General features: G+C 48.3%; 3 protein-coding genes across 3 annotated transcripts; 1 reads left to right on the forward strand and 2 right to left on the reverse strand.

Moving 5' to 3' along the window:
• Positions 1-22,434: 22,434 nt before the first annotated feature.
• On the forward strand, positions 22,435-24,936 carry LOC146759484 (olfactory receptor 14J1-like). The gene is made up of 2 exons (XM_085510300.1): positions 22,435-22,675; positions 23,751-24,936. Exon 2 carries the CDS (start codon positions 23,774-23,776, stop codon positions 24,695-24,697), a length of 924 nt encoding a protein of 307 aa, XP_085366426.1. The 5' UTR covers positions 22,435-22,675; positions 23,751-23,773; the 3' UTR covers positions 24,698-24,936.
• Positions 24,937-42,874: 17,938 nt separating this feature from the next.
• LOC146759485 (olfactory receptor 14C36-like) lies at positions 42,875-43,846 on the reverse strand. The gene has a single exon (XM_085510403.1). It carries the CDS (start codon positions 43,838-43,840, stop codon positions 42,875-42,877), a length of 966 nt encoding a protein of 321 aa, XP_085366529.1. The 5' UTR covers positions 43,841-43,846.
• Positions 43,847-51,474: 7,628 nt separating this feature from the next.
• LOC146759486 (olfactory receptor 14C36-like) lies at positions 51,475-52,452 on the reverse strand. Its single transcript, XM_085510404.1, has one exon. It carries the CDS (start codon positions 52,438-52,440, stop codon positions 51,475-51,477), a length of 966 nt encoding a protein of 321 aa, XP_085366530.1. The 5' UTR covers positions 52,441-52,452.
• Between the last annotated feature and the right edge of the window lie 19,091 nt (positions 52,453-71,543).

Below are 71,543 nucleotides of genomic sequence, written 5' to 3' on the forward strand. Positions count from 1 at the left end.
GGGAAAGTGTTAGGGGTTAAGCAAAGGACACAATGCCCTTGAAGCAAGCTGCAAACAACTAAAACTGGAGTTTGTATCCGCTGGTCTAAGGAAGCTGGTGAGTGTCCTAACCGCAGTAGCCCACACAGTGGTCTTGCTTGATAACTGCTTTATATGGCTATTCTGCCTAGCTTCATATGGTTATTCCCTCTAGCTTCATATGGCTGTTCCACCTGGCAACTATAAGCTACTCAACAATGACAAATGACACACGTATTAGGAGCACTGTATAAGCTGTGTGAGAGTCACAATAAAGTTGAAACTTGATCACTCATGTTGAGTTGGTGATGCTTCCCAGTTGGATGGCAATCACACAGAGAACCCGACCCACGGCACATCAGAGCATCTCTCTTCCATGGTTCCTCCATGGCTTGGTCAAGAAGCTGCCATCTGTGCTCTCCAGGGATCTCAGAAAAAGAATCCTTGTGAAGGTATAGAAGTGATGTGAGAACTTGTAATAAAAAGTTTGGATCGTTCCAATCTGAGTCCATGCTTCAGATGCAGCATTCCTGTGTACCTATGTCCACAATGCCCCCCACAGCACTTTCCCCCACGTCCGTGCTGTACACCTTTTCCAGTACTGGGGGTCCTGGGATGGAAATGGTGGTTCTGTCAGGGACTGTGGGGGTCTGTGAGACTACAGGGGGCCTGGAATGGGTAAGGGAAGTCTAAGGGAGGAAATAGGGGGGTTCAGTGGAAACCCAGTGGGGCACATGGGGCGCTGTTTGAGACAACGTAGTTCTGTGAAGTTTTGGGCCAGCTATGGGGAAGGTGTACAGGGTCTAAGGAAGTCCTGGAAGGGTTCTGGGGCTCTGTGGGGGCTGTGGGGTGGCTACAGGTTCTTGGATGGGTGTGGGGATGCAAGAAAAGCTGTTCAGAGCAGCAGCTGTGGAGCAAGATAAACAGCATGAGAACCAAGGACACCTCTGCAAGGAGAAGAAGAGTCTCACAGCTCTGATTGGATATGTGCCTGCACGGACAGTTGAAAAGTGTTTTGTAGAATGCTTTGCTGACATGTAAGGTGTTTGGGAAAGTTGTAAGGGCGGATGGGAAAGTTAGAAAATAACAACTTGTGAAGGTATATAAGGGATGTGAGAACTTGTAATAAACGATTTGGATCGTTCACATCTGAGTCCGTGCCTCAAACGCTGCAGATGGGAAACACTGATGGGTACTGAGGCATTCAGGGAATTATGGGTGGCTGTCATGGGAAAGAAAGGGCAATCTTCTGGAAAGCAAGGGGCAGCCACGGGGATGGAAGGGACACCTACTGGAATGCAAAGGTAATCCAGGCTGAATCACAGAATCACAGAATTGTAGAGGTTGGAAGGGAGCTCTAGAGATCATCGAGTCCAACCCCCCTGCCAAAGCAAGCTCCCTACACCATGTCACACAGGTAGGCGTCCAGGCGGGTCTTAAATATCTCCAGAGAAGGAGACTCTGCTTTCATTCCCTGTCAGCACACAGCGATGAGCCGTACAGCCCATGCTCTCAGCACACACACCTCTTCTCTTACCAGATGCTTGCATTCCTGCGCAGTGCTGCTCAAAGCCCTCCTCCAGCTCTCCCTTCACTATGTAATCCACAGCTCTAGGCTGTTTGATGCCTGGACCATCATCAGGACCTGCAGAACAAACCTTGGGCTTCAGAGCTTGGAGGAGACAAGCGCTCTGTCTAGGAACATTCACCATCTGAAGCACTTCAATAAATGACCTCTTGAAAGCCCTGGATCTTTGTGACACATCAGGAGATGCTGAACTCAACCCACAGCCCTCTCCACAATGGAAGAGCTCTTCCCAACTGGCTGGAGGGGAAGCAAAGACCGTCTCAAGACCTCCAGTCCAGCTTCAAGGCCTTCAGGCTTCTTGGGCGGTAGATGTCCAAGACCACTAGGTTCAAGGACAATTCCTAGGTCTTCTTGGCCTCTGTTCTTCCAGACTCCCTCTTTCTTGGCCTCCATGCCTCAGTTTGGCCTCAGGACTACTAAAGCTGCAAGGCCTCTTGGCCAGGCTTTCGGCCTCCCTCCACTCTGTTTTACCTGAAGGCCTCTAAGCCTCCTTGGCAACCTCTAGGCCTTTAGGCCTCCTTCTATGCCTCTAGGACATCTGTGCCTCCAGGAGTACTATCCATCACACCTCTAAGCCTTCCTTTGTGCCTTAAATACTCAGGGACTTATGGTCTCATTTTTGGCCTTTCTCTATGCGTCAGGCCCTCAAATCCTCAGTGCTTCTAGTCCAGCCCATTAGTACCTTGGCTCAGCTGGTGATGCTGCAGGCAGTGCTTCCTATGCCTGCCCAGCCTAAAGCCAGCACACAACGTTAGCGGCTGCCTGCTGCTCAGATACAAGCACAAGTGTTGGTGGAGAATCAGAGCAAAGCACAGCCTGAATAGACCCCGTAGACCCCATAGCCCCATAGACCCCATAACCCAAAAGCCCCCATTGACCCCATAACCTCCATTGACCCCATAACCCCCATAGCCTCTATAGACCCCCATAGATACCATATCCCCATAGACCCCATAACCCCATAGACCCACATCCGAAGCCCAGGACCAGCAGCAGCTCTGTTGCCCTACAGAGGGACATTGACTTTGGAACCCCATTGAGCCCATTGACCCCATAGAACCCCATAACCCCATAGACCCCATGTATAGGTGGTGTATAAGGTGGTGTAAAGGTGGATAATATAAAGTTGTTGACCAAGATGGTGATAAATAGAGGCTTAGAGTCTTAGGGGGAGTAATACAAATGTTTCAAGGGTACTAGGAGGGGAAGGTCCGCCCTGCAAGGCAAGATACAGGCCGTATTCTTATCTTGGGTCAATACTTCTGCTTGTACCCAATTATGCCCCGGATGCTGATGCCATACCCTCTGGCCAGATATCTGTGGCTGTATAACTATATCTGGCACCAGAGGAGGAGTCTTAATTTGCCATAAGGACATGATAGGTGTCTCTTTAGCAATGAAGATCGGAGTATTGACCAAGATGTCAGTAGGCCATGTACCTATCACCGAGGGGGTGACTGAACCTCCCACCTCCAATAATCTCCCCCAAGAGGCAAGTAGGCCACACCACTTGGGTCCTACCTGCACCTTCCAGGACCAATTTATCTTATGGATTCCTGGTTCTAGATTCTCAGGGGCAGGGAGCAGAAGATTATTTTCATTACCAACCTGCAGTTTTACCTGATTATCAGTACCCGTAATTTGGATCCTAAGATGGGAGGCCCATATAGTCTGCAGCATTTTTAGGGCACTGGGTCTGCCATCTTGAGGTCTTTCATTCATGTCCTGCAGGGTTTCATATAGTCATTTTGTCCACCCCTGAAGGGACTGGGAGTCTGTCTTCAGGGCAGTCTTGAGGATACCATTGTAACGTTCAGTAAGGCCTGCCCCTGTTGGATTATATGGTAGGTGGAATCGCCATTCAATGTTGTTTTCTTCTGCCCAGCGCTGTATCATTGCACCAGTAAAGTGAGTCCCTTGGTCACTCTCAGTAACTTGAGGTGTCCCATAGGTAGATATCAATTTAGTAAGTGCCTAGATGGTATACACCTGATTTGCTTTTGGCACTGGATAGGCTTGCAGCAGTCCACTTACTGTGTCAATGCAGGTCAGGGTATATCTCGCTTCCTCAGATCGAGGAAGGGGCCCAATGTAATCAACCTGCCATCTTTGAAGAGGACTGTATCCTCTAGCAATGTGGGATGTTGTTTCGGGCAACGGTCTTGGTCTCATCTGTGAGCAAGCGTTGCAATCCTGACATGCTTGGACTATATCAGATAGTTGTACAGGCAGCCCCCATGCTTTAGTGGCTGCCCACATTATCTTTTGTCCAGCATGTAGTTTCTGATGTAACCAATGGGTAATATTTTCGGATTGTGAGTTCTCAATCCATCGGATTCGGGCCAGTGTGTCAGCTTCATCATTTCCTGTTGACTGTAGGGGTTGATGACCGCAGACATGGTAGACACGTACTGTCCTGCGTTTATCTGCATTCCATATATTTAACCACATGTCTTTACCCCAAATCAGTTGGGTGTGGATAGTCCATTCTTGAGTAGCCCACTGCGTAATCCAAAGAGTGAGCCTCCGATACACAGCCCAACTATCTGTACAGATGTTCAGGACACCGTCACCAGGTTCTTTAGTTATAACCATCCACACAGCTCACAATTCTGCCCATTGGTTGCTCTGACCACCCCCCTCGTCAAACCAGATTGTCTCAGTAGAGGGTTGGTATGCTATCACTCGCCACTTACTCCGGTTGCCTTTGCTTGATCCATCCGTAAACCAGGCATCATCAGGAATAGAATATCTTCCTTCCTGTACGGGACTCTTCTCTGGTGGAGCAACCATCGGTTCTTTTGGTGCATCACTGTGATATGTCACTGGGCCTAGGATTTTCTGTAGTTCTTCTTTAAGTGGAGATGAAGACAGACCACTTCTCTGGCACAGATAGGCGACCCATCGTGCTACCGTTTGTGCTTGGGCCACCCCTGTCTTAGGAAGGTGGGTCAAATTCCTTACCCACCCCTGGATTGGTAATGTAGTTTTTACTATGACTTTTGCTGTCTGCGTTATTGGCTCTACTGCTTTCAACGCCAAATAGGCAGCCAATAACTGTTTCTCAATCATGCTATACCTTTGCTCTGCTCCATGCCAAACCTGAGACCAGAATCCAATGGGGGTTTGAACAGCACTCTGGCATTGCCACAGGCCCCAGCCAAAACCATTCTGAGTAACATGAACATCTAATTCGGCTGGGAGGGTAGGATAAAATATACCCAATGCCTGAGCTTGTTTAACTGCCATTTTTGTCTGTTGAAAAGCATCCTGTTCTACCTTCCCCCAATCCCATGACTGACCCTTTTTAGTGAGTTTGTACAATGGCCTCAATAGCTGCGCCAAATGAGGTATAAAGGAGCGCCAATACCCCAATATACCTAAGAATTCTTGCAGCTGCTTAGATGTTGTAGGGACGGAAATGCCTGAACCTAATCAACTACTGCACTGGGTAGTACTTTGGTTTTCCCCTACCAAATAACTCCCAGGAATTTCACAGATAACCCTGGACCTTGCACCTTCTGTGGGTTTATAGCCCACCCTCTTTTCTGCAGATAAGTTGTCAACAAATCTGCTGCTTGTCCTACCGCCTCTAATGAGTCAGATGTTAACAGGAGGTCATCAATATAATTATATAAATTGACATTATCTGGCTTTTCCCAATTAGCCAGGTCAAGCGCCACTAAATTATGATGATAGGTGGGAGAATGCACGTACCCTTGTGGTAGGACCTGGAAAGTCCTCTGCCTGCCCTCCCATGTAAAAGCAAACTGGTCTTGTGATTCTTCCTTGGTTGGAATGCAGAGGAATGCATTTGCTAAATCCAGGACACAGTGGTATGTTTTAATTTATCTGCTTAGTGTGTCCATAAGGGAGGCAATATTGGGTACGGCCGCATGAATGGGCGGCATGAGCTTATTCAATTCTCTATAATCTACTGTTATCTACATGTTCCATCCAGTTTTTGCACTGGCCATACTGGGGAGTTGTATGGGCTATGTGCTGGTCTTATAATACCCTCTCTCTCTAACTCCTGCACTGTTTTTGTTATTTCGTCCTGCCCACCCAGGAGTCTATATTGTTTTACATTAGTAATCCGGCATGGCTTCGGCAGAGAAATAGGCTCATGTTTGGCACGGCCTCTCAATATTGTTTGTATTGCTCGGATACTAATGCATCTCTGTTGGAGCCGAAACTCCCCCACCATTGTGTGGAGAGCCAAGCCCCACAAGATGTCAGTCCCCAATATATACTCTGGAACTGGGGCAATGGATACCTTATACTCCCGTGGTGGGAGGCACTCAACCCCCATTTTTACCCAGGTTTGGGTGACTGGAATGGTCTGTCCCCCAAAACTTCCAATTATCACTCTATTGCCTTTGAATTTTGTTGGGTCTCCATAAATTATAGATGTTTCAGCCCCAGTATCCACTAGGGCCATAACCTTTTGTATATTTTTCCAGGACCAATATATTTTTAATTCTACATAGGGCCTCCGGTCCCGTCTGGAGGCCCTAGGGGGACTGACGTCCCTCATCATGCCATGAATTGGGCTAGGTTCAAATCTTTTACCTCTGAAGTCTCAGGTATTGTAGCTCGAGATACTTGAGGCGGTTTCTTTTTTCTACTAGGAACAATGAAATCTTCTAAGTTCCAAGTTACTGTTGGACATCGTTCTATGATTCTTATCCTTGGTCTTTTAGGATGGTTTTGAAATTTTTGTTCATCCTTCAGCTGCTTCCACAACTGAAGGAGGACATGGTTAGGCTGGCCATCAACTTTTGTAAATTGAATGCCTGCCTAAAGAAGATCACCAAACATTTGTTTTCAGGACACTCTTATAGGTCCCGACTGAGGGGTTCGCAGGGCTGGTTTCCTAGTTCAAGTTATTGGAAAGATCTCTGCATCTTCTATTACCCTAATATTGCGCTTAGCTCTTAAACGCTTTGTCTCCCCCAGATCCGCTACTAATTGAGCAGCTTGTTGAACTGCTGCTTCTGAAGCCACCAATGGATTTAATATGGAAACTAATGTTCCATACATATGTGAGGGAGCTTGTTGCAGTATTAGGTCCCTCATCTCTACAGAAAATTTTACCATATCAGGGCTATCGAATGTATGTTCAGAAATGGCTTTTCGCATGCCCAATTCCCGTATATAATTTTGAAGGTCCTCCATGGAAGACCACATGCCCATGTTAACCAGTACGTCAGATTTATTTGATCATGCCATGCGGCATGCAGCCATCAACCAGTCTATGATTGAATAATTTTCATCAGGGAACTGGGTCCCTGCATATATAACATTTGCCTAATGGCAGGATCATCATAGTTTCATAGTCTCGTGTGGGTTGGAAGGGACCTTAGAGATCATCGAGTCCAACCCCCCGGATTCGAGCCTCTGTGCTGCAGAGCGACACTTCTACCACTTGCGCCACAGGGGGATTCGAACCCAGGGCCTCCAGTGTTGCAAAGCGGTGTCCTTAACCACTTGCGCCACTGGAGGCACACAAAGGATGGATAGATATAGTTGCTAGTTTAGATACTTTGGGTCCACTAACTAATACACTTTCTGCCCCTGAATCCCATAGACGCAACAGCCAGGCCGGAACACTTTCTCACGGCCTTTGTCTAAATCACTGAACCAAATCCATGAGTTCAGTGGATGTGTAGGGGCAGGCTGTTACATGTAGGTAAGTCTCGACAGGGGGCCACTGATCTGGTGGCACGCCTGTTGACTGGTCCCGGATCTTTTCTGTCTTTTGAGTCACCACAAGACGGACTTCTAATAAGTCCACTTAAGGTGGTTCCTCCAGATCAGCTTTGGTGACTTTGTCCTGATCTGTTGTTTCACAATCTTGTTCTTCATTCATTGTAATATATCTAATTTGAGGATTTGGTGAAAAAAATGATGGATTTTTCCCTGTTAATAAACTGAGCTCACTTTCTAGCTTTTCAATTTGAGCCTTTAATAATTGATTTTCATGCTCAATATCATTTTATCTCATTTCAGCCTGATTTAAAACAGTTAGTAAGGACCAAGCTACTATAGACGCAGCCATTTGTCTTTCTCTGGTAGTAAGTATATCCATATGTAATCCTTGAAAATATTCAGTTAAACGAAATGGAGACATGTTGTCCACCTGTTGTAAGGGACCCCATTGTTCAATAATAGTCGCAAGTTGGAAATATGGGGATCCCATGAATCCTGGGATTTGCCCAGGAAGGATCTTTCCTAAAGGAATGGCCTTCTCCCTCTTGAACCAGCTAAACATATTCCACAAGAAAGACATCTCTTTACCTGTATCCACAGGCTACACTGCCTGGCTTGCCAAATGTAAAGGTGGTGTATAAAGGTGGTGTAAAGGTGGCTAATATAAAGATGTTGACCAAGATGGTGATTGTCACGGGTTACCTAGATTTACCTATGCCCGTGACAGAGGGGAGCCACCCCATAGGGCACCCCTGGCCCGGAAAGGAAAGGAAAAAAGGGGAATGGGATAAAAACAGCAGCAATCTAAGGAGGAAAACTTATTTTACTAAATATGATATAGGAATACAAGATAACACAATATAATATTAAAATATAATTGAGGCTAATAAATTGAACAAAACAGAGAGTCCCCAAAAACCGAGAGGCCTACTGTGAACTCTAGGCGACACGGCTAGTATGCTTCCCACTCTCCAAGAAGTCTGAGAGAGAGAGAGAACTCCAGCCTGGGAACAAGATTATATAGCGTCCTGGTCCCATGACTCATCCCTGACTGTGATGTTCTCTGGGATATGTAGTCTTCTTCTGTGGACTGCACATTCGATAAAAGTGTCCATGCTTTACATGATGTTATGATGTGGAATACTGATAGCAAAATTACAAAATTACAAAACCATGACATTCCACCCCTTATTCTATTTTACATGTATTATATATGTATATGCATATACATATATATAACTATGATAGCTAAATAGTACAATTAAATGTAACATAACTAAATGTATAACTATAATAACTAAAATACACTACACATGCAAATATATACAAAGATACATAAAATTATTGACTGCACTCCCTCAGCATCAAATTCCCTTGTGGTACACACAGAACATCCCCACCCTTCTGCATTACCCACCAAGTGCACCCAGGTCCCTGGGCAAAGACAGTTCCACGGACAGGTTTTCCCTTTCCAGAAGCTGGAAGGACCCAAACAGCTTTTCCCAACATGTTCTTTACATGTACAACAGGGACCTTATCTCCTTCTATAGTGTGTAGGGGGCTAGATTGACTAGGACCATCACGATTGACAGATCCTCTAGTATTGACCAACCAAGTGGCTTCTGCCAGATGCTTCTCCCAGTGCTTCAATGTTCTACCACCCATTGCTTTCAACATAGTTTTCAACAACCCATTATATCGTTCAATTTTACGAGAAGCTGGTGCATGGTAGGGAATATGATAAATCCACTCAATGCCATGATCTTTGGTCCAAGTATTTATAATACAATTTTTGAAATGTGTCCCATTATCAGATTCAATTCTTTCTGGGGTGCCATGTCGCCATAGGACTTGTTTCTCAAGACCCAATATAGTGTTTCGAGCAGTAGCGTGGGGTACAGCATATGTTTCAAGCCACCCAGTGGTTGCCTGTTCCATGGTGAGTACATAACACTTACCACTGCAAGATTGTGCCCCAGTGGCACAGATGGTAGGAATGCCACATTGCAACACCAGGGCCCGGGTGTTCGAATCCCCCTGTGGCGCAAATGGTAGAAGTGTCGCTCTGCAGCACAGAGGCTCGAATCCCAGGGATTGGACTCGATGATCTCTGAGGTCCCTTCCAACCCGCACGAAACTATTACTGTTACTATTACTATTACTATTACTATTACTATTACTATTACTATTACTATTACTATTACTATTACTATTACTATTACTATTACTATTACTATTGTTGCAAGGTGATATAATCAACCTGCCATGCCTCGCCATATTTATACTTTTGACATCGCCCTTCCTCCCAGAGAGGTTTCATCCTCTTGGCTTGTTTAATTATGGCACGTTTCACAATCATGAATAATCTGTGCAATAGCGTCCATAGTTAAGTCCACCCCTCGGTCTCTGGCCCACTTATATGTCGCGTCTCTTCCTTGATGACCTGAGGTCTCATGAGCCCATCGAGCTAGAAATAATTTGCCCTTATTCTGCCAGTCCAAGTCAATTTGAGCCACCTCAATTCTGGCAGCTTTATCTACCTGATGGTTGTTTTCTTGTTCTTCAGTAGCCCAACAATTGGGCACATGTGCATCCACGTGACGCACTTTTACAACCATATTCTTTGTTTGGGCAGCAATGTCCTTCCATAGTTCAGCTGCCCAAACAAGTTTACCCCTCCATTGCTAGTTATTTTGTTCCCACTGCTGTAACCACCCCCATAAAGCATTTGCCACCATCCATGAGTCAGTATAAAGATACAGCATTGGCCACCTCTCCCATTCAGCAACATCTAAGGCCAGCTGGACAGCTTTTACCTCTGCAAACTGATTTGATTGTCCCCTACCTTCAGTGGCCTCTGCAACCTGTCGTGTGGGGCTCCACACTGCAGCTTTCCATCTGCGATGCTTCTCTACAATGCGACATGATCCGTCAGTGAATAGGGCATATTTCTTTTCATTTTCTGGTAATTCGTTGTATGGTGGGGCCTCTTTAGCACGTGACACCTCTTCTGCTGGTGATGTTCCAAACCTTTTATCTTCAGGCCAGTCCATGATCACCTCTAGGATTCCTGGACGATTGAGGTTTCCCATATGTGCTCGCTGTGTAATCAGTGTAATCCACTTGCTCCAGGTGACATCGGTAGCATGGTGGGTGGAGGGAACCAGTCCTTTGAACATCAAGTTCAGCACTGGCAGTTGAGGTGCCAAAAGGAGCTGCGTTTCAGTCCCAACTACTTTGGAAGCAGCCCGAACCCCCTCATACACAGCTAAGATCTCCTTCTCAGTTGGAGTGTAGCACTCTTCAGACCCCTTATACGCTCGACTCCAGAATCCCAGGGGTTGGCCTTGGGTCTCTCCTGAGGCTCTTTGCTGCAAACTCCAAGTGGGACCTTTCTCTCCAGCAGCAGTATAGAGGATGTTCTTTACATCCTGTCCAGTCAGTACTGGCCCCAGGGCTACGGCACGGGCTATCTCTTGTTGAATCTGTTCAAAAGCCTGCTGCTGCTCAGGGCCCCATGCAAAATCATTCTTCTTCCACGTCATCTGATAAAGGGGGCTTACAATGAGGCTGTAGTTTGGAATGTGCATCCTCCAAAAGCCCACTGTACCCAGGAAAGATTGTGTCTCTCTCTTGCTAGTTGGTGGAGACAAGGCAGCGATTTAGTCAGTCACATCTGTTGGGATGTGACGACGTCCATCCTGCCACTTCATACCTAAGAACTGAATTTCCTGGGCAGGCCCTTTTACTTTGCTTCGCTTAATAGCAAAGCCGGCTTGTAGAAGAATTTGGATGATCTGCTCTCCTTTTGTGAAAACTTTCTCTGCTGTATTGCCCCACACAACAATGTCATCAATGTATGACAGGTGTTCAGGAGCACTACCCTGTTCCAATACAGTTTGGACCAACCCATGGCAAATGGTTTGGCTGTGTTTCCACCCCTGGGGCAAACGGTTCCAAGTATACTGAATGCCCCTCCAGGTGAAAGCAAACTGTGGCTTACATTCTGCAGCCAAAGGAATAGAGAAGAAGGCATTGGCAATGTCAATGGTGGCATACCATTTGGCTGCTTTTGACTCCAGCTCGTACTGGAGTTCCAACATGTCCGCACAGCAGCGCTCAATGGGGGTGTGACCTCATTCAGGCCACAGTAGTCTACTTTCAGCCTCCATTCTCCATTGGCTTTAGGCACTGGCCATATGGGGCTGTTAAATGGGAGTGAGTTTTACTGATCACTCCCTGATTCTCCAACTGGTGAATCAAATCATGAATGGGGAGCAAGGAATCCCTGTTGGTGCGATACTGCCGTCTGTGCACTGTCTTTGTAGCAATCGGTACCTGCTGCTTTTTTGCTCGTAGCAGCCCCACAACAGACAGGTCCTCTGACAGGCCAGGCAAAATAGACAGCTGCTTAATGTTGTCCATATCTACAGCAGCTATCCCAAAGGCCCATTAATACCCCTTAGGATCCTTGAAATGGCCCCTTCTGAGGTAATCAATACCCAGTATGCATGGAGCCCCTGGGCCAGACACAATAGGATGTTTTTGCCAGTCTTTGCCAGTGAGGCTTATTTCAGCCTCCAGCACAGTCATTTCTTGAGAGCCCCCAGTCATTCCAGAAATATGGATTGATTCTCTCCCTTCATGACAGGAGGGCATCAGGGGGCACTGTGCATCAATATCCACCAGCGCCTTATATTTTTGTGATTCTGTGATTCTTTAAGGGTTCCTTTGTGGTCCATATGGGGTCCTTATGGGGTCCTATGTGGTCCTTACGGGGTTCTTATGGGGTCCTTTGTGTTCCTTACGGGGTCATATGGAGGATTTATGGGGTCCTATTTGGCTCCTATAGGGTTCTTATGGGGTCCTATGGGGTCCTTATGGGATCCTTTGTGGCTCTTATGTGGTCTTTATGGAGTCCTATGTGGTCTTTATGGGGTCCTTATGGGGTCCTCATGGGGTCCTATGTGGTCCTTACGGGGTCCTTATGGGGTCCTATGTGGTCATTACGGGGTCATATGGAGGATTTATGGGGTCCTATTTGGCTCCTATAGGGTTCTTATGGGGTCCTATGGGGTCCTTATGGGATCCTTTGTGGCTCTTATGTGGTCTTCATGGAGTCCTATGTGGTCTTATGGGGTCCTTATGGGGTCCTAATGATCTTGGAGGTCCTTCCCAACCTTAATGACTCTGTGATTCTATAAGAAGGGAGATTTAGGCTGGGTCTAAGAAGTTCTTTACGACATCGGAGGGCGATGTCACATCTATGGCCCTTAGCTCCAAAGCACTGTGCTGTGCCACTGGGCAAGCAGTGCTGACCCAGCACTGGGACTGACCTCACACTTGGCCTCCACTCTGTGGGGGGGCTGTTTGCTTACATCTCAAGTCCATTTCAGCAACCCAGCACTGATAACGCAGCCTCTACAATTGATGAAATACATTCCCAAGTATATTGGCCTATAGCCCAATAGGACTTCAGTTGTTCAGCATTCAAAGTGAGCTATAAATCAGAGCTTACAAAGGCATTACATTGTATAATACTAACACAGAACTTGATGTGGCTTGCTCAGCACTAGTGGCTAAGTTTGCTGATGCCTTAGGCCACAAGCTGTGGACCTCCACCAAGTCAGTCAAAGGAATACCCTACTCGCTGCTTTTAGCCAGAGGACGAGGAAGCCTCGCCCAGCAGAAGAAGAGTTTACTTGCCAAGTTGTTCTCACAAGACTGCAAATATCCAGGTTTGCAGATAAGGTACCACTAAGTCCCAAGGTCATAAGGAGCTACACACGCCACTCCCATCTACCACAGCCTTTAAACTCTAGTGAATGTCATCAGTCATTAGTCATCAGTCAAATGCTTCCTAAGCTGTGTTCTGTCATGCAAATATTTTAATCAGTTTCATTAACCACATGCATATCAAGGCCTAGAGAATTGGATATCAGTGTGTTTATATGTCTAGGCCTACTGGCCTCTGCATACACCAGAGACTGAAATGTTCGGTACGTGTACAGTCATTGCAGCAACCCTGAAATATTGTTCAGGAAGAAGGATGAGGCCTTGAGTCCAAATGCTGCGCATCACATGTTGCCTGGAGAGAAGGCATTATTCAGCCTCAAGTCAAATTCCAGTTTCCCAAGTCGTTTTCCTCACCTCATGCCTCAGAGCTACCTGGATATATGTGTGTGGTGGATCTCCTGTATACCTAAGCTGCAGCTTATCTGTAGTAGAGCGGAAAATCATTAGTGTGAATCTGATTCACGTTCAGTGTCACTCTCTCCAACAATGACCCTACAGGGTCTGGGAAAAAGGAATGGCCATGAGAGTTCTGCGGAACGGGAGCCCCAGGGCAGCTGGGAGGGAGGACCAGGTGTGCTCTCGATTGGCCTTATTTTCACCAAGAACCATTTCTGAGATGAGGAGAGCTGGAAGCTGTTTGAAACCAGCCCACTCTAAACAGCATTAGAACAAGCCACCAACATGCAGCTAGCTCTGCTTGACCCATGGTTTACAAATGGCATTGATTAGACAAGAGTACCTTCACTTTTCTTGAGATCTAACTAAAGCACTGTAGATATCTTCCCGGTTCTCATAGGCCCTATTCCCTCTGGGGCAGCCTCTTGCTATCCCCTACATTAGAGCCGTAGTCAAGCCTGGGTGCCTCATTGGAGAGCTGCTAACTGCAAGGAGAGAAACCTTGAGACTCTAATAATGCACAGCGGAGCCAATTGAAACAGGCTTAAACTCAGGCGCTGAGGTGCATCGCCGTCATTTGTCAGGCATCAACTTTTTAACCACATCGACTGAGACCTCATTAAAATCATCTCCCAGAGGGGGGGAAACCAATGTTATTAAATAGTTTGAATACAGGTGGCCAAAAGCTGAATGGAATTTGTGTTTGTCTTCAGAGTAATTATCTCTGGTTTCTGCAGTGATTGCGTCATGCTTCCTTGCGGCAAAGAGAACATAGCAGATAATTCCCCTAGGGTGGGTGATTATATTCCAGTACCTGAAAGGAATCCAAGGCTGGGGGTGAAAATTGGCAGAAGGTACCTGAATAGGTTCTGAAGTTACTGGGGTGTGTGCCTGAGCTTCAGCAGAACAAAGGTGTCCTATGGGTTTTGTTCCCATGATGATCCAGCCTCCTGTCATGGCTTCAATGAAAGTGAGTCTTGTTTTATCCGGATGAAAGGAAAGAAATAATAGAGAGCTGATAAACTGCTTAGAACTGCAAACAACTCAAGGATTCTGCAAGGAAACATGATATGCCAATTTGAAATGCTTCATCTGACAGAGCAGCCAGCTGGTCACAGCTTTCATGGGGCATTTCCCATAAACAGGAGAGCTGCTATGGGTCATCTCTAAGAAGAGCACTTGAACGTTTACGTTAGAAATGGCCCAGAGAGCAGCCAGCTAAAAGAGTTTCCTCTGGGCTGCTTCTGCTCTGGGCGTTTGTCAGAGTTGATCAGTGCTGCCTCAATCATTACACTTAAATGTAACGTGGCATTATCCCTACTCTGGGGTTCTTTGGGAAAGAACCAACCAATTGTCCATACTGCCATCACTGAGGAATCTTGACTGAGGGGAGGTACAGACTGTCTTTGAGATCAGTGCAAAGCAGGTGGATGACACTTGATAGCAATTAGATGTGAAAGATCCTCCTCAGGAAAAACCCTTGGCTGGACTGATGACATCTAAAAAGAAATATTCAGGCTTTTGTAACAGTCAACACTGAACAAGTGAAATGTGACATGGTCTGAGTTCTCAGGCTGCTCAGCAACAGCCTCCCCTGCAGTGATCTCCCAATCACAGCATCATTTAGGTTTGAAATGACCTCTCCGATCATCCAACTGTTAACTCAGATCTGTCAAGTCAACTGCTAAACCCATATCTGTGACATGTCTCCCGATCTTTGCTATGGCACATTGCTGGGCCCTGAACTTGTTCTGCTGGGGAACAGATGTAGGGATTTCCATGGTACAGCATGTTCTTGGTTGGGCTTGATGACCTCAGATGTCTTCTCATTCTGGGATTCGAGGAAATTCATGTTCCATCACGATAGTAGGATTCTCATATTTGATGTTGTTTCTCCAATTCTGGATTTCTTGGATTCTAGAGCCATAGGAGCATAGAAATTCCAGCACGTAGGATTCTTGCTTTATAGGATTCTGGACTTTTCTTAGTTTTGTAGGATGGTAGGACTCTCTTAGATTCCAAGATTTCAATTGGTCGCTGCGCCTCCTGGTGGTCTGGGCTACACTACAAAGGTACAAACTGAACAAGAATTGGTTTCAATAATGACTTAGTAGCGAAAACATTACAGTATTTTTTTAAAAAAGAATAAGAATAAATTACACCGAAAAAATGGCACAATACAAACAAACAATAAAAGAGAGCTTGATTGACTAAAAGTCTGCATTACAAGCCATGAATTCTGAAAGATGGGCAGTTCACTGCTTTTAAAACACATTTAGTAATCACTTTCCTCACTGCATCCCTTACTTCCCGGTTCCTCATGCTGTAGATGAGGGGGTTCACTGCTGGAGGAACCACTGAGTACAGAAGTGCCACTGTCAGATCCAGGAGAGGGGAGGAAATAGAGAAGGGCTTCAGGAGGGCAAAAAATGCAGTGCTGACAAATAGGGAGACCACGGCCAGGTGATGGAGGCACGTGGAGAAGGCTTTGTGCCGTCCATGCTCAGAGGGCATCCTCAGCACAGCCATGAAGATCTGCACATAGGACACAATAATGAAAACAAAACACCCAAAGGCTAAACTGACACTAAAAATGAGAAGCACAACTTCCCTGTGGTAGGAGGCTGAGCAGGAGAGCTTGAGAATCTGTGGGATTTCACAGAAAAACTGGTTCAAAACATTCCCTTGGCAGAGAGGCAGTGAAAACGTGTTGATAGTGTGCAGTAGGGAATAGAGAGCCCCAGTGCCCCAGGCAGCTGCTGCCATGTTGGCACAAGCTCTGCTGTCCAACAAGGTCCCGTAGTGCAGGGGCTTGCAGATGGCAACATAGCGGTCATAGGACATGATGGTGAGAAGGGAATACTCTGCTGAGATGAAGAAGACAAAGAAAAAGATCTGTGCAGCACATCCTGTGTAGGAGATGGCCCTGGTGTCCCAGAGGACGTTGGCCATGGCTTTGGGGAGAGTGGTGGAGATGCAGCCCAGGTCAAGGAGGGCCAGGTTGAGGAGGAAGAAGTACATGGGGGTGTGCAGGCGCTAGTCACAGGCTACAGCTGTGCTGATGAGGCCATTGCCCAGGAGGGCAGCCTGGTAGATGCCCAGCAAGAGCCAGAAGTGCAGGAGCTGCAGCTGCTGTGTGTCTCCTAGCGGTAGGAGGAGGAACTCACTGATGGAGCTGCTGTTGGGCATCTGATTTTCCTGGGCTTGGAGTCCTGTTCAGGGTGCAGAAGATAATGAGAAATTCAGACGATTCTCAGAGAAACTCCTTCTGCTATGCTGCTAAATTTTCCATTCCCCCTCAAAAATGATCATTTAGCACTATAACTTGAATTTATATTCATGAACTTCACCATTCCTTAAGGAGAAGAAGATTAGGGAGTTCTTTCTCTCTTCTCATTTCCTAATCATATACCAGCATTCTGAGTATTTTCCTCTTGACTCCAGCTGCTCTTTGATACCCCAGCCCCAGCCTCTCTGCACATCAATTTGTCTTTGAGAAATCTGCCTGTTTTCAGGAAAAGTGAACTATTAATGCCTGCAGAAAACAAAGAAACTCTAATTTAATCTGATTATATCCTTTAAAGTAGATGAGGCTGAAAGCACAACTTGTGTGACTGTTTACAAAACAGCTAATTGACTGTAAAAATATTGGGGAGTCTCCAAGCTGTGTTCAGAGTTGACAGCCCCTTTTATATTTCTGCCTCCAATCTTCCCTTCCCTCTGAAAATGAAATGAAAAATCCCTGCCTTGGCTCTCCTCTTGCAAAGTACCCGTACAGACACTCAGTTCTGCAGTGGAGCTGTGATCCCCCTGCCCCAGGCAGCAGCTGTGGCAGCACAAGCCCTGCTGGGGGGCTCCTTCCCCCCACACATCTCCCTGCAGTGTCCTGGGCAGCTACCACAGCAGGGTGAGTGCTGAGCCTGGCAGGTGGCAGAGTCACATACCCGGCACACAGCCCCTGGGGCACAGCAGGGACCCTGCTCTGCAGAACAGCCCTGGGCACCCGCCTGCAGCCTTGGCTGCACAGCCTGCAGCTGTGCTGGGAAATGCAGCTTTCAGGGCTGTGCTCTGATGCTGCAGCACAGAAGCCCTCAGCTGGAGCAGAAGGCTTTTTCCAGTGTAAGGAAACATGCAGTGCCTGACAACAGATCTGCTATGGGATGTGTCAGACTTATTTATCCCTGTATTAAATGTAGCTGCATGGCCTGATGTGAGACTTACCATGACATGGCATGCGATCAATGCTCCTCCAGTAAGCTCTCAGCTCACTCACACATTATACATCCCATAAGCTGTTGCTCCCTTCTCGTCTATCCTCATATCACCTGCAGATCATGCCCCAGCCCTGCTATGCTGTGCACAAGAGCTGCTCCTGGGCACAGCTTTCTCTCTGCAGCGCTCCCCAGTTTTAGGAGCTCCCTGTGTCCCAGGAGCCCAGCTCAGCTCATCAGCAGAGGATGTCATTGTTTTCCTTCCAACTTGTCTCCCCTGAGATGTCTTTGGGTCTTCATTGGCCAACAGCTCCTGAATAACAACAGCATCATAACTGTACTTTGAAATCTGTTAAACACCAGATTTCAAGTGGTCTGTGACTAATTCCAGTCATGTGGTGAGTCCTCCCAGAGTGTGTTTGCTGAAACAAAAAGTGTACACAGACAAGGACAGGGAATCCTAGAATCATAGAATCACTAAGGTTGTAAAAGACCTGAAAGATCATCCAGTTCGGCTGTTCACCTATCACCAACAGCTCCAACTAAACCATGTCCCTCATCACAATATCCAGTTGTTCCTTGAACACCTCCAGGTGACTTGCAGAATCAAACTCCATTGCCACAAATTAATTATAAAGCAGGTATGTTTAATGAGTGATGCGCACACACCCTGGTGCAAGGGGGATAGCGGCACCTCACTTGCACACCGTTATGAGAAAGCGTGCTACAGATGTAGGCTGAACTGATACATCACAGTAGCTGGCAGGAATTGGTATACATATTCATTGCATTCCTGAGACCCAATTAGCACGCAGTCCCTCCCCCATTGTGCGTGTGTAGTGAGTTGTGGGGGTGGTTGTAAACTTTCAAACCTGCGGGGGGGGGTGCAGCCTCCAAACTAGTTCCAGTTTGCCCTGTGGACATCTAATCACCACACTGTTCTTAGGCTGTTCCACCCTTATCTTCATGGCCTTCATCCCCCTTGTTATTCCAGCCCCAGTGCTACTCAAAACTTTCACATAAACTGTCTTTTCAGTCTCCTTGTTCCAGTTTCTGTAACAGATTCTTTCTCTCCCTTACTGTGGGACCCTTCTCTCATCCTTCAGACTCATTTACCTGGGAATGTGAGCAAAGCCTAGAGACACAGAGCAAGAATGTTTTCCTGCAGGCTGAGCATGTCAGAGGCAGGTCGTTGCTAGGAGAGCTTGTGCTTTAAAGCATCAGGTCCTGTAGAGAAGGTAATTCTAAAAGCAAGCTTGCCAGTTCTTTTTTACCTATCTGTTTTTTACCGAAGTGATTTGAGATGCTGATTTGAGACTACTGCCATTGAGGCCATCCATCCTTCAGGCTGAGGAGTGAGAGTGCCAGGCCCCTATGGACTGAAGGCAGGCAAAGAAGTGGGGCTTGCTGGAGGAAAAGCCAAGAACCAGCCCCGAGGACTCTGAGAGCAGCCTGGGGAAAGGTTGCAGGGTGGAGGTTCCTGAACGAAAGTGGCTCTTAGGTCAGGGCAAAGGTGCCAGCCAAGAGAGGTGGTCTGTGCAGATGGTAATGACCATGACAAGCAGCAGCAGAGGCCTTTAGGGGAGGGGCCAGAAAAGAAAAGAGAGGGAGAGGGATGTCAAGGACAGAATGAATGTCCTGTGACTGATCCCCATCCTCAGCCAACTTCTGTACTGCTGGCTAACTTTGTTCATCACAATGGAGCCTGAGAGAGTCCTGAGAGTCTGCGCCCAGGTGCTGGGGGCTTGCAATGAGCAAACTGAGCTGGTGGTGAGTAGACAACCCACAAAAGCCTCATGTTCCCTCACAACAGTGGCATCTCTAGAAGGAAGCCGTGCCCAGCTGGCTTAACAGACAGGCTAAGTCCTGATTCTCAGACTCTTGGCAGGGAGATTCTGTCCTTCATGTTGGCTCAGGGCTCTTCGTGGGCAGTGGATAGAGGTTTGTATGATGTCAAATAAAAGACATGGGGACAGAAGACCCCAGGCTCTACATGGGGTGCAAGGACAATGTGAGGTACATGTCCCATGTGTGCCCTGTGACTCATTGCAGAATGTGGGATCTGAGAAGGGCCCAAACTGAACAACCAGTCAATCCCAATGAAGCTCTGAACTTGAAATCTCTCAGTTCCAGTGCCCTCCTTTGCACACACTGCCATAGTTTGTTGTCCCTTCTGCTCTGCAATGCCAAGAAGAGCAGCCAGTGCTCCATGTGAGGCTGCAGCAGTGCAGAGCAGAGAGGGATGATCCTTTCCCTCACCCAGCTGGCAATACCTTGCTTGATGCGCTACAGGGGACCGCTGGCCTTCCTGGCTGCCTGGTCACCCTGCTGACTCACGTTCAATTTGATGTTGACCAGGACCCCCAATCCTATTCAGTCAGATGGCTCTCCAGTGTCTCATATCCAGTCTGTGTTTATGTCCAGGGTTGCCTCTACCCAGGTGCACAATCAGGCACTTGTTCTTGTTAAGCTTTATGCACTTGGTGCTTAGTGCCAACAGGTACCCAGTTCTCTGACTTGTCCACATCTCTCTGCAAGTCCTCTCCAGCCACAGTGGAGGCAGCAGCACCTGCTCATCTGGTATCATAAGCAAACTTGCTCAGAACATCTTCTAGTCCTGCATGCAAGTCATCCGCAAAAACATGAAAGACAACTGGCCCTAAAATTGAGCCCTAGGGAGCCCTGACAGTCACCATCTATCAGCACGATGAAACCCATTGACTGTAATGCTTTGGGCTTGACCTACTGGCCAACAGCTCACCCACCACGTTCTGTTTCTGTCCAGCCAGATGCAGGACATTCTGTCCAGAAGGGCGCTGTGAGAAACAGTATCAAAAGCTCTAATGAAATCCTCAATGATAACATCAGCTGGCTTCCCTTGTTCAGCTAAATGGATATAGGTGTCATAAAAGGACCTGAAATTAAATAGGACATTCCCCTGGGAATATTGTGTTGGCTGTGACCAATGACAGAATTGTCTTTCAGCTGTTTTTCCATAACTGCCAACGTAATTTTCTCCATAATTTTACCAGGCGATGGAGTGAGACTGACAGGTCCATAATTGCCCCTGTCATCTTTCTTGCTCTTCCTTACAATGAGACAACACTTGCCAGCTTCCCATCAACTGGTATGACCCTAGATTTATTTAGATGCAATTGAAATGCAAGCCCAGATCATACCAAATTGTCATCATTACAAGAACATAGATGTGCCACAGTTTTGCAATGCCTTGAACTCTGGAGTATGCCACAGATGGAAGATAAAGACTGGCCTCTTCTGTTGGCAAGCAGAATAACACTACATGATACACGAGGACTGTGTCTCTGCTCTGCTATGCTCTGCTGGCAGGGGAAAGGTGCAGGGGGATGCTCTCATGTCAGTGCTCATACCTGAGGTGTGGAGTCAAAGTAGAGAGACCAGGCTCTTTTCAGCAGTGTGTGAAGACAAGACAAGGGGAAATGGACAGAAACTGGAGCATAGGAAGTTCTGCACGAATGTGTGCAAGAACTTCTTTCCAGTGAGGGTGCCGGAGCACTGGAACAGGCTGCCCAAGGGGTTGGGAAGTCTCCTTCTCTGGAGATATTCAAGACCCGCCTGGACACCTACCTGTATGCCTACCTGGTGTTCCCCAGGGGTCTGTGCTGGGGCCTGTCCTCTACAATATCTTTATTGATGACCTGGATGAGGACATTGAGTGCATCCTTTGTAAGTTTGCAGACTACACCAAATTGGCTGGGAGTGTGGATCTGCCTGGAGTTAGCAAGGCCCTACTGAGGGATCTGGACAGGCTGGAGAGCTGGGCTGAAGCCACTTCAATGAGGTTAACTGAGACCAAATGCCGCGTCCTGCTTTTCAGCTGCAACAACTCCGGGTGATGCTACGCAGGCTTGGGGTGAAGTGGCTGGAAGACTGTGTAGAGGAAACGGACCTGGGGGTATTGATTGATGCTCGGCTGAACATGAGCCGACAGTGTGCCCAGGTGGCCAAGAAGGCCAACGGCATCCTGCCTTGCATCAGAAACAGGGTTGCCAGCAGGAGCAGAGAGGTGATTATTCCCCTGTACTCAGCACTGGTGAGGCTGCAACTCGAGTTCTGTGTCCAATTTTGGGCCCCTCACTGCAAGAAAGACACTGAGGCCCTTGAACATGTTCAAAGGAGGGCAACAAAGTTGGTGAGGGGTCATATGAGGAGAGGCTGAAGGGGCTGGGAATGTTCAGTCTGGAGAAGAGGAGGCTCAGGGGAGACATCATTGGTCCTATAACTTCCTGAAGGGAAGTTTGTAGTGAGCTGGGGGACAGCCTCTCATGTCATTAGTGATAGGATTAGAGGGAATTATTTCAAGCTGCTGGAGGGGAGATTCTGGCTGGACATTAAGAAGTAGTACTTCTCAGAATGGGTGGTCAGGCACTGGAATGGACTGCCCACGGAGGTGGTGGAGTCACCGACCCTGGGGGTGCTCAAGAAAGGATTGGATTTTGTGTTGAGGGACATGGTTTAGTGGAAGCTATAGGTAACAGGTGAACAGTTGGAATGGGTGATCTTACAGGTCTTTTACAACCTTGGTGATTCTATGATTGTATGATTCCCTTGCCCTTTTTGCTTCAGCAAACACTCCCTGGGAGGTCTCAACACATATCTGGAATTGAAATCTGGTCATGATGACGTTGTCTTTCAGGAGCTGTTGACCATGAGGACCCAGGGACATCTCAGGGGAGGCAAGTGGGAAGGATAACAATGACATCCTCTGCTGATGAGCTGGGCCGGGCTCATGGGACACAGGGAGCTCATACAAGTGAGCAGCGCTGCAGAGAGACAGCTGTGCCCAGGAGCAGCTCTTGTGCACAGCACAGCCTGCAGCTGACAGAAGGAGCAGTGAGAAAGGGGAGAGAAAATGAGTACAGTGTGAGCAGACTGTAAGCTCGCAACAGGAGCATTGCTCTCATGCCTTGACATGGTAAGTCTCACTGCAGACCATTCAGCTGCTGTTCCTATAGGGTTAACTAAAACTGAGACATCCAATAGCAGATCAGGCTGCAGGCACTGCATGCTCCTTTCCTGTGGAAAAAGATTTCTGCTTTAGCTGAGGGTTTCCATGCTGCACTATGAAAGCACAGCCCTGAGGGTTGCGTGTCCCAGCACAGCTGCAAGCTGTGCATACGTGGCTGCAGGCGGGTGCCCAGGGCTGTCCCTGCTGTGATCCAGGGGCTGTGTCCTGGTATGGGACTCTGCTGCCTGCCAGGCTCAGCACTAAGCCAGCCCAGGGTGCTGTGGGGATACGTGTGGGGGGAAAGAGCCCCCCGGCAGGGCTTGTGCTGACACAGCTGCTGCTTGGGGCAGGGGGATCACTGCTCCACTGCACAGCAGAATGTTTCTGAGGGAACTTTGCAAGAGGAGAGCCAAGGCAGAGATTTTCCATTTCCTATTTTGAGGGAAGATTGGAGGCAGAAATATAAAAGGGGCTGTCAACTCTGAACACAGCTCTGAGACTCCCCAATATTTCTCCAATCAGTTAGCTGTTTTGTAAACAGTCCCACAGGTTATGCTTTCAGCCTCATGTAACTAAAAGTATATAGTCAACTTACGTTATAGTTGTTTTGTGCAGGCATTAATAGTTCAGTTGTCCTGCAAACAGGCTGATTTGTCTTAGATGATTTGAATTGCACAGATGCTGGGGCTGGGGTCCCAAAGAGCAGCTGCAGTAAAGAGGAAAATATCCAAGAGGCTGGGATATGATTAGGAAATGAGAAGAAAGTAAGAGCTTCCCAATCTCCTACTACTTAAGGGATGGTTAAACTCATGAAAATAAATACAAGTTCTGGAGTTAAGTGAACATTTTCCTACATCAAACGAGAAGAGCCAAGTAAGGGGGTTTCAATTTCCTTCTCTAAGGCAAAAAAGGATTGGAGGCAGAAATCTTAAAGTGGCTGTCAGAGTTCTGAGAAGTTTTTGTCAATTAATTGCTTGTTTTGTGAACAGGAGTGTGTCTGAGAATGATCTGGACTTGTCATTATCTTCTGCACTCTGAACAGGACTCCAAGCCCAGGGACAACAGATGCCCAACATCAGCTCCAACAGTGAGTTCTTCCTCCTGGCATTGGCAGACATGAGGCAGCTGCAACTTCTGCACTTCTGGCTCTTCCTGGGCATCTACATGGCTGCCCTCCTGGGCAATGGCCTCATCAGCACAGCCGTAGCCTGCGACCGCCGCCTGCGCTCCCCCATGTACTTCTTCCTCCTCAACCTGGCCCTCCTCGACCTGGGCTGCATCTCCACCACTCTCCCCAAAGCCATGGCCAACGCCCTCTGGGACACCAGGGCCATCTCCTACACAGGATGTGTTGCACAGCTCTTTTTCTTTGTCTTCTTTATCTCAGCAGAGTATTCCCTTCTCACCATCATGTCCTATGACCGCTATGTTGCCATCTGCAAGCCCTTGCACTACGGGACCTTGATGGACAGCAGAGCTTGTGCCACCATGGCAGCAGCTGCCTGGGGCACTGGTGTTCTCCATTCCCTGCTGCACACTGCCAGTACTTTTTCATTGCCTCTCTGCAAAGGGAATGTTGTGAACCAGTTTTTCTGTGAAATTCCCCAGATTATCAAGCTCTCCTGTTCAGCCTCCTACCTCAGGGAAGTTGTGTTTCTCAGTTTTAGTTTCAGTTTAGTCTTTGCGTGCTTTGTTTTCATTGTTGTGTCCTATGTGCAGATCTTCATGGCCGTGCTGAGGATGCCCTCTGAGCAAGGACGGCACAAAGCCTTCTCCACGTGCCTCCCTCACCTGGCCGTGGTCTCCCTCTTTCTCAGCACTGGCTTTTATGCCCTCCTGAAGCCCTCCTCCGTCTCCTCCCCATCCATGGACCTGATGTTGGCACTTCTGTACTCGGTGGTTCCTCCAGCAGTGAACCCCCTCATCTACAGCATGAGGAACCGGGAAGTCAAGGATGCAGTGAGGAAAGTGATGACCAAATGTGTTTAACAAATATTGGACTGCCCATCTTTTGGAATTCATTACATGTATTGCATCCTTTTTACTGAATCTAGATCTCTTTTCTTGTTTGTTTTGTTCCATTTTATCTGTGTAATTTATTCTTATGATTTAAAAAATAATTCTGTAATGCTTTTCATTACAAAGTAATTACTCAACTCAATTCCTATTCAGCTTGTACCTTTGCTGTGTACTTCAGACACACTGTATATAGTGAAACAGGCTCTCTGTGAACCATAACATAATAAAGGTCATGCAGTGACTCTGTCTGTCAACCTTCTTGTGAGACATTTCTGGAGCTGTCAGGGTCGGATGTTCTCAGAAACCCACAGTCCAGCAGGAAGCACACGGCTGTTCATCAAACTGTGTGGTGACTTCAGCCTGCAAGAGTTTTCAGCTGGTCCCTTGCCCAGTGTTCCCCATAACACTGACAATATAGTTTCAAAATATTCTTTTCTTATCTGGCCTGACATCCTGCTTACCCAAGCCCCTCTGCAATAGTTAAGCCTTAGACTGTCCCCTTGTTTGAACTCAATCTTCCCTTTTGCTAGATTACTTCAATCTGGGAAAGGGAAGATTTCAAATAACTTCCGCTCTCCACTTTCTGTCTTAGCTTGTGCTTTTTGTATTCTTCATAGCTATTCCCATAGGTTTTACGCTGCTGTAATACACACCTCATTTCAACATACATTAAAACAAGCATGATGATTACAATAGTGCAAAGCAATAAAGAGTTGCTTTAGCCATGCAAAATGCGGTAGCCAACCAGTAAGTTTTTCCCACAGTTAGGTGAATCAAAATAAAGTCTGATCTATCGATACTTGATGAAGTAGTTTAGTATGTTCCCATATTGCCTGTAGACCAGATTATCTCTTTTGTTGTTTGTAAGAGATGTAGTTAATCCAATCTACATTGCTGTTAATTGTCACCCACCAGAACAGTGATTCAAACCCTGCAGCAATTGGATTTCTCACCTTAAATTTATCAGAGACAACTCTGGGCACTCCAATCGAATCTATATCTATATACAGCATCATCAAATGAGAACCCTAAGCTCCTTTTGTTCCTTCTGGGGGTGTGTGACATCCCATTTGTGAATGCCAGGGTGACATACACCCAGAGTGGATAAGGGACACTGGAGAGCCATCTGACTGAATAGGATTGGGGCCCTGGTCAACATCAAATTGAATGTGAGTCAGCAGGGTGCCCAGGCAGCCAGGAAGGCCAGCGGTCCCCTGTACTGCATCAAGCAAGGTATTGCCAGCTGGGTGAAAGTAAGGATCATCCCTCTCTGCTCTGCACTGCTGCAGCCTCACGTGGAGCACTGGCTTCACTTCTGGGCATTGCAGAGCAGAAAGGACAACAAACTATGAGAGTGTGTGCAAAGGAGGGCACTGGAACTAAAAGATATCAAGTTCAGAGTTTCATTGGGATTGACTACTTGTTCAGACAGGGCCCTTCTCACATCCTACATTCTGCAATGAGAGTCAGGCCACACATGGGACAAGAACCTCACAGTGTCCTTGCACCCCATGCAGACCGTTGGATCTTCTCTCCCTGTGTCTTTGATTTGACATCATACAGACCTTCACTGACTGCCCAGGAAGGATCCTGAGCAAACATGAAGGACAGGATCTCCCTGCCAAGAGTCTGGGAATCAGGACTTATTTACAACTTAATATGGAGTAGGACTCATGAGAATTTCACATGTTGAGAAGGGTTATCGTGTAGTCATTGATTTCTGTCTTTGTTTCACTTTTATAGGTATTAATGAACATCGTGCAGACTTACAGCTCAAAAAAAAAAAAAAAACAACCCAAAAAACAAAACAAAAAAAACCAAAACCAAACAAACAAACAAAAAAAAACCAAGTGGGATATCCATTTGTGTTTCACACATGGCCTGGTGCCCCCTTGACCTTCACATTCCCCACCAGCCTTTCCTTGCCGGTGAGTATGAGATCCAGCAGTGTTGCACAATGGCTGCAATAACAGGGCAGCCATGAAGATGTGTATGAGCATAGCCTGTATCACAGTACAGACTGCATAACCATGGGAAAGTGTTAAGGGTTAAGCGAAGGACACAAAGCCCTTGAAGCAAGCTGCAAACAACTAAAACTGGAGTTTGCATCCGCTGGTCTAAGGAAGCTGGTGAGTGTCCTAACTGCAGTAGCCCACACAGTTGTCTTGCTTGATAACTGCTTCATATGGCTATTCTGCCTAGCTTCATATGGCTATTCCCTCTAGCTTCATATGGCTGTTCCACCTGGCAACTATAAGCTACTCAACAATGAACAAATGACACATGTATTAGGAGCACTGTATAAGCTGTGTGAGAGTCACAATAATGTTGAAACTTGATCACTCATATTGAGTTGGTGATGCTTCCCTGTTGAATGGAAATCACACAGAGAACCCAACCCACGGCACATCAGAGCATCTCTCTTCCATGGTTCCTCCATGGCTTGGTCAAGAAGCTGCCATCTGTGCTCTCCAGGGATCTCAGAAAAAGAAACCTTGTGAAGGTATAGAAGTGATGTGAGAACTTGTAATAAACAGTTTGGATCTTTCAAATCTGTGTCCATGCTTTAGATGCAGCATTCCTGTGCACCCATGTCTACAATGCCCCCCACGGCACTTTCCCCCACGTCTGTGCCCTACGCCTTTTCCAGCACTGGCGGTCCTGGGATGGAAATGGTGGTTCTGTCAGCGACCATGGGGGTCTGTGAGACTATGGGGGGCCTGGAATGAGTAAGAAAGGGCCAAGGGAGGATTCAGTGGGAGCCCAGTGGGGGACATGGGGTGCTGTTTGAGACAACGTAGTTCTGTGATTTTTGGGGCCAGCTATGGGGAAGGTGTACAGGGTCTAAGGAAGTCCTGGAAGGGTTCTGGGGCTCTGTGGGGGCTGTGGGGTGGCTACAGGTTCTTGGATGGGAAACATTGATGGGTATTGAGGCATTCAGGGAATTATGGGTGGCTGTCATGGGAAAGAAAGGGCAATCTTCTGGAAAGCAAGGGGTAGCCACGGGGATGGATTGGACACTTACTGGAATGCAAAGGGAATCTGGGCTGAATCACAGAATCACAGAATTGTAGAGGTTGGAAGGGAGCTCTAGAGATTATCGAGTCCAACCCCCCTGCCAAAGCAAGCTCCCTACAATATGTCACAGAGGTAGGAGTCCAGGCGGGTTTTAAATATCTCCAGAGAAGGAGACTCCACCAACTCGCCTGTTTCAGTGCTCCGTCACCCTCACTGTAAAGAAGTTCTTCCGCACATTGGTGCGGAACTTCCTATGCTGTACTTTCATCCCATTAACCCTAGTCCTATCCCCACACACTACTGAAAAGAGACCAGACTCACCACTATGACTCCCACACCTCAGGTATTTATAAACCTGGACCAAGTCCCCTCTCAGCCTTCGTTTTTCAAGTCTAAACAGACCCAGGGAGGCCAGGGGATTGCCTGGGGAAGAACAGGAAACGTAGCTGAGTTCCTCTTTCAAACCCATACCTTTTAATTCCCAGCTTTGCTGTAAAACTGCCAGAGGAGCTGCAGTCCCACCGCCTGTCTCCTGCCTGTGTCAGAAAGAGCTGCACATCAGAGGGGTGCAAGTGCCATTAAAAAGTCAGCTCCATCATTGCACTCACATAACCATCCCCTTCACCATCTGGAACAGACACAGACAGCCATGCCCTTGCACATGAACTGTTCCTATCAAAACAGGGAAGTTCTTGGCTGTCTTAGGATGCGAGAAAAAGAGGAAGAGCTTAAAAGCCTTCAAAACAGGTGACCAAGGCACCAACTATGGAAGCTCAACACACCTTCTAGGTTAAGAAGCAGAAAGAGGAATAAATGCACCTGGCTGCTGGAGAGGGCTGCGCTGCATCTCTTGCTGCCACCCTTGGCTTGTCATCATGCTGCCCATCCTCAGCGCGCTTTGACAGGCTGCAGCCTTACAGGAAAGAACAGAGAGCAAAGAGCTCTGCTTGCATTCCCTGTCAGCACACAGAGATGAGCCGTACAGCCCGTGCTCTCAGCACACACCTCTTCTCATACCAGATGCTTGCATTCTTGCGTAGTGCTGCTCAAAGCCCTCCTCCAGCTCTCCCTTCACTATGTAATCCACAGCTCTAGGCTGTTTGATGCCTGGACCATCATCAGGACCTGCAGAACAAACCTTGGGCTTCAGAGCTTGGAGGAGACAAGCGCTCTGTCTAGGAACATTCACCATCTGAAGCAGTTCAATAAGCGAGCTTTTGAAAGCCCTGGATCTCTGTGACACATCAGGACATGCTGAACTCAACCCACAGCCCTCTCCACAATGGAAGAGTTCTTCCCAAATGGCTGGAGGGTGAGCAAAGACTGTCTCAGGTCTTCCGGTCCAGCTTCAAGGCCTTCAGGCTTCTTGGGCTGTAGGTTTCCAGGCCACTAGGCTCAAGTACGACTCCTAGGTCTTCTTGGCCTCTGCTCTTCCAGACTCCCTTTTTCTTGGCCTCCATGCCTCAGTTTGGCCTCAGGACTACTAAAGCTGCAAGGCCTCTTGGCCAGGCTTTCGGCCTCCCTCCACGCTGTTTTACCTGAAGGCCTTTAAGCTTCCTTGGCAACGTCTAGGCCTTTAGGCCTCCCTCTATGCCTCTAGGACATCTGTGCCTCCAGGAGTACTATCCATCACACCTCTAAGCCTTCCTTTGTGCCTTAAATACTCACGGACTTATGGTCTCTTTTTTGGCCTTTCTCTGTGCGTCAGGCCCTCAAAACCTCAGTGCTTCTAGTCCAGCCCATTAGTACCTTGGCTCAGCTGGTGTTGCTGCAGGCAGTGCTTCCTATGCCTGCCCAGCCTAAAGCCAGCACACAACGTTAGCGGCTGCCTGCTGCTCAGATACAAGCACAAGTGTTGGTGGAGAATCAGAGCAAAGCACAGCCTGAATAGACCCCGTAGACCCCATAGCCCCATAGACCCCATAACCCAAAAGCCCCCATTGACCCCATAACCTCCATTGACCCCATAACCCCCATAGCCTCCATAGACCCCCATAGACACCATATCCCCATAGACCCCATAGACCCCATAACCCCATAGACCCACATCCAAAGCCCAGGACCAGCAGCAGCTCTGTTGCCCTACAGAGGGACATTGACTTTGGAACCCCATTGAGCCCATTGACCCCATAGAACCCCATAACCCCATAGACCCCATGTATAGGTGGTGTCTAAAGGTGGTGTAAAGGTGGCTAATATAAAGATGTTGACCAAGATGGTGATAAATAGAGGCTTAGAGTCTTAGGGAGAGTAATACAAATGTTTCAAGGGTACTAGGAGGGGAAGGTCTGCCCTGCAAGGCAAGATACAGGCCATATTCTTATCTTGGGTCAATACTTCTGCTTGTACCCAATTATGCCCCGGATGCTGATGCCATACCCTCTGGCCAGATATCTGTGTCAGTATAACTATATCTGGCACCAGAGGAGGAGTTTTAATTTGCCATAAGGACATGATAGGTGTCCCTTTAGCAATGAAGTATTGACCATGATGTCAGTAGGCCATGTACCTATCACCGAGGGGGTGACTGAACCTCCCACCTCCAATAATCTCCCCCAAGGGGCAACTAGGCCACACCTCTTGGGTCCTACCTGCACCTTCCAGGGCCAATTTATCTTATGGATTCCTGGTTCTAGATTCTCAGGGGCAGGGAGCAGAAGATTATTTTCATTACCAACCTGCAGTTTTACCTGATTATCAGTACCCGTAATTTGGATCCTAAGACGGGAGGCCCATATAGTCTGCAGCATTTTTAGGGCACTGGGTCTGTCATCTCGAGGTCTTTCATTCATGCCATGCAGGGTTTCATATAGTCATTTTGTCCACCCCTGAAGGGACTGGGAGTCTGTCTTCAGGGCAGTCTTGAGGATACCATTGTAACGTTCAGTAAGGCCTGCCCCTGTTGGATTATATGGTAGGTGGAATCGCCATTCAATGTTGTTTTCTTCTGCCCAGCGCTGTATCATTGCACCAGGAAAGTGAGTCCCTTGGTCACTCTCAATAACTTGAGGTGTCCCATAGGTAGACATCAATTTAGTAAGTGCCTTGATGGTATACGCCTGATTTGCTTTTGGCACTGGATAGGCTTGCAGCAGTCCACTTACTGTGTCAACGCAGGTCAGGGCATATCTCGCCCCCTCAGATCGAGGGAGGGGCCCAGTGTAATCAACCTGCCATCTTTGAAGAGGACTGTATCCTCTAGCAATGTGGGATGTTGTTTCGGGCAACGGTCTTGGTCTCATCTTTGAGCAAGCATCGCAATCCTGACATGCTTGGACTATATCAGATAGTTGTACAGGCAGGCCCCATGCTTTAGCAGCTGCCCACATTATCTTTTGTCCAGCATGTCGTAGTTTCTGATGTAACCAACGGGTAATATTTTCGGATTGTGAGTTCTCAATCCATCGGATTCGGGCCAGTGTGTCAGCTTCATCATTTCCTGTTGACTGTTGGGGTTGATGACCGCAGACATGGTAGACACGTACTGTCCCGCGTTTGTCTGCATTCCATATATTTAACCACATGTCTTTACCCCAAATCAGTTGGGCGTGGATAGTCCATTCTTGAGTAGCCCACTGCGTAATCCAAAGAGTGAGCCCCCGATACACAGCCCAACTATCTGTACAGATGTTCAGGACACCGTCACCAGGTTCTTTAGTTATAACCATCCACACAGCTCACAATTCTGCCCATTGGCTGCTCTGACCATCCCCCTCATCAAACCAGATTGTCTCAGTAGAGGGATGGTATGCTATCACTCGCCACTTACTCCAGTTGCCTTTGCTTGATCCATCCGTAAACCAGGCATCATCAGGAATAGAATATCTTCCTTCCTGTACGGGACTCTTCTCTGGTGGAGCAACCATCGGTTCTTTTGGTGCATCACTGTGATATGTCACTGGGCCTAGGATTTTCTGTAGTTCTTCTTTAAGTGGAGATGAAGACAGACCACTTCTCTGGCACAGATAGGCGACCCATCGTGCTACCGTTTGTGCTTGGGCCACCCCTGTCTTAGGAAGGTGGGTCAAATTCCTCACCCACCCCTGGATTGGTAATGTAGTTTTTACTATGACTTTTGCTGTCTGCGTTATTGGCTCTACTGCTTTCAACGCCAAATAGGCAGCCAATAACTGTTTCTCAATCATGCTATACCTTTGCTCTGCTCCATGCCAAACCTGAGACCAGAATCCAATGGGGGTTTGAACAGCACTCTGGCATTGCCACAGGCCCCAGCCAAAACCATTCTGAGAAACATGAACATCTAATTCGGCTGGGAGGGTAGGATAAAATATACCCAATGCCTGAGCTTGTTTAACTGCCATTTTTGTCTGTTGAAAAGCATCCTGTTCTACCTTCCCCCAATCCCATGACTGACCCTTTTTAGTGAGTTTGTACAATGGCCTCAATAGCTGCGCCAAATGAGGTATAAAGGAGCGCCAATACCCCAATATACCTAAGAATTCTTGCAGCTGCTTAGATGTTGTAGGGACGGAAATGCCTGAACCTAATCAACTACTGCACTGGGTAGTACTTTGGTTTTCCCCTACCAAATAACTCCCAGGAATTTCACAGATAACCCTGGACCTTGCACCTTCTGTGGGTTTATAGCCCACCCTCTTTTCTGCAGATAAGTTGTCAACAAATCTGCTGCTTGTCCTACCGCCTCTAATGAGTCAGATGTTAACAGGAGGTCGTCAATATAATTATATAAATTGACATTATCTGGCTTTTCCCAATTAGCCAGGTCAAGCGCCACTAAATTATGATGATAGGTGGGAGAATGCACGTACCCTTGTGGTAGGACCTGGAAAGTCCACTGCCTGCCCTCCCATGTAAAAGCAAACTGGTCTTGTGATTCTTCCTTGGTTGGAATGCAGAGGAATGCATTTGCTAAATCCAGGACACAGTGGTATGTTTTAATTTATCTGCTTAGTGTGTCCATAAGGGAGGCAATATTGGGTACGGCCGCATGAATGGGCGGCATGAGCTTATTCAATTCTCTATAATCTACTGTCATCTACATGTTCCATCCAGTTTTTGCACTGGCCATACTGGGGAGTTGTATGGGCTATGTGCTGGTCTTATAATACCCTCTCTCTCTAACTCCTGCACTGTTTTTGTTATTTCGTCCTGCCCACCCAGGAGTCTATATTGTTTTACATTAGTAATCCGGCATGGCTTCGGCAGAGAAATAGGCTCATGTTTGGCACGGCCTCTCAATATTGTTTGTATTGCTCGGTTACTAATGCATCTCTGTTGGAGCCGAAACTCCCCCACCATTGTGTGGAGAGCCAGGCCCCACAAGATGTCAGTCCCCAATATATACTCTGGAACTGGGGCAATGGATACCTTATACTCCCGTGGTGGGAGGCACTCAACCCCCATTTTTACCCAGGTTTGGGTGACTGGAATGGTCTGTCCCCCAAAACTTCCAATTATCACTCTATTGCCTTTGAATTTTGTTGGGTCTCCATAAATTATAGATGTTTCAGCCCCAGTATCCACTAGGGCCATAACCTTTTGTATATTTTTCCAGGACCAATGTATTTTTAATTCTTACATAGGGCCTCCGGTCCCGTCTGGAGGCCCTAGGGGGACTGACGTCCCTCATCATGCCATGAATTGGGCTAGGTTCAAGTCTTTTACCTCTGAAGTCTCAGGTATTGTAGCTCGAGATACTTGAGGCGGTTTCTTTTTTCTACTAGGAACAATGAAATCTTCTAAGTTCCAAGTTACTGTTGGACATCGTTCTATGATTCTTATCCTTGGTCTTTTAGGATGGTTTTGAAATTTTTGTTCATCCTTCAGCTGCTTCCACAACTGAAGGAGGACATGGTTAGGCTGGCCATCAACTTTTGTAAATTGAATGCCTGCCCAAAGAAGATCACCAAACATTTGTTTTCAGGACACTCTTATAGGTCCCGACTGAGGGGTTCGCAGGGCTGGTTTCCTAGTTCAAGTTATTGGAAAGATCTCTGCATCTTCTATTACCCTAATATTGCGCTTAGCTCTTAAACGCTTTGTCTCCCCCAGATCCGCTACTAATTGAGCAGCTTGTTGAACTGCTGCTTCCGAAGCCACCAATGGATTTAATATGGAAACTAATGTTCCATACATATGTGAGGGAGCTTGTTGCAGTATTAGGTCCCTCATCTCTACAGAAAATTTTACCATATCAGGGCTATCGAATGTATGTTCAGAAATGGCTTTTCGCATGCCCAATTCCCGTATATAATTTTGAAGGTCCTCCATGGAAGACCACATGCCCATGTTTACCAGTACGTCAGATTTATTTGATCATACCATGCGGCATGCAGCCATCAACCAGTCTATGATTGAATGATTTTCATCAGGGAACTGGGTCCCTGCATATATAACATTTGCCTAATGGCAGGATCATCATAGTATCATAGTCTCGTGCGGGTTGGAAGGGACCTTAGAGATCATCGAGTCCAACCCCCCGGATTCGAGCCTCTGTGCTGCAGAGCGACACTTCTACCACTTGCGCCACAGGGGGATTCGAACCCAGGGCCTCCAGTGTTGCAAAGCGGTGTCCTTAACCACTTGCGCCACCGGAGGCACACAAAGGATGGATAGATATAGTTGCTAGTTTAGATACTTTGGGTCCACTAACTCATACACTTTCTGCCCCTGAATCCCATAGACGCAACAGCCAGGCCGGAACACTTTCTCACGGCCTTTGTCTAAATCGCTGAACCAAATCCATGAGTTCAGTGGATGTGTAGGGGCAGGCTGTTACATGTAGGTAAGTCTCGACAGGGGGCCACTGATCTGGTGGCACGCCTGTTGACTGGTTCCGGATCTTTTCTGTCTTTTGAGTCACCACAAGACAGACATCTAATAAGTCCACCTTAGGTGGTTCCTCCAGATCAGCTTTGGTGACTTTGTCCTGATCTGTTGTTTCACGATCTTGTTCTTCATTCATTGTAATATATCTAATTTGAGGATTTGGTGAAAAAAATGATGGATTTTTCCCTGTTAATAAACTGAGCTCACTTTCTAGCTTTTCAATTTGAGCCTTTAATAATTGATTTTCATGCTTAATATCATTTTATCTCATTTCAGCCTGATTTAAAACAGTTAGTAAGGACCAAACTACTATAGACGCAGCCATTTGTCTTTCTCTGGTAGTAAGTATATCCATATGTAATCCTTGAAAATATTCAGTTAAACGAAATGGGGACATGTTGTCCACCACCCATAAGGGACCCCATTGTTCAATAATAGTTGCAAGTTGGAAATATGGGGATCCCATGAATCCTGGGATTTGCCCAGGAAGGATCTTTCCTAAAGGAATGGCCTTCTCCCTCTTGAACCAGCTAAACATATTCCACAAGAAAGACATCTCTTTACCTGTATCCACAGGCTACACTGCCTGGCTTGCCAAATGTAAAGGTGGTGTATAAAGGTGGTGTAAAGGTGGCTAATATAAAGATGTTGACCAAGATGGTGATTGTCACGGGTTACCTAGATTTACCTATGCCCGTGACAGAGGGGAGCCACACCGTAGGGCACCCCTGGCCCGGAAAGGAAAGGAAAAAAGGGGAATGGGATAAAAACAGCAGCAATCTAAGGAGGAAAACTTATTTTACTAAATATGATATAGGAATACAAGATAACACAATATAATAATATAATATAATTGAGGATAATAAATTGAACAAAACAGAGAGTCCCCAAAAACCGAGAGGCCTACTGTGAACTCTAGGCGACACAGCTAGAACGCTTCCCACTCTCCAAGAAGTCTGAGAGAGAGAACTCCAGCCTGGGAACAAGATTATATAGCGTCCTGGTCCCGTGACTCATCCCTGACTGTGATGTTCTCTGGGATATGTAGTCTTCTTCTGTGGACTGCACATTCGATAAAAGTGTCCATGCTTTACATGATGTTATGATGTGGAATACTGATAGCAAAATTACAAAACCATGACATTCCACCCCTTATTCTATTTTACATGTATTATATATGTATATATATATACATATATATAACTATGATAGCTAAATAGTACAATTAAATGTAACATAACTAAATATATAACTATAATAACTAAAATACACTACACATGCAAATATATACAAAGATACATAAAATTACTGACTGCACTCCCTCAGCATCAAATTCCCTTGTGGTACACACAGAACATCCCCACCCTTCTGCATTACCCACCAAGTGCACCCAGGTCCCTGGGCAAAGACAGTTCCACGGACAGGTTTTCCCTTTCCAGAGGCTGGAAGGACCTAAACAGCTTTTCCCAACATGTTCTTTACATGTAAAACAGGGACCTTATCTCCTTCTATAGTGTGTAGGGGGATTGACTAGGACCATCATGATTGACAGATCCTCTAGTATTCACCAACCAAGTGGCTTCTGCCAGATGCTTCTCCCAGTGCTTCAATGTTCCACCACCCATTGCTTTCAACATACTTTTCAACAACCCATTATATCATTCAATTTTACCAGAAGCTGGTGCATGGTAGGGAATATGATAAATCCACTCAATGCCATGATCTTTGGTCCAAGTATTTATAAGGGAATTTTTAAAATGTGTCCCATTATCAGATTCAATTCTTTCTGGGGTGCCATGTAGCCATAGGACTTGTTTCTCAAGACCCAATATAGTGTTTCGAGCAGTAGCGTGGGGTACAGCATATGTTTCAAGCCACCCAGTGGTTGCCTGTTCCATGGTGAGTACATAACACTTACCACAGCAATATTGTGCCCCAGTGGCACAGATGGTAGGAATGCCGCATTGCAACACCAGGGCCCGGGTGTTCGAATCCCCCTGTGGCGCAAGTGGTAGAAGTGTCGCTCTGCAGCACAGAGGCTCGAATCCCAGGGATTGGACTCGATGATCTCTGAGGTCCCTTCCAACCCGCACGAAACTATTACTATTACTATTACTATTACTATTACTATTACTATTACTATTACTATTACTATTACTATTACTATTACTATTACTATTACTATTAATATTGTTGCAAGGTGATATAATCAACCCGCCATGCCTCGCCATATTTATACTTTTGACATCGCCCTTCCTCCCAGAGAGGTTTCATCCTCTTGGCTTGTTTAATTATGGCACGTTTCACAATCATGAATAATCTGTGCAATAGCGTCCATAGTTAAGTCCACCCCTCGGTCTCTGGCCCACTTATATGTCACGTCTCTTCCTTGATGACCTGAGGTCTCATGGGCCCATCGAGCTAGAAATAATTCGCCCTTATTCTGCCAGTTCAAGTCAATTTGAGCCACCTCAATTCTGGCAGCTTTATCTACCTGATGGTTGTTTTCTTGTTCTTCAGTAGCCCAACACTTGGGCACATGTGCATCCACGTGACACACCTTTACAACCATATTCTTTGTTTGGGCAGCAATGTCCTTCCATAGTTCAGCTGCCCAAACAAGTTTACCCCTCTGTTGCCAGTTATTTTGTTCCCACTCCTGTAACCACCCCCATAAGGCATTTGCCACCATCCATTAGTCAGTATAAAGATACAGCATTGGCCACCTCTCCCGTTCAGGAACATCTAAGGCCAGCTGGACAGCTTTTACCTCTGCAAACTGACTTGATTCTCCCTTACCTTCAGTGACCTCTGCAACCTGTCGTGTGGGGCTCCACACTGCAGCTTTCCATTTGCGATGCTTCCCTACAATGCGACATGATCCGTCAGTGAATAGGGCATATTTCTTTTCATTTTCTGGTAGCTCATTGTATGGTGGGACCTCTTAACACGTGACACCTCTTATGCTGGTGATGTTCCAAACCTTTTACCTTCAAGCCAGTCCATCATCACCTCTAGGATTCCTGGACGATTGAGGTTTCCCATTCGTGCTCGCTGTGTAATCAGCGTAATCCACTTGCTCCAGGTGACATCGGTAGCATGATGGGTGGAGGGAACCTGTCCTTTGAACATCCAGTTCAGCACTGGCAGTTGAGGTGCCAAAAGGAGCTGTGTTTCAGTCCCAACTACTTTGGAAGCAGCCCGAACCCCCTCTTACGCGGCTAAGATCTCCTTCTCTGTTGGAGTGTAGCACTCTTCAGACCCCTTATACGCTCGACTCCAGAATCCCAGGGGTTGGCCTTGGGTCTCTCCTGAGGCTCTTTGCCACAAACTCCAAGTGGGGCCTTTCTCTCCAACAGCAGTATAGAGGATGTTCTTTACATCCTGTCCAGTCAGTACTGGCCCCACGGCTACGGCACAGGCTATCTCTTGTTGAATCTGTTCAAAAGCCTGCTGCTGCTCAGGGCCCCATGAAAAATCATTCTTTTTCCACGTCATCTGATAAAGGGGGCTTACAATGAGGCTGTAGTTTGGAATGTGCAACCTCCAAAAGCCCACTGTCAGCCTCCATACTCCACTGGCTTTACGCACTGGCCATATGGGACTGTTAAAAGGTGAGTGAGTTTTACTGATTACTCCCTGATTCTCCAACTGGTGAATCAAATCATGAATGGGGAGCAAGGAATCCCTGTTGGTGCGATACTGCCGTCTGTGCACTGTCTTTGTAGCAATCGGTACCTGCTGCTCTTTTACTCATAGCAGCCCCACAACAGACGGGTCCTCTGACAGGCCAGGCAAAATAGACAGCTGCTTAATGTTGTCCATATCTACAGCAGCAATCCCAAAGGTCCATTAATACCCCTTAGGATCATTGAAATGCCCCCTTCTGAGGTAATCAATACCCAGTATGCATGGAGCCCCTGGGCCAGTCACAATAGGATGTTTTTGCCAGTCTTTGCCAGTGAGGCTTATTTCAGCCTCCAGCACAGTCAGTTCTGGAGAGCCCCCAGTCATTCCAGAAATATGGATTGATTCTGTCCCTTCATGACAGGAGAGCATCAGGGTGCACTGTGCACCAATATCCACCAGCACCTTATGATTCTTTATGGGGTCCTTTGTGGTCCATATGGGGTCCTTATGGGGTCTTTATGGGGTCCTATGTGGTCCTTACAAGGTCCTTATTGGGTCCTATGTGGTCATTACGGGGTCATATGGAGGATTTATGGGGTCCTATTTGGCTCCTATAGGGTTCTTATGGGGTCCTATGTGGTCCTATGGGGTCCTTATGGGATCCTTTGTGGCTCTTATGTGTTCTTTATGGAGTTCTATGTGGTCTTTATGGGGTCCTTATAGGGTCCTAACGATCTTGGAGGTCCTTCCCAACCTTAATGACTCTGTGATTCTATAAGAAGGGAGATTTAGGCTGGGTCTAAGAAGTTCTTTACGACATCGGAGGGCGATGCCACATCCACGGCCCTTAGCTCCAAAGCACTTTGCTGTGCCACTGGGCAAGCAGTGCTGACCCAGCACTGGGACTGACCTCACACTGGGCCTCCACTCTGTGTGGGGGCTGTTTGCTTACATCTCAAATCCCATCTTAACAAACCAGCGCTGATAACTCAGCCTCTACAATTGCTGAAGTACATTCCCAAGTATATTGACCTATAGCCCAATAGGACTTCAGTTGTTTAGCATTCAAAGTGAGCTATAAATCAGAGCATACAAAGGCATTACATTGTATAATACTAACACAGAACTTGATGTGGCTTGCTCAGCACCAGTGGCTAAGTTTGCTGATGCCTTAGGCAGCAAGCTGTGGACCTCCACCAAGTCAGTCAAAGGAAGACCCTACTCGCTGCTTTTAGCCAGAGGACGAGGAAGCCTCATCCACCAGCAGAAGCAGAGTTTACTTGCCATGTTGTTCGCACAAGACTGCAAATATCCAGGTTTGCAGATAAGGTACCACTAAGTCCCATGGTCATAATGAGCTACACACACCACTCCCATCTACCACAGCCTTTAAACTCTAGTGAATGTCATCAGTCATCAGTCAAATGCTTCCTAAGCTGTGTTCTGTCATGCAAATATTTTAATCAGTTCCATTAACCACATGCGTACCAAGGCCTAGAGAATTGGATATCAGTGTGTTTATATGTCGTGGCCTACTGGCCTCTGCATACACCAAAGACTGAAATTTTCGGTAAGTGTACAGTCATTGCAGCAACCCTGAAATATTGTTCAGGAAGAAGGATGAGGCCTTAAGTCCAAATGCTGCACATCACATGTTGCCTGGAGAGAAGGCATTATTCAGCCTCAAGTCAAGTTCCAGTTTCCCAAGTCTTTTTCCTCACCTCATAATGCCTCAGAGCTACCTGGAGATATGTGTGTGGTGGATCTCCTGTATACCTAAGCTGCTGCTTATCTGTAGTAGAGCGGAAAATCATTAGTGTGAATCTGATTCACATTCAGTGTCACTCTCTCCAACAATGACCCTACAGGGTCTGGGAAAAAGGAATGGCCATGAGAGTTCTGCAGAACGGGAGCCCCAGGGCAGCTGGGAGGGAGGACCAGGTGTGCTCTCGATTGGCCTTATTTTCACCAAGAACCATTTCTGAGATGAGGAGAGTTAGGAGCTGTTTGAAACCAGCCCACTCTAAACAGCATTAGAACCAGCCACCAACATGCAGCTAGCTCTGCTTGACCCATGGTTTACAAATGGCATTGATTAGACAAGAGTACCTTCACTTTTCTTGGGATCTAACTAAAGCACTGTAGATAACTTCCCGGTTCTCATAGGCCATATTCCCTTTGGGGCAGCCTCTTGCTATCCCCTACATTAGAGCCGTAGTCAAGCCTGGGTGCCTCATTGGAGAGCTGCTAACTGCAAGGAGAGAAACCTTGAGACTCTAATAATGCACAGCGGAGCCAATTGAAACAGGCTTCAACTCAGGCGCTGAGGTGCATCGCCGTCATTTGTCAGGCATCAACATTTTAACCACATCGACTGAGACCTCATTAAAATCATCTCCCAGAGGGGGGGAAACCAATGTTATTAAATAGTTTGAATACAGGTGGCCAAAAGCTGAATGGAATTTGTGTTTGTCTTCAGAGTAATTATCTCTGGTTTCTGCAGTGATTGCGTCATGCTTCCTTGCGGCAAAGAGAACATAGCAGATAATTCCCCTAGGGTGGGTGATTATATTCCAGTACCTGAAAGGAATCCAAGGCTGGGGGTGAAAATTGGCAGAAGGTACCTGATTAGGTTCTGAAGTTACTGGGGTGTGTGCCTGAGCTTCAGCAGAACAAAGGTGTCCTATGGGTTTTGTTCCCATGATGATCCAGCCTCCTGTCATGGCTTCAGAGAAAGTGAGTCTTGTTTTATCCGAATGTGCGGAAAGAAATAATAGAGAGCTGATAAACTGCTTAGAACTGCAAACAACTCAAGGATTCTGCAAGGAAACATGATATGCCAATTTGAAATGCTTCATCTGACAGAGCAGCCAGCTGGTCACAGCTTTCATGGGGCATTTCCCATAAACAGGAGAGCTGCTATGGGTCATCTCTGAGAAGAGCACTTGAACGTTTACGTTAGAAATGGCCCAGAGAGCAGCCAGCTAAAAGAGTTTCCTCTGGGCTGCTTCTGCTCTGGGCGTTTGTCAGAGCTGATCAGTGCTGCCTCAATCACTACACTTAAATGTAACGTGGCATTATCCCTACTCTGGGGTTCTTTTGGAAAGAACCAACCAATTGTCCATACTGCCATCACTGAGGAATCTTGACTGAGGGGAGGTACAGACTGTCTTTGAGATCAGTGCAAAGCAGGTGGATGACACTTGAAAGCAATTAGATGTGAAAGATCCTCCTCAGGAAAAACCCTTGGCTGGACTGATGACATCTAAAAAGAAATAGTCAGGCTTTTGTAACAGTCAACACTGAACAAGTGAAATGTGACATGGTCTGAGTTCTCAGGCTGCTCAGCAACAGCCTCCCCTGCAGTGATCTCCCAATCACGGCATCATTTAGGTTTGAAATGACCTCTCCGATCATCCAACTGTTAACTCAGATCTGTCAAGTCAACTGCTAAACCCATATCTGTGACATGTCTCCCGATCTTTGCTATGGCACATTGCTGGGCCCTGAACTTGTTCTGCTGGGGAACAGATGTAGGGATTTCCATGGTACAGCATGTTCTTGGTTGGGCTTGATGACCTCAGATGTCTTCTCATTCTGGGATTCGAGGAAATTCATGTTCCATCACGATAGTAGGATTCTCATATTTGATGCTGTTTCTCCAATTCTGGATTTCTTGGATTCTAGAGCCATAGGAGCATAGAAATTCCAGCACGTAGGATTCTTGCTTTGTAGGATTCTGGATTTTTCCTTTTCTTAGTTTTGTAGGGTGGTAGGACTCTTAGATTCCAAGATTTCAATTGGTCGCTGCGCCCCCTGGTGGCCTCCTTTGGATCTGCGGGTGCAGCCCCAATGTTCCAGGCTCTGCACCACTGTGTCAGAGTGCTAGGGGAAAAAATTTACAGTTGTTGACACTGACCAATACTTGCTGAATGCTTCTGGAGACCAAACAATGGGTGTGAGCAGAGCGAGGCAGAGGGAGGTTGTAGAGAGTGTTATTTACAGCTGGTTAGCTGAGAAGGGTTGTAAACACAGAGCAGCTAAACAAGCAGCCTTACCACCTGCAAAAACAGCAAGAACAACAGGATGCCCTGTGATGATGAGAAACTAGCCACGGTTTTGTGAACTCAGCAAGGGAGTAACTTTCAGGATGATAACAACAAGTTGCAAAGATACTTGGGGATGGTATGTAATTGGGAACCAATGACGAGCTCTGCTTTTGCAATATGTATGAGCTAATTATCCGTATTATAAATGTACATGCAGCCAAGGAATAAAGGAGATTAGCTGATCATATGTCAATGACAGGTGTGGGCGTTTGCTTTTCTCCCGCCATTCTGCAACAAAAGGTGTGTTTCAGCAGTGGTAATGGTGGGTCACCTCCTCTGGTGCAGAAGTTTATGAGAAGTCTGACCAGTACAGGTCCAGAAACGTCTCACAAGAAGGACGGCAGACAGAGTGAATGCATTTCCTTTATTCTGTTAAGATTCACAGAGAACCTGGTACATTATGTACAGTGTGTCTGGGCTACACTACAAAGGCACAAGCTGAACAAGAATTGGTTTCAATAATGACATAGTAGTGAAAAAATTACAGTATTTTTAAAAAAGAATAAGAATAAATTACACAGATAAAATGGCACAATACAAACAAACAATAAAAGAAAGCTTGATTGAGTAAAAATCTGCATTACAAGCCATGAATTCCAAAAGATGGGCAGTTCACTGCTTTAGAAAGAAATTTTGTCATTACTTTCCTCACTGCATCCTTGACCTCCTTGATCCTCATGCTGTAGATGAGGGGGTTCACTGCTGGAGGCAACACTGAGTACAGAAGTGCCACTGTCAGATCCAGGAGAGGGGAGGAAATAGAGAAGGGCTTCAGGTAGGCAAAAAAGGCAGTGCTGACAAACAGGGAGACCACGGCCAGGTGAGGGAGGCACGTGGAGAAGGCTTTGTGCCGTCTCTGCTCAGAGGGCATCCTCAGAACAGCCATGAAGATCTGCACATAGGACACAACAATGAAAACAAAACAACCAAAGGCTAAACTGACACTAAGAATGAGAAGCACAACTTCCCTGTGGTAGGAGCCTGAGCAGGAGAGCTTGAGAATCTGTGGGATTTCACAGAAAATCTGGTTCAAAACATTGCCTTGGCAGAGAGGCAGTGAAAACGTACTGGCAGTGTGCAGCAGGGAATAGAGAGCCCCAGTGCCCCAGGCAGCTGCTGCCATGGTGGCACAAGCTCTGCTGTCCATCAAGGTCCCATAGTGCAGGGGCTTGCAGATGGCAACATAGCGGTCATAGGACATGATGGTGAGAAGGGAATACTCTGCTGAGCTGAGAAAGACAAGGAAAAAGATCTGTGCAACACATCCTGTGTAGGAGATGGCCCTGGTGTCCCAGAGAGCATTGGCCATGGCCTTGGGGAGAGTTGTGGAGATGCAGCCCAGGTCGAGGAGGGCCAGGCTGAGGAGGAAGAAGTACATGGGGGTGTGCAGGCACTGGTCGCATGCAACGGCGATGCTGATGAGGCCATTGCCCAGGAGGGCAGCCAGGTAGATGCCCAGGAAGAGCCAGAAGTGCAGGAGCTGCAGCTGCCACGTGTCTGCCAGCGGCAGGAGGAGGAACTCGCTCATGGAGCTGCTGTTGGACATCTCCTGTTCCTGGGCTTGGAGTCAGGTTCAGAGAACAGAAGATAATGACAAGTTCAGATGGTTCTCAGAGACACTCCTTCTGCTATGCTACAAAATTTTCCGTTCCCTCTGGAAAATGATCATTTAACACCGTAACTTGAATTTATTTCCATGAACTTTACCATCCCTTAAGGAGAAGAAGATTAGGGAGCTCTTTCTCTCTTCTCATTTCCTAATCATACCCCAGCATTCTGGATATTTTCCTCTTTAATCCAGCTGCTCTTCGAGACCCCAGCCGCAGCACGAATGCACTTCAATTTGTCATAGAGAAATCTGCCTGTTTGCAGGACAAGGGAACTCTTAATGTCTGCAGAAAACGAAGTAATTATAACCTAGCTCATTATATCTTTTACGTAGATGAGGCTGAAAGCACAACTTGTGTGACTGTTTACAAAACAGCTAACTGACTGGGGAAATACTGGGGAGTTTCCAAGCTGTGTTTTTAGATTTCTAACAACAATCTTCCTTTCCCTCAGAAAAAAAATGGAAAATCTCTGCCTTGGCTCTCCTCTTACAAAGTACCCTTACAGACACTCAGTTCTGCAGTGGAGCTGTGATCCCCCTGCCCCAGGCAGCAGCTGTGGCAGCACAAGCCCTGCCGGGAGTCTCCTTCACCCCACACGTCTCCCCATAACACCCTGGGCAGCTCCCTGGGCAGTCTGAGTGCTGAGCCTGGCAGGCGGCAGAGTCCCATACCCGGCAAACAGCCCCTGGGGCACAGCAGGGACCCTGCTCTGCAGGACAGCCCTGGGCACCTGCCTGCAGCCCCAGCTGCACAGCCTGCAGCCATGCTGGGAAATGCAGCTCTCAGTGCTGTGCTCTGATGCTGCAGCAAAGAAGCCCTCAGCTGGAGCAGAAGGCTTTTTCCAGTGTCAAGAAACATGCAGTGCCTGAAGACAGATCTGCTATGGGATGTGTCAGACTTATTTATCCCTGTATTAAATGTAGCTGCATGGCCTGATGTGAGACTTACCATGTCATGGCATGCGATCAATGCTCCTCCAGTAAGCTCTCAGCTTGCTCACATTTTATACATCCCATAAGCTGCTTCTCCCTTCACTTCTATCCTCATATCACCTGCAGATCATGCTCCAGCCCTGCTATGCTGTGCACAAGAGTTGCTCCTGGGCACAGGTGTCTCCCTGCAGCACTACCCACTATTATGAGCTCTGTGTTTCCCAAGAGGCAAGCTCAGCTCATCCACAGAGGATGTCAAGTTTGTCGTTCCCACTTATCTCCCCTGTGATGTCCCTGGGTTTTCATGGCCAACAGCTTCTGAAAGAGAATGGCATCATGACTGTACTTGAAATTCCAGACATTCCGTGAGTCCTTCCAGAGGTTGTTTAAAGAAACTAAAAGAGCACACAGACAAGGACAGGGAGGGTTGGACTTTCCCTGTGCAGGGCAGTGATCCAGATGAGGCTGGATCCCTCTCATCTGTAGAGGGAAACCCTGCGGCTGAAATGGGATTCAGCTCCCCGTGGACCCACAGGAGCTGGGATTCCTCTGGTTCAGTTCAGATGAGCACAAGGAGTTGCCTGCATTTGAACTCCTGCTCTGAGTCCTCAGTCCTTCAGCAGGGAGGCAGTTGCTCACACACACGTACATAGGATGATGCCCAAGGTGCCTGGGGTGCTCCTGGATGTCTGCCAGTGTTTGTAAACCATGTGGGAAATCCCTGAGATAGACACCTCCTTTCTGAGCACCATCTGAGGTCCAGAGGGGGGCAAGAGGTATTCTTGGCCATCCTAATTACAACAGATCCCAGCAATTAGGGCATCTCAAATTGTTTTTTTTACATCTCCATGGAGCAAGCAGAGTTACTCAGGTGACTAAATGGATGAGCTTTGTGTTGTGGGTTTGTCATTTTTGCCAGCAGTATTCCACATAACAACATCACGCAGAACAGTGGGAGTTATAGAGTTCACATTTTGCTTCCATGTTACCACCGTTTTGGGCATTTAGGGTTCCCAGAGGGTAGAGGAGGGGCAGCATCTCCGGAGGACTTGGTGCAAAGAGGAAGTGAGGTCAGACTTAGGGCTAGATCCCAATGGCCTTTTGCCTTTGGCCATCTCAGCTCACAGCAGAGGAAAACACGAGCCTCCATTGCACTATTTGGTGTACTCTTGTCTCACTCATTTTATCTGATTTGCTTACATTTAATAATGTAATATCGGATTGTTGCCAGTGTGTTTTCTCTTTGTTAAAATGTTCCGTTTGCTCTCTGTCCTTCTCCCTTTCCTGGAGCGTGGGATCCACGGCTGGACGGGTCACGGGGCAAATTCTTTCCTTTCTTTTCCTTCATTCCTTTGTCTCTCCTTTTTTTTTTTTCTTTTCCGGGTGTCTTTGCCCCCCTGTTCCAGACTGACATCCAGGGATAACCCCTAGACAAAGCTCAAGGAGGCAAAGTTTACATTGGACGTCAGGAGGAAGTTCTTTACAAGTAGAGTGGTGGAGATGCTGGGACAGGCTGCCCAGAGAGGTTGTGGATACTCCATCCCCAGAGGTGTTCAGCACCATCTTGGATAGTGTCCTGGGCAACCTGGTCTAGAGCCAAATCTCAAGGTTGGTGTCCCTGCCTATGGCAAAGGGATTGGAACTTGATGATCCTTGGCGTCCCTTCCAGCCCAAGCCATCCTATCATTCTGTCATCCTATCATTCAGAACAGGGACAGACATTATCATGACCAAGAACAGCATCCACAACTGTTATCTTTTTCACGGAAAATAACACATTTTGAATCGACTGTTTTACCTTAAGACAAAGTTACAGCAGGCAATGGTCAGAGAACAGCATACTTCAAGCATCAGGATCTCTTCCTCTTACACGTACAGCCCTTATTATAGTGAGGATGCCTAGAGTCTTGGCCACTAGATTCATGCAGCATGGCAAGTGGTACAATGAAATAACTGCTAAAAGAAGCCTTGCTGAACTCCTGTCCAACACAAGCATGAAATGCACCATTTATGCACTTTGTTTCCCCGTGTTCTGATGTCCCTGTCACCCATCTGCTTCCATGTGTCCCATATCCCTACGTCCTCATATCACCATGATGTCTTCATCATCATATCATCATAGTATCGTAGCCTTGTGCGGGTTGGAAGGGACCTTAGAGATCATCGAGTCCAACCCCCCAGGATTCGAGCCTCCTGTGTAGCAGAGCGGCACTTCTACCACTTGCACCACAGGGGCACACTTCATGTTCCCATATTGCCACTGTCTTCATTTCTCCATATCTTCGTGTCCCCATGATGTACCTGTAGCACCATGATGACGCCACAGTCTTTTTCTCCATTGGCCTCTCACCTCTCAGTGTCCCCACAAGCCATGTTCCTAGGGCCACAAGAGATTAGCTTTTCACCTTGGTGCCTCACAGGACTCGAGAGGACTCAGCCTCCAGTCACAGAACCATTGTGTGAGGGGTTGGAGGTGGGGAAGGTGTGGTCACGACAGGGTCACGAGCCGGTGCGAGCTTGCTGAAGCGGCTGCTTCCAAAGCCAGTACACCCGTGTACATAGTGGGAACCCAAAACAGACTTTGAGGGTCTGCATGTCACGGCCCGGCAAGCAGACTGCAGCGCGGCCTGATGAGGCTCAGACCTGACAGGCCTCTCCCTCTGGCCCTGAGGGTTTGTACAGCAGAGCTTCTGCCTGGAGGGACCACATCCATACAGCACAGCAGGCTTTGGCTGGTGAGGATGCGAGGCCGGGAAAGCTCCCAGGCTGTGGCCCCGGGGCATGCAGAGGAAGTCCCAGTGCAGGTGACATCACTGGGGCTGCTTGAACATGTGCGTTGTCACGCTGCGTTTCCATGCTGACAGCAGGCCCGACCCAAGGGAATCTTTGCTGCTATGTTTGTTACCTGACGTGATCCACTACAAAGACTTGCCAATCTTGGCGACACGCTGAGGTATCGTGGTCATGCGGAGTTGTCGGGATGCACGAAGGCGTCCGAGTGCACGACGAGGCTCGGCCACATCTCTCTGATGATGGAGCGGGTGGTGAGTAGCCTTAAGGGCTTGGGGCAGCAAGTGGAGTGCCCGGTCCAGAAGAAGGAGTTGGTCCCACTATTCCACTGGATTATGCGGATTGGCTCGGGCGATAGCTCTGCTCACTGTGTGAGCAAGCAGGCCCTGTAGCGGGCTGGGGAGGAACTTATCCCGTGCATATTTCAGGGGAATAAGGAGGCACTGGCTTTGCTGCCGGCCTTGAGGTCCCTTAGGAATCTTCTTGAGAAGGCTAGGGAGACTCAGGAATTTTGGGAGACAGCTTATGCTCTCCTGAGGTCAGAAGACTCTGTAATAGAGCCTGGACCTCCAAAGCAGGGGGAAGTGACTGACCAGCTGGGACAACAGGACAGGCCTCCGGAGGGTGAAATCAAGGATCAGGTAGATGGGGCAGTTGTTTCTGAGGTGGAGGAAGGGGGAGAAGTGAAGCACTCGGGGACACCCCTTGTCGCACTTCCTGCCTTCCCCTTCACAGCCCTCTGCCCCCTCAATCCTGGGTTGCGTGGGGCAAAGTCCCGATGGGTCATTTTGGAGCATGGGAACACACAGTCTTATTCAGTTCCCAATAGCCCCACAGGGGTCAGTGGCGATATCAGGTGGCGAAGAGAGTGCCCCACCCTTTATCACTCCCCCACCATATGGAGCGGCAGAGGATTTGAAGGAGGCAGCACGGGTAGAGAAGTTAAAGACACAGGTAAGTTCCCTTGCCACCACAGATAGTAGATTTGCATGCAGCTGCTGTCCATTCTCACGAGCAGTTCCACCAGTCGGTGCTTGCCTTCCCACTAACAGCATGGGTCAGGCTATCGTAGAACATGCTCGTCAAACACTGAAAACCAGCCTTGATGCTTTTAGAGGGGGGAGAGATTACTGGGCCGGTCTTGTGCATGTTAATCATCAGGAGTGCATTTTTTACTTCCAGCAACACTGGTCTTCCCGCCTGCACAGTGGGTATCCTCTGAGATTCCCTGAGAAGAGGTGCAAATTGCTGTTTGACAATTCTTGTTTTCATCCAGGCTCTGACAGACGATGGACTTGCATATGGCTTTGGGTAGCCTCAGTGGTCTGAAGGACAAGTCTACATCCGCAGCAAAGGGAGCAGGCCAAGGGGCACTGAACCACTCCCTCTGTCAATCATGGGGCGTGGGCATGCCTGCATCGCTACGCGCGAAGGGCCACGGTGGTTGCAGTAACCTCAGCCTTGATGGATCCTGAGCCCTGTGTGGCACTGGGTTTTGATGGGACTGTCCAGAACTACATTAAGGAGAGCTGTGATCTGTCCAAGACCTCCCCACATCCTGGCCTGAATAGAAGGGTACATCAATTGCGACTGGTGGGGCAGAAAGCTGGGTATCCCTCACTTCTGGTACCAGTTGTGGTTCAGCGATATTCTTGGAACCATCCTCGCGTGGATTGTGATTATTCTATTGATAATCTGCTTCGCCCTTATGCTGCTCCAGATGCTAAATGAGGTAATTAGATGAAATTTGGTCAGTGCTCATTACCTGCTGTTGCCCGCCATGTCCAGCCAAAGAGTGTAGACATCTGCTTCCCATTTATTGTCATTGTTATAAGCTTATCAAGCATTGACGCCTTGTGTTTGCTCCACTGAACTGGCACTGGTGGCCAGAGAGACGTACCCCAGACAAAGGTGCTTCAGTTCAGTGCTTGAACTGCTTTATACGGGTTACGGGGGAAACTGTGTTTAACAGCAGTTAGACTAAAGATATGAGACACACGGCATTTCTGTCCCCGAGGACCACCCAGAGATGACGCTGTCCCCATATCCAGGCTTTGTCCAAGGACTCATCACTGAGTCCTGTCCAGTCCTGTGAGGCTATCAGGTTTGAGGCTGATTTTATCGGGAACTAGGACACAGCATTTGGGGACACTGGGAGGTGTGAGGATAACAGGGACATGGGGAGCGTGGAACTTACGAAGATATTTGTAAGGCAAGTGGTCACAGGGATATGGTGACCTGAGGATATGGGAACAACATGGGGACATGAGTGTATCATGGCAGTATGGAGACATAATGGAAATATGGGGGAAAGGGGACATGCAGCCAAATGGGAACTTCTTGGTGACAGGGACACAGGAAGTTGTAGGTGGGGCCATCAAGGCCAGGCTGGATGTAGCTCTGGGCCACCTGCTCTGGTGCTTGGCAACCCTGCACTAATCAGGGGGATTAAAACTAGATGATCATTGTAATACGATTCAACTCAGGCCATTCTATGATTCTCTGTGGGCAGTGGGGACAGTTGGGTGATGGGGACACATAGACACAGGGAGGTTGGCAGTGTTCACTCTGTCATCATGCTGGAGATCAAGAGTGAATAACAAAACTTGGCTGTGGCTGATGGATTTCCTCCTCATTTATTGCTGAAAACTCCAAAGACCACAACTTTTAGAATTGTGGAATCTCAATATCATGGAATATCTGAACCACGAATTTACAGACTCATAGAACCAGTGAGTCATGGAATCACAGAAGCACGAAATCACAGCACCATAGAACTATAGAATCATGGCATCATTGAAACAGGACAAGACCACTTCAGTCACATCAGGAGATGTGCCATATATTTTCTGCTGTCTTTACACAGCCAAGAGCAGAAGTCCCCATGTGACATCCAGAAATCTGCATTGCATGTCTGAGATGGCAGTAGTATGGCCTCTGTCCATGAGGACAGTTTGCCATTAGGACACGCAGGCATGGAATCCAAGGTTTGGGGTGAAAATTGGCTGAAGGTACCTGATTCGGTTCTGAAGTCACTGGGCTGTGTGCCTGAGCTTCAGCAGAACAAAGGTGTCCTATGGGTTTTGTTCCCATGATGATCCAGCCTCCTGTCATGGCTTAAAGAAAGTGAGTCTTGTTTTATCTGGATGAAAGGAAAGAAATAATAGAGAGCTGATAAATGGCAGTGAGAGAGAGAGCGAGCATCCCTTCCGTGACTTCTTTCCCTCTCCACAGACCATCCTGGAGACAGTGACCACGTCTGTGTACAAAATGGAAGAAGCCCTGGAGGAAGCTTGGAAACTTCTGACATGATAACACACATCCAAGAACTTGTTGTGTGCAGGGTCTCACAGGGAATGAGGAAGAGGGGACCTGACAACCAACGTGCAAACCAGCTGCTGCTGCTGGACTCTCAGAGGCACTGACAGATGTGAACCTGAAAGCACAGACAACAGACAGGAGCCCAGGGTTGGCCTGTCAGCTGCTGAAGGGTGAAGCCATTGCACAGTTTGATGAACAGCCATGTGCTTAATGCTGGACTGTGGGTTTCTGAGAACATCTGACCAGTACAGGTCCTGAAACGTCTCATAAGAGGGAGGGCAGAGAGAGTGACTGCATTTCCTTTATTCTGTTAAGGTTCACAGAGAGCCTGGTACATTATGTACAGTGTGTATGGGCTACACTACAAAGGTACAAGCTCAACAGTTGGTTGAAGAATTGGTTTCAATAATGACTCAGTAATGAAAAACAACACTGTATTTATTTAAAGAAGAAAAAAAAATAAATTACACAGATAAAATGGCACAAAACAAACAGTAAATGACAGCATGATTCAGTAAAGGGCTGCATTAAAAGCCATGAATTCCAAAAGATGTGCAGTTCACTGCTTTTAAAACACATTTAGTAATCACTTTTCTCACTGAATCCCTTACTTCCCTGTTCCTCATACTGTAGATGAAGGGGTTCACTGCTGGAGGCACCACTGTGTACAGAAGTGCCAGCATCAGGTCCATATATGGGGAGGAAATGGAGGGGGGCTTCAGGTAGGCATAAAGGACCGTGATGAGAAACAGGGAGACCACGGCCAGGTGAGGGAGGCATGTGGAGAAGGCTTTGTGCCTTCCTTGCTCAGAGGGCATCCTCAGCACAGCAGTGAAGATCTGCACATAGGAAACCACAATGAAAACACAGCACCCAAAGACTATATTCATACTCAAAATGAGAAAGACAACTTCCCTGAGGTAGGAGCCTGAGCAAGAGAGCTTGAGGATCTGGGGGATTTCACAGAAAAACTGGTTCAAAACATTCCCTTGGCAGAGAGGCAATGAAAAAGTACTGGCAGTGTGCAGCAGGGAATAGAGTACCCCAGTGCCCCAGGCAGCTGCTGCCATGGTGGCACAAGCTCTGCTGTCCAGGAGGGTCCCGTAGTGCAGGGGCTTGCAGATGGCAACGTAGCGGTCATAGGACATGATGGTGAGAAGGGAACACTCTGTTGAGGCGAAGAAGACAAAGAAAAAGATCTGTGCAGCACATCCTGTGTAGGAGATGGCCCTGGTGTCCCAGAGGGCGTTGACCATGGCTTTGGGAAGAGTGGTGGAGATGCAGCCCAGGTCGAGGAGGGCCAGGTTGAGGAGGAAGAAGTACATGGGGGTGTGCAGGCGCTGGTCACAAGCAATGGCTGTGCTGATGAGGCCATTGCCCAGGAGGGCAGCCAGGTAGATACTCAGCAAGAGCCAGAAGTGCAGGAGCTGCAGCTGCCGCGTGTCTGCCAACGGCAGGAGGAGGAACTCGCTGAGGGAGCTGCTGTTGGACATCTGCTGTTCCTGTGCTTGGAGTCCTGCTCAGAATGCAGAAGATAATGACAAGTCTAGACCATTCTCAGACACACTCCTCCTGCTATACTATAGAATTTTTCCTTTCCCTTTGGAAAATGATCACTTAACTCCAGAACTTGAAATTATTTTCATGAGCTTCACCATCCCTTAAGGAGTAGGAGATTGGGAAGCTCTTACTTTCTTCTCATTTCCTAATCATATCCCAGCCTCCTGGATATTTTCCTCTTTTCTCCAGCTTCTCTTCAAGACCCAAGACCCAGTTTATGTGCACTTCAGGTTGTCTTAGAGAAATCAGACAGTCTGCAGGACAAGTGAACTATTAATGCCTGCAGAAAATGATGAAAACAGAAATTAATTGTATCATTTTAGGAAGGAGAGGCTGAAAGCACATTCTGCATCACTGTTCACAAAATAACCGATGAAGTGAAGAAATACTGGGGAGCCTCAGAGATTTCTTCAAAGTTGGCAGTCCTTTTTAGAACTCTGCTTCAAATTTTCTTCCCACCCCTTAAAACAGGAAATGGAAAATCTCTGCCTTTGCTCTTCTCTTGCAAAGCACCCTTACAAACATTCTGTTGTGCAGTGGAGCTGTGATCCCCCTGCCCCAGGCAGCAGCTGTGGCAGCACAAGCCCTGCCGGGGGGCTCCTTCCCCCCACACGTCTCCCTACAGCGCCCTGGGCAGCTCCCCGGGCAGGCTGAGTGCTGAGCCTGGCAGGTGGCAGAGTCCCATACCCGGCACACAGCCCCTGGGGCACAGCAGGGACCCTGCTCTGCAGGACAGCCCTGGGCACCTGCCTGCAGCCCCAGCTGCACAGCCTGCTGTAGCCATACTGGGACACGCAGCCCGCAGGGCTGTGCTTTCATAGTGCAGCATGGAAACCTTCAGGTAAAGCAGAAATCTTTTTCCACAAGAAAGAAACATGCAGTGCCTGCAGCCAGATCTACTATAGGATGTCCCTGATTTGGTTAATCCTCTATGAAAAGCAGCTGCATAGGCTGCAGTGAGACTTACCTTGTCATGGTCTGTGAGCAGCGCTCCTTCTGTGTGTTCACAGCTCGCTCACACTGTACACATCCTGTAAGCTCCCTTTCCACTTTCCCTCCTCTCCTTTAGTCAACTGCAGGCTGTGCTGTGCACAAGAGTGGCTCCTGGGCACAGCTGTCTCTCTGCAGCGCTCCCAACTTTTATGAGTTCCCTGTGTCCCATGAGCCCAACCCAGCTCAGCAGCAGAGGATGTCATTGTTATCCTTCCCACACATCTCCCATGAGATGTCCCTGAGTCTTCATGGACAACAGCTCCTGAAAGACAACGGCATCATGACTGTACTTGAAATTCCAGACATATGGTGAGTCCTTCCAGAGGTTGTTTGAAGAAACTAAAAGGGCACACAGACAAGGACAGGGACGGTTGGACTTCCCCTGTGAAGGTCAGTGATCCAGCTGAGGCTGGATCCCTCTCATCTGTAGAGGGAAATCCTGCGGCTGAAATGGGATTCAGCTCCCCATGGACCCACAGGAGCTGGGATTCCTCTGATTCAGTTCAACTGTGCACAAGGAGTTGCCTGCATTTGAACTCCTGCTCTGAGTCCTCAGTCCTTCAGCAGGGAGGCAGTTGCTCACACACACGTACACTGGGTGATGCCCAAGTTGCCTGGGGTGCTCCTGGATGTGTGTCAGTGCTTGTAAACCGTGTGGGAAATCCCTGAGATAGACACCTCCTTTCTGAGCACCAGCTGAGGTCCAGAGTGGGGCAAGAGGTATTCTTGGCCATTCTTATGACAACAGATCCAAGCAATTAGGGCATCTCAAATTGTTTTTTTTCACATCTCCATGGAGCAAGCAGAGTTACTCAGGTGACTAAATGGATGAGCTTTGTGTTGTGGGTTTGTGATTTTTGCCAGCAGTATTCCACATAACAACATCATGCAGAACAGTGGATTTATAGAGTTCACATTTTGCTTCCATGTTACCACCGTTTAGGGCATTTAAGGATCCCAGAGCGTAGAGGAGGGGCAGCATCTCCGGAGGACTTGGTGCAAAGAGGAAGTGAGGTCAGACTTAGGACTAGATTCCAATGGCTTTTTGCCTTTGGCCATCTCAGTTCTCAGCAGAGAAAAACACGAGCCTCCAATGCACTATTTGGTGTACTCTTGTCTCTCTCATTTTATCTGATTTGCTTACATTTAATAATGTAACATCAGATTGTTGCCAGTGTGTTTTCTCTTTGTTAAAATGTTCTGTTTGCTCTCTGTCCTTCTCCCTTTCCTGGAGCGTGGGGTCCAGGGCTGGACGGGTCACGGGGCAAAGTCTTTCCTTTCTTTCCCTTCATTCCTTTGTCTCTCCTTTTTTTTTCTTTTTCGGGTGTCTTTGCCTCCCTGTTCCAGACTGACATCCAGGGATAACCACTAGACAAATCTCAAGGAGGCAAAGTTTACATTGGATGTCAACGGGAAGTTCTTTACAAGTAGAGTGGTGGAAATGCTGGGACAGGCTGCCCAGAGAGGTTGTGGATACTCCGTCCCCAGAGGTGTTCAGCACCATCTTGGATAGGGTCCTGGGCAACCTGGTCTAGAGCCAAATCTCGAGGTTGGTGTCCTTGTGGATACTCCGTCCCCAGAGGTGTTCAGCACCATCTTGGATAGGGTCCTGGGCAACCTGGTCTAGAGCCAAATCTCGAGGTTGGTGTCCCTGCCTATGGCAAAGGGATTGGAACTTGATGATCCTTGGCGTCCCTTCCAGCCCAAGCCATCCTATCATTCTGTCATCCTATCATTCAGAACAGGGACAGACATTATCGTGACCAAGAACAGCATCCACAACTGTTATCTTTTTCATGGAAAATAACACATTTTGAATCGACTGTTTTACCTTAAGACAAAGTTACAGCAGGCAATGGTCAGAGAACAGCATACTTCAAGCATCAGGATCTCTTCCTCTTACACGTACAGCCCTTATTATAGTGAGGATGCCTAGAGTCTTGGCCACTAGATTCATGCAGCATGGCAAGTGGTACAATGAAATAACTGCTAAAAGAAGCCTTGCTGAACTCCTGTCCAACACAAGCATGAAATGCACCATTTATGCACTTTGTTTCCCCGTGTTCTGATGTCCCTGTCACCCATCTGCTTCCATGTGTCCCATATCCCTACGTCCTCATATCACCATGATGTCTTCATCATCATATCATCATAGTATCGTAGTCTTGTGCGGGTTGGAAGGGACCTTAGAGATCATTGAGTCCAAACCCCCGGGATTCAAGCCTCCTGTGTAGCAGAGCGGCACTTCTACCACTTGCACCACAGGGGCACACTTCATGTTCCCATATTGCCACTGTCTTCATTTCTCCATATCTTCGTGTCCCCATGATGTACCTGTAGCACCACGATGTCACCACAGTCTTTTTCTCCATTGGCCTCTCACCTCTCAGTGTCCCCACAAGCCATGTTCCTAGGGCCACAAGGGATTAGCTTTTCACCTTGGTGCCTCACAGGACTCGAGAGGACTCCGCCTCCAGTCATAGCACCATTGTGTGAGGGGTTGGAGGTGGGGAAGGTGTGGGCACGAGAGGGTCACGAGCCGGTGGGAGCTTGCTGAAGCGGCTGCTTCCAAAGCCAGTACACCCGTGTGCATAGTGGGAACCCAAAACAGACTTTGAGGGTCTGCATGTCAAGGCCCGGCAAGCAGACTGCAGCGCGGCCTGGTGAGGCTCAGACCTGACAGGCCTCTCCCTCTGGCCCTGAGGGTTTGTACAGCAGAGCTTCTGCCCGGAGGGACCACATCCATACAGCACAGCAGGCTTCGGCTGGTGAGGATGCGAGGCCGGGAAAGCTCCCAGGCTGTGGCCCCGGGGCAGGCAGAGGAAGTCCCAGTGCAGGTGACATCACTGGGGCTGCTTGAACATGTGTGTTGTCACGCTGCGTTTCCATGCTGATAGCAGGCCCGACCCAAGGGAATCTTTGCTGCTATGTTTGTTACCTGACGTGATCCACTACAAAGACTTGCCAATCTTGGCGACACGCTGAGGTATCATGGTCATGCAGAGTTGCCGGGATGCACGAAGGCGTCCGAGTGCATGACGAGGCACAGCCACATCGCTCTGATGATGGAGCGAGTGGTGAGTAGCCTTAAGGGCTTGGGACAGCAAGTGGAGTGCCCAGTCCAGAAGAAGGAGTTGGTCCCACTATTCCACTGGATTATGCGGACTGGCTCGGGCGATAGCTTTGCTCACTGTGTGAGCAAGCAGGCCCTGGAGCAGGCTGGGGAGAAACTTATCCAGTGCATGTTTCAGGGGAATAAGGAGGCACTGGCTTTGCTGCCGGCCTTGAGGTCCCTTAGGAATCTTCTTGAGAAGGCTAGGGAGACTCAGGAATTTTGGGAGACAGCTTATGCTCTCCTGAGGTCAGAAGACTCTGTAATAGAGCCTGGACCTCCAAAGCAGGGGGAAGTGACTGACCAACTGGGACAACAAGACAGGCCTCCGGAGGGTGAAATCAAGGATCAGGTAGATGGGGCAGTTGTTTCTGAGGCGGAGGAAGGGGGAGAAGTGAAGCACTCGGGGGCACCCCTTGTCACACTTCCTGCCTTCCCCTTCACAGCCCTCTGCCCCCTCTGTCCTGGGTTGCGTGGGGCAAAGTCCCGATGGGTCATTTTGGAGCATGGGAACACACAGTCTTATTCAGTTCCCAATAGTCCCACAGGGGTCAGTGGCGATGGCAGGTGGCGAAGAGAGTGCCCCACCCTTTATCACTCCCCCGCCATATGGAGCGGCAGAGGATTTGAAGGAGGCAGCACGGGTAGAGAAGTTAAAGACGCAGGTAAGTTCCCTTGCCGCCACAGATAGTAGATTTGCATGCAGCCGCTGTCCATTCTCACGAGCAGTTCCACCAGTCGGCGCTTGCCTTCCCACTAACAGCATGGGTCAGGCTATCGTAGAACATGCCCGTCAAACACTGAAAACCAGCCTTGATGCTTTTAGAGGGGGGAGAGATTACTGGGCCGGTCTTGTGCATGTTAATCATCAGGAGTGCATTTTGTACTGCCAGCAACACTGGTCTTCCCGCCTGCACAGTGGGTATCCTCTGAGATTCCCTGAGACGAGGTGCAAATTGCTGTTTGACAATTCTTGTTTTCATCCAGGCTCTGACAGACGATGGACTTGCATATGGCTTTGGGTAGCCTCAGTGGTCTGAAGGACAAGTCTACATCCGCAGCAAAGGGAGCAGGCCAAGGGGCACTGAACCACTCCCTCTGTCAATCATGGGGCGTGGGCATGCCTGCATCGCTACGCGTGAAGGGCCATGGTGGTTGCAGTAACCTCAGCCTTGATGGATCCTGAGCCCTGTGTGGCACTGGGTTTTGATGGGACTGTCCAGCACTACATTAAGGAGAGCTGTGATCTGTCCAAGACCTCCCCACGTCCTGGCCTGAATAGAAGTGTACATCAATTGCGACTGGTGGGGCAGAAAGCTGGATATCCCTCACTTCTGGTACCAGTTGTGGTTCAGTGATATTCTTGGAACAATCCTCGCGTGGATTGTGATTATTCTACTGATCATCTGCTTCGCCCTTATGCTGCTCCAGATGGCTTCATGGATGGGGCAAAGAAAGCCACCCCCTCCCTTCTCAGAACAAGACCTCCCCCCCAAAGGAAGGGTGCCGGCTAAGAGATGGCTGCAAGTATCAGTTCTAGGGAAGCACCTGTGGAAAACTGAATGTAGGATCAACTCCGATCCTCCTATTTTTCAGCCCTTAAGGAGGTGGAGCCCCTGAAATACTGCAAGGTGGCTGCTCTTGTCTCTGTGAGCTGGCAGAGAGGGAAGGCCTGCGTCCAAAAAACTGTGGCCCTCTTCTACAGCTGCCTGCAGGACGAGGAGAACAATGCCTTTGTCCCGAAGGACACTGGAGTGCTCCTCTGTCAAGGAATGAACTTTGAACTGAAATACTACTACAACATCCTTGAGAAGCTCTGTGAGAAGGAGACGTTCAGAAAAGGTGAGCCATAGGTTTCTCCCTGGTCTGGGCAGCCTTGTCAGCCTTGCTCAGGCCGCACGTGGCCCACCAGGACCTGGCCAGCTTCTCAGTGCAGGTGCTGTGGTGCTGTCAGCTCCCCCTGCCATGTTCTCCTCCAGTTCCCAGTGCCTCAGCCATGAACAGGCCGTCCCACAACCTCCCCATTCCCCCTGCACAAGCCCCTTAGCTGCTGGACATGTTGCTGTCCCAGGTAGCACTGGTGGCCTCCCTGACTCTCCCTGGCCGACCTGTGGTCCTTCCTATGTGAGTGTGGGCACCTTGAGCCCAGTTCCCATCTCCCAACCCCTTTCCCTTTTGACCTTCCCATTTGTCAGGGGTGGGGGGCCCAAAGGCCTACTGCCTCCCCTTGTCATGGACATAGATTGATCTAGATAACTCCATGAAAACTGTTTACAACCCCTGGTACTCTTCCAAGAGCACCCCAGGCACCTTGGGCATCACCCAGTGTACGTGTGTGTGAGCAACTGCCTCCCTGCTGAAGGACCGAGGACTCAGAGCAGGAGTTCAAATGCAGGCAACTCCTTGTGCTCATCTGAACTGAACCAGAGGAATCCCAGCTCCTGTGGGTCCATGGGGAGCTGAATCCCATTTCAGCCCCAGGGTTTCCCTCTACAGATGAGAGGGATCCAGCCTCATCTGGATCACTGCCCTTCACAGGGAAAGTCCAACCCTCCCTGTCCTTGTCTGTGTGCCCTTTTAGTTTCTTTAAACAACATCTGGAAGGACTCACGGAATGTCTGGAATTTCAAGTACAGACATGATGCCATTGTCTTTCAGGAGCTGTTGTCCATGAAGACCCAGAGACATCTCATGGGAGACGAGTCTGAAGGATAACAATGACATCCTCTGCTGATGAGCTGAGCTTGCCTCTTGGGAAACACAGAGCTCATAAAAGTGGGGAGCGCTGCAGAGAGACAGCTGTGCCCAGGAGCCACTCTTGTGCACAGCACAGCAGGGCTGGGATATGATCTGCAGGTGATATGAGGATAGAAGTGAACGGAGAGACAGCTTACAGGATGCTTAAGGTGTGAGCAAGCTAAGAGCTTACTGGAGGAGCATTGATCGCATGCCATGACATGGTAAGTCTCACATCAGGCCATGCAGCTACATTTAATACAGGGATAAATAAGTCTGACACATCCCATAGCAGATCTGTCTTCAGGCACTGCATGTTTCTTTACACTGGAAAAAGCCTTCTGCTCCAGCTGAGGGCTTCTGTGCTGCAGCATCAGAGCCCAGCCCTGAGAGCTGCATTTCCCAGCACAGCTGCAGGCTGTGCAGCCAAGGCTGCAGGCGGGTGCCCAGGGCTGTCCTGCAGAGCAGGGTCCCTGCTGTGCCCCCGGGGCTGTGTGCCGGGTATGGGACTCTGCTGCCTGCCAGGCTCACCACTCAGCCTGCCCGGGGAGCTGCCCAGGGCGCTGCAGGGAGATGTGTGGGGAGAAGGAGCCTCCCAGCAGGGCTTGTGCTGCCACAGCTGCTGCCTGGGGCAGGGGGATCACAGCTCCACTGCAGAACTGAGTGTCTGTACGGGTACTTTGCAAGAGGAGAGCCAAGTCAGGGATTTTTCATTTCATTTTCAGAGGGTAGGGAAGATTGGAGGCAGAAATATAAAAGGGGCTGTCAACTCTGAACACAGCTTGGAGACTCCCCAATATTTTTACAGTCAATTAGCTGTTTTGTAAACAGTCACACAAGTTGTGCTTTCAGCCTCATCTAGTTAAAAGGATATAATCGGCTTAAATTAGAGTTTCTTTTTTTTTCTGCAAACATTAATAGTTCACTTTTCCTGCAAACAGGCAGATTTCTCAAAGACAAATTGAAGTGTAGATGGTCTGGGGTCTCGAAGAGTATCTGGAGTAAAGAGGAAAATATCCAGAAGGCTGGGATATGATTAGGAAATGAGAAGAGAGAAAGAGTTCCCTAATCTTCTTCTCCTTAAGGGATGGTGAAGTTCATGGAAATAAATTCAAGTTATGGTGTTAAATGATCACTTTTGAGAGTGAATGGAAAATTTAGTAGCATAGCAGAAGGAGTGTCTCTGAGAATCATCTGAACTTGTCATTATCTTCTGCACCCTGAACAGGACTCCAAGCCCAGAACAGCAGATGTCCAACAGCAGCTCCATCAGCGAGTTCCTCCTCCTGCCACTGGGAAACACACGGCAGCTGCAGCTCCTGCACTTCTGGATCTTGCTGGGTATCTACCTGGCTGCCCTCCTGGGCAACGGCCTCATCAGCACAGACGTAGCCTGTGACCAGCACCTGCACACCCCCATGTACTTCTTCCTCCTCAACCTGGCCCTCCTCGACCTGGGCTACATCTCCACCACTCTCCCCAAAGCCATGGCCAACGCCCTCTGGGACACCAGGGCCATCTCCTACACAGGATGTGTTGCACAGCTCTTTTCCTTTGTCTTCTTCATCTCAGCAGAGTATTTCCATCTCACCATCATGTCCTATGACCGCTACGTTGCCATCTGCAAGCCCCTGCACTACGGGACCTTGATGGACAGCAGAGCTTGTGCCAACATGGCAGCAGCTGCCTGGGGAACTGGGGTTCTCAATTCCCTACTGCACACTGCCAGTACATTTTCTCTGCCTCTCTGCCAAGGCAATGTTGTGAACCAGTTTTTCTGTGAAATCCCCCAGATCCTCAAGCTCTCCTGCTCAGGCTCCAACCACAGGGAAGTTGTGCTTCTCATCTTTAGTGTCAGTTTATACTTTGGGTGCTTTGTTTTCATTGTGGTTTCCTATGTGCAGATCTTCATGGCTGTGCTGAGGATGCCCTCTGAGCAGGGAAGGCACAAAGCCTTCTCCACATGCCTCCCTCACCTGGCCGTGGTCTCCGTCTTTCTCAGCACTGCCTTTTTTGCCTACCTGAAGCCTTCCTCTGTCTCCTCCCCATCCATGGACCTGGTGTTGGCACTTCTGTACTCGGTGGTGCCTCCAGCAGTGAACCCCCTCATCTACAGCATGAGGAACAGGGATGTCAAGGATGCATTGAGGAAAGTGATGACCAAATTTCTTTCAAAAGCAGCGAACTGCCCATCTTTTGGAATTCATGGCTTGTAACGCAGCTCTTTACTGAATCAAGCTGGCCTTTATTGTTTGTTCTGTGCCATTTTATCTGTGTAATTTATTCTTATTCTTCTTTAAAAAATATTGTAATCTTTTCACTACTAAGTCATTATTGAAACCAATTCCTGTTCAGCTAGAACCTTTGTAGTGTAGCCCAGACACATGGTACATAATGTACCAGGCTCTCTGTGAATCTTAACAGAATAAAGGAAATGCAGTCACTCTCTCTGCCCTCCATCTTGTGAGACATTTCTAGACCTGTACTGGTCAGATGTTCTCAGAAACCCACAGTCCAGCAGGAAGCACACTGCTGTTCATCAAACTGTGCAATGGCTTCACCCTTCAGCAGCTGACAGGTCAACCCTGGGCTCCTGTGTGGTGTCTGTGCTTTCAGGCTCACATCTGTCAGTGCCTCTGAGAGTCCAGCAGCAGCAGCTGGTTTGCACGTTGGTTGTCAGGTCCCCTCTTCCTCATTCCCTGTGAGACCCTGCACACAACAAGTTCTTGGATGTGTGTTATCATGTCAGAAGTTTCCAAGCTTCATCTAGGGCTTCTTCCATTTTGTACACAGAGGTGGTCACTGCCTCCAGGATGGTCAGTGGAAATGAACTGTGCACAAATCTCTGATAGGTTCTACAGGAGACATTCTGGAGCATAGGGATGTAGATAAGAAGCTGCCGCTAATGAGATGACTGACATGAGGTGGTCAGGAGAAGCCTGGAGAACATAGATGGGAGAGTGAGGGTAAGGAAGAGGAGCCTACATGCCCTGCTTATATGCATCTGCACCAGAGAAGGTGACCCACCATTACCACTGCTGAAACACACCTCCCTCTGCCTCTCTCTGCTCACATCCACTGTTTGGTCTCCAGAAACATTCATTAAGTATTGGTCAATGTCAATAAGTGTAACTGTTTTCCGCTTGTAGTTAATGAATAGCACACCTTTGCTTCATGTGCACATCCACGTCAGATGCCATTCTGTTAGGCTGCCCCTCTGCTGACAACTGTCTCGTGGCAACAACACGTAATCACAGAATCACAGAATCACAGAATTATCGACGTTGGAAAAGACCTAGACGATCATCTAGTCCAACCATTACCAATACTTCCTGGCTAAATCATATTCCTCAGTGCCACATCCAAGCGTTTCTTGAACACTCCCATGGTCGGTGACTCCACCACCTCCCTGGGCAGTGCATTCCAATGCCTGACTACTCTTTCCGAAAAGCAATACTTCCTAATCTCCAGCCTGAATCTCCCCTGACGCAGCTTAAAACCATTCCCTCTAGTTCTATCACTGATACACGAGAGAAGAGGCCAACCCCCAGCTCACTACAACCCCCCTTCAGGAAGTTATAGAGAGCAATAAGGTCTCCCCTGAGCCTCCTCTTCTCCAGGCTGAACAATCCTAGCTCCCTCAGCCTCTCCTCATAAAGCCTGTGCTCCAGACCCCTCACCAGCTTTGTTGCCCTCCTCTGAATGCGTTCCAGGGCCTCAGTGTCTTTCTTGCAGTGAGGGGCCCAAAACTGAACACAGTACTCGAGGTGCGGCCGCACCGATGCCGAGTACAGGGGGACAATCACCTCCCTGTTCCTGCTAGTAACACTGTTTTTGATGCAAGCCAGAATGCCGTTGGCCTTCTTGGCCACCCGGGCACACTGTTGGCTCATGTTCAGCCCAGCATCAATCAATACCCCCAGGTTCGTTTCCTCCGCACAATCCTCCAGCCACTCTGCCCCAAGCCTATAGCACAGCCTGGAGTTGTTGTGGCCAAAGTGCAGGACCCAGCATTTGGTTTTGTTGAACTTCATCCCTTTGGCTTCGGCCCAGCGTTCCAGCCTATCCAGATCCCTCTGCTGGGCCTCACTACCCTCAGGCAGATCGACTCTCCCTGCCAATTTGGTGTCATCCACAAACTTACTGAGGGTGCATTCAATGCCCTCATCCAGGTCATCAATAAAGATGTTGAAGAGGACAGGCCCCAGCACCGACCCCTGGGGAACACCACTCATGACTGGTCTCCAACTGGATTTAACTCCATTAACCACCACTCTCTGGGCCCGGTCCTCCAGCCCGCTCCTTACCCAGCCGAGAGTGTACTCATCCAAGCCACGGGCTGCCAGCTTTTGCAGGAGAATAGCATGGGAGATAGTGTCAAATGCTTTGCTGAAGTCTAAGTAGACCACATCAACAGCCTTTCCTTCATTCATCAGATGGGTCACAGGATCATAGAAGGAGATCAGATGGGTCAAGCAGGAGCTGCCCTTCACGAACCCATGCTGGCTAGGTCTGATCTCCTGGTTATCCCACACCTGCCGCGCCATCTCCCTCAAGACAATTTGTTCCATTACCTTCCCAGGCACCTGTAGTTCCCTGGATCCTCCTTTCAACCTTTCTTGTAAATGGGAGTCACGTTGGCAAGCCTCCAGTCTTCCGGGACCTCACCCGTTAACAGGGAGCACTGAAAGATAACGGAAAGCGGCTCAGCGATCACCTCCACCAGTTCCTTCAGTACTCTCAGGTAAATCTCATCCGGACCCATGGACTTGTGATAGTCCAGTTGGAGTAGTAATTCCCTGACCACTTCTTCAAGAATCACATAAGGTTCAGTCTGCCCCCCAGCCAAGACTACCAAGTCAGAGTGTGGGGAGCCCTGGGAATAACCAAGATGACTTTTAAAGACAGATGTAAAGAAGGCATTCAGAACCTCTGCCTTTTCCTTATCCTTTGTGATCACGTTTCCAGCCTCATCCAGTAAAGAATGGAGATTCCCCTTTGTCCTCCTCTTACAGTTGATGTATTTGTAAAAGAGTTTCTTGTTTGTTTTCACCCCAGCGGCCAGCTTAGATTCAAGCTGTGCTTTTGCCTCTCTGATTTTCCCTCTACACATATTGACTGCCTCTTTGTAGTCATTCTGAGTTGCTCTTCCCTCCTTCCACAGACAGTAAATTCTCTTCTTCTCCTGCAACCTTAAGAAAGTTCCCTATTCATCCACGCCGGTCTTCTTCCCCGCCGGCTCATTTTGCGGCTCATGGGGAACCGCCTGCTCCTGTGCCTTCAAGACTTCCTTCCAGAAGAGCAACCAGCCATCTTGGACCCCTTTGTTCGCTAAGACTGAATGCCAGGGGACTGCCCCTACTAGTCTTCTGAACAAATCAAAGTCTGCCCTCTGGAAGTCTAAGGTGGCAGTTTTGCTATTCTCCCTCCATGCTCCACCTAGAATCGAGAACTCTACCATTTCATGGTCACTCTGACCAGGACAGACCCCAACCTCCACATCTCCCACCAGACCTTCCCTGTTTGTGAACAGCAGGTCTAGCAGGGCAGCTCCTCTTGTGGGCTCTCTCACCAGCTGCATTAGGAAGTTATCCTCTATGCATTCCAGGAACCTCCTAGACTGCTTCTTCTCAGCCATGTCATACTCCCAGCATATGTCAGGGAAGTTAAAGTCACCCCTGAGGACAAGGACCGGTGACCGCGCTGCTCCTGCCAGCTGCTTATAGAACAGCTCATCTGCCTCTTCATCCTGGTTTGGCGGTCTATAAGAGACGCCCACCAGGATGTCTGCCATATCAACCCTTCCCCTGATCTTTACCCATAGGGATTCAACCACATCGTCCCCAGTCACAAGCTCTGCAGCATGAAAGCATTACCTGACATAGAGAGCCACACCGCCACCCCTCCTTCCTTGCCTATCCTTCCTGAAGAGTTTGTAGCCATCCATTGCAGCACTCCAGTCATGGGAGCGATCCCACCATGTTTCTGTTATGGCAACTAGGTCATAGTTTGCCTGCCTCACAATGGCTTCCAACTCTTCTTGTTTGTTGCCCATGCTGCGTGCATCGGTATAGGTGCACCTCAGCCGAGCTTCTCGCCTCACTCCTAATCCCAATATCACTTCCTCAGGCTTATCACTAGAAGACCTGGCTTTACAGTTTCCCCTCTTCATAGGGTCATCCTCCTCCATCACAAAGGCACAAGACCATGGGTTCTTACAAGGACGCCCCTCTCCTGCAAGCACTGGTTAGCTACGTGCCGACTTTGTGTTAGCGGCTCCAGTTACACACCCATTCCCCTTCATATTTAGTTCAAAGCCCTCTGAAAGAATCTGCCCAACTCTCGGACTAAGATCCTTTTTGAACAGTAGGAGAAGCCACTCCTATCGGTCTCTAGCCAGTCTAGTCTCTTGTACACAGAGCCTAAGTCAAAGAACCCAAACCCCTGCTGAGCATACCAGGCTCGGAGCCAGTGCATTATATTAAGCCCCTCGTTATTCCCTATATCTGAAGGGATTGAGGAGAACACAACTTGTGCTTCCGAACCCTTTACCTGTCTTCCCAGGGCTCTGAAATCCTTTTTCAGAGTCCTTAGGGAAGTTTTGTGTAAATTATCTCTACCAACCTGAAACAACAACAGAGGATAGTAATCAGTGGGCCAGACCAGGGAAGGAAGAAAAAAAAAATAGACCATAAGTCCCTGAGTATTTAAGGCACAAAGGAAGGCTTAGAGGTGTGATGGAGAGCACGCCTGGAGGCACAGGTATCCTAGAGGCATAGAAGGAGGCCTAAAGGCCTAGAAGTTGCCCAGGAGGCTTAGAGGCCTTCAAGTAAAACAGCGTGGAGGGAGGCCGAAAGCCTGGCCAAGAGGCCTTGCAGCTTTAGTAGTCCTGAGGCCAAGCTAAGGCATGGAGGCCAAGAAAGAGGGAGTCTAGAGGAGCAGAGGCCAAGAAGAACTAGGAGTCGTCCTTGAACCTAGTGGTCTGGACACCTACAGCCCAAGAAGCCTGAAGGCCTTGAAGCTGGACTGGAGGTCTTGAGACGGTCTTTGCTTCCCCTCCAGCCAGTTGGGAAGAGCTCTTCCATTGTGGAGAGGGCTGTGGGTTGAGTTCAGCATCTCCTGATGTGTCACAAAGATCCAGGGCTTTCAAGAGGTCATTTATTGAAGTGCTTCAGATGGTGAATGTTCCTAGACAGAGCGCTTGTCTCCTCCAAGCTCTGAAGCCCAAGGTTTGTTCTGCAGGTCCTGATGATGGTCCAGGCATCAAACAGCCTAGAGCTGTGGATTACATAGTGAAGGGAGAGCTGGAGGAGGGCTTTGAGCAGCACTGCACAGGAATGCAAGCATTTGGTAAGAGAAGAGGTGTGTGTACTGAGAGCACGGGCTGTACGGCTCATCTCTGTGTTCTGACAGGGAATGCAAGCAGAGCTCTTTGCTCTCTGTTCTTTCCTGTAAGGCTGCGGCCCTTCAAAGCGTGCTGCAGATGGGCAGCATGACGACAAGCCAAGGGTGGCAGCAAGAGATGCAGCGCAGCCCTCTCCAGCAGCCAGGTGCATTATTCCTCTTTCTGCTTCTTAACCTAGAAGGTGTGTTGAGCTTCCATAGTTGGTGCCTTGGTCACCTGTTTTGACGGCTTTTAAGCTCTTCCTATTTTTCTCACATCCTAAGACAGCCAAGGACTTCCCTGTTTTGATAGGAACAGTTCATGTGCAAGGGCATGGCTGTCTGTGTCTGTTCCAGATGGTGAAGGGGATGGTTATGTGAGTGCAATGATGGAGCTGACTTTTTAATGGCACTTGCACCCCGCTGATGTGCAGCCTTCAGGTACAGGGAGACAGAGAGTGGTGCCAGTCCCAATGCCCTGTGACTACAGCCTGGCATCTAACTCATTCCTTGTACAAATATTCCCTCTGAAAGACAAAACCCATGAGATGCAGCCAGGACATGGCAAGCAGTTGATCACTGTATTTTACCGTTCGTTCAATTGCATCACCTTTCCTTCTGCTCGCTGGCCAAAAAAAAAAGAGAATTCTTTCCTTGCCCACGTGCAGCTGTATCTCTGAGGAAAGCCTGTGGGAGTTGGTGCAAAGCAGGTTTAACACTGAGCGGGTGACTGAAGAGGAGAAGAGTGATATGAGGAAAAGTGATGCAAGTCCCATGGGGGCAATGTGAGTAGAAATGGGGTGGGGAGTTTGAGAAGGATGTTTGACCGTGCAGTAACAGAATAGAACTTATTGGGTACATCCTGGTTTGATATCAGTTGCACAGTGCTGATTTGATGTCTTCTTTAAACCCAACTATAAATAAATAGACAATAATTGTCTGCTGGACTCTGGCTCTTTAAGCTCTCTTCACATACCTCTCCATTTTGATGAACAAGTTCTGAAAACCTGCAGAAGATGGCAGGAGGGCACAAGGCACAAGAGGTTCTTTAAGTTATAATGGGCCCCAGGGTGCATTTGCTGCTGAGTCCTTCAACCTCCAGTGCAGAGAGAAGTTTGCACAAAGTGCTCAACAAGACAAAGTCAGAAGTAACAGTGAAGTTTCTAGGAGTATTAATGGGTCCACTGAGGGCTGTTACCAAGTGAGCTTCCCAGGGGACTTGTTAGAGAAGACAACTGGAAGGTATGACTGCAGGCATGCAAAGGCACTGGCATGGTGGCTCTGATTTTGAAAAACCCCTCCTTAGCCTTACGAAGCAGGCAGGCTAAGTCCTGATTCCCAGACCCTTGGCTGGGAGATCCTGTCCTTCATGTTAGCTCAGGACCCTTCCTGGGCAGTGGATGGAGGTCTGTATGATGTCAAATAAAAGACACAAGGAGAGAAGATCCCAGGCTCTGCATGGGGTGCAAGGATACTGTGAGGTTCATGTCCCATGTGTGCCCTGAGTCTCATTGCAGAATGTGGGATGTGAGAATGGCCCAGTCTGAACAACCAGTCAATCCCAATGAAACTCTGAACTTGAGAACTCTCAGTTCCAGTGCCGTCCTTTGCACACACTGCCATAGTTTGATGTCCTTTCTGCTCTGCAATGCTCAGAAGTGAAGCCAGTGCTCCACGTGAGGCTGCAGCAGTGCAGAGCTGAGAGGGACGATCCTTATTTTGACCCAGCTGGCAATACCTTGCTTGATGTGCTACAGGGGACCGCTGGCCTTCCTGGCTGACTGGACACCCTGCTGACTCACGTTCAATTTGATGTTGACCAGGACCCCCAATCCTATTCAGTCAGGTGGCTCACCGGTGTCCCATATCCTGTCTGTGTTTATGTCCAGGGTTGCCTCTACCCAGGTGCACAATCAGGCACTTGTTCTTGTTAAGCTTTATGCACTTGGTGCTTAGTGCCAACAGGTACCCAGTTCTCTGACTTGTCCACATCTCTCTGCAAGTCCTCTCCAGCCACAGTGGAGGCAGCAGCACCTGCTCATCTGGTATCATAAGCAAACTTGCTCAGAACATCTTCTAGTCCTGCATGCAAGTCATCCGCAAAAACATGAAAGACAACTGGCCCTAAAATGGAGCCCTAGGGAGCCCTGACAGTGACCATCTATCAGCACGATGAAACCCATTGACTGTAATCCTTTGGGCTTGACCTACTGGCCAACAGCTCACCCAGCACGTTCTGTTTCTGTCCAGCCAGATGCAGGACATTCTGTCCAGAAGGTCGCTATGAGAAACAGTATCAAAAGCTCTAATGAAATCCTCAATGATAACATCAGCTGGCTTCCCTTGTTCAGCTAAATTGATATAGGTGTCATAAAAGGACCTGAAATTAAATAGGACATTCCCCTGGGAATATTGTGTTGGCTGTGACCAATGACAGAATTGTCTTTCAGCTGTTTTTCCATAACTGCCACCATCATTTTCTCCATAATTTTACCAGGCACTGGAGTGAGACTGTGTTATGGTTTTGCAATTTGGTTGGTGTTGGTATTCCACATCAGAACACCATGCTAATAATGGGAGTAAAGGGGACAAGTTTTTTTCTGTGAACTGCCTTAATGAGCATGTGGGGTGGGGCACCGGAAGGGAAGTGAGGAAGGGGACGGGGTTGCTGGACCGGCTCCCTGCGAGGAGACAACGTGGTCAGAGCTTCCTGCCTTCCACAGCTCCATCGGTGAGATTTGGGACTTGGTACTCTCTTTGTTGAAACTCTCTTGTTGTTGTTTAGTGTTATTAGGTTATTAAACTGCCATTCGTTCTCAGATCACCTTTTTCCTCCCTCATTTTTTTTGTTAGACCTAATCGCAATCTCCCTTCCCTTCCCCGTCTCCCTAAACGCACGTGGCCAGGCCGGGCCACGCCGCACTCTGCCGTACCCTGCCGCTAGAGAAAAGGGGGGGGGCTTTTGTTCCTGCTGCCCCGGGTTTATGCCCACTGTCCCGGAGTGAGCTCTAGAGAGAACTCCGTGACAGACTGACAGGTCCATAATTGCCCCTGTCATCTTTCTTGCTCTTCCTTACAATGAGACAGTACTTGCCAGCTTCCCATCAACTGGTATGACCCTAGATTTACTTAGATGCAATTGAAATGCAAGCCCAGATCATACCAAAGTGTCATCATTACAAGAACGTAGATGTGCCACAGCTTTGCAATGCCTTGCACTCTGGAGTATGCCACAGATGGAAGATGAAGACTGGCCTCTTCTGTTGGCAAGGAGAATAACACTACATGATACACGAGGACTGTGTCTCTGCTCTGCTCTGCTCTGCTGGCAGGGGAAAGGTGCAGGGGGTTGCTCTCATGTCAGTGCTCATATCTGAGGTGTGGAGTCAAAGTGGAGAGACCAGGCTCTTTTCAGCAGTGTGTGGAGAGAAGACAAGGGGAAATGGACAGAAACTGGAGCATAGGAAGTTCTGCACGAATGTGTGCAAGAACTTCTTTACAGTGAGGGTGACGGAGCACTGGAACAGGCTGCCCAATGGGTTGGGAAGTCTCCTTCTCTGGAGATATTCAAGACCTGCCTGGACGCCTACCTGTGTGCCTACCTGGTGTTCCCCAGGGGTCTGTGCTGGGGCCTGTCCTCTACAATATCTTTATTGATGACCTGGATGAGGACATTGAGGGCATCCTTTGTAAGTTTGCAGACTACACCAAATTGGCTGGGAGTGTGGATGTGCCTGGAGTTAGCAAGGCGCTACTGAGGGATCTGGACAGGCTGGAGAGCTGGGCTGAAGCCACTTAAATGAGGTTAACTGAGACCAAATGACACGTCCTGCTTTTCAGCTGCAATACCTCCAGGTGACGCTATGCAGGCTTGGAGTGAAGTGGCTGGAAGACTGTGTAGAGGAAACGGACCTGGGGGTATTGATTGATGCTCGGCTGAACATGAGCCAACAGTGTGCCCAGGTGGCCAAGAAGGCCAACGGCATCCTGCCTTGCATCAGAAACAGGGTTGCCAGCAGGAGCAGAGAGCTGATTATTCCCCTGTACTCAGCGCTGGTGAGGCCGCACCTCGAGTTCTGTGTCCAGTTTTGAGCCCCTCACTGCAAGAAAGACACTGAGGCCCTTGAACATGTTCAAAGGAGGGCAACAAACCTGGTGAGGGGTCATATGAGGAGAGGCTAATGGGGCTGGGAATGTTCAGTCTGGAGAAGAGGAGGCTCAGGGGAGACGTTATTGCTCTCTGTAACTTCTTGAAGGGAGGTTGTAGTGAGCTGGGGGACGCCCTCTCGTGTCATTAGCGATAGGATTAGAGGGAATGATTTCAAGCTGCAGCAGGGGAGATTCTGGCTAAAAATTAGGAAATATTACTTCTCAGAAAGGGTGGTCAGGCACTGGAATGGACTGCCCAGGGAGGTGGTAGAATTACCGACCCTGGGGGTGCTCAAGAAAGGATTGGATTTTGTGTTGAGGGACATGGTTTAGTGGAAGCTATAGGTAACAGGTGAACAGTTGGAATGGGTGATCGTACAGGTCTTTTACAACCTTAGTGATTCTATGATTCGATGATTCCCTTGCACTTTTTGCTTCAGCAAACACTCCCTGGGAGGTCTCAACACATATCTGGAATTGAAATCTGGTCATGATGCAGTTGTCTTTCAGGGGCTGTTGACCATGAGGACCCAGGGACATCTCAGGGGAGGCAAGTGGGAAGGATAACAATGACATCCTCTGCTGATGAGCTGGGCCGGGCTCATGGGACACGGGGAGCTCATACAAGTGGGCAGCACTGCAGAGACAGCTGTGCCCAGGAGC

The sequence above is a fragment of the Coturnix japonica genome, chromosome 10, assembly GCF_054131305.1.
Source record: "Coturnix japonica strain WE chromosome 10, WE-NBRP24, whole genome shotgun sequence".
NCBI lineage: Eukaryota > Metazoa > Chordata > Aves > Galliformes > Phasianidae > Coturnix > Coturnix japonica.

Coding starts and splice junctions, on each gene's coding strand:
- LOC146759484 (XM_085510300.1), top strand. CDS start 23,774: ATGCCCAACATCAGCTCCAACAGTGAGTTCTTCCTCCTGGCATTGGCA.
- LOC146759486 (XM_085510404.1), bottom strand. CDS start 52,440: ATGTCCAACAGCAGCTCCCTCAGCGAGTTCCTCCTCCTGCCGTTGGCA.
- LOC146759485 (XM_085510403.1), bottom strand. CDS start 43,840: ATGTCCAACAGCAGCTCCATGAGCGAGTTCCTCCTCCTGCCGCTGGCA.